This window comes from Aythya marila (assembly GCF_965140915.1).
Source record: "Aythya marila genome assembly, chromosome: 3".
NCBI classification, from domain to species: domain Eukaryota; kingdom Metazoa; phylum Chordata; class Aves; order Anseriformes; family Anatidae; genus Aythya; species Aythya marila.
Window position 1 is genome coordinate 30316534 of NC_139044.1, and position 72089 is coordinate 30388622.

Sequence of the window (72089 nt, forward strand, 5' to 3'; positions counted from 1 at the left end):
GTATTAGTGGGATGGGATTTCATCACCTTAGATGGGATTTAGGTTTAACTATAGCTCACGCAGTATGGAAATATTTGCGAAGGACTACAGGGTTTTTGCTTGCTTGGTTGTTTTTTTGGCTGGTTTCAGTTCATCACTTAAGTAGAAAATTGACCAGCACAGCCCTGCTGAAGTGCAGGGTGTTTTCTCATGATTTGTGCTCTTGGTGGAGGCTGCATACGCTGCACATCTCCTTGTGGTTTCTCACCCCACCTGGAGGGCTCGAGCCAGAGGCTGGGCAAGCAGCTTTACACCATGCTTGCTTTAGGTTAGGTCAATTTCCTTACTTTTATAAATAGATTTATAAATGATTTGCTTTTCCTTCTTAGATCAGTTTCCAACTTTTCATTTTATGCATTTTCTCCCTCATATTTTAAAAGCATCCTTTTTTTCCCCTTCTGTTCAAAGATTTCTTCTGCTTGTTGCTATTGGTTCTTCTTTTCTCGCCCTGAGAAATGTCACTGGGGTGCTCTAGATGTGATAAAACTTTGAAACTGTGCCATATCTTGCAGCTTCAGGTCACAGTTAAACATTTACAAATGTGCATAACTTTAAGGGATGCTAAAGCAGTGAGATATAATTATAACAAGGACACATTAATCTGGCAAAAATAAGATGCTAAGCCTTCACAAAATACCTTTGAGTGCAAAAGGCCACTGATGCTCCTGTAAGCTGCTGCAATTTAAAGACATTACATGGGATTTAAGGGGAAGCGTTTGAAGATGGGAGGAATGGCCATGGCCCTTCCAAAGAAGGGCATCAGTCTTTCAAAAATGTCAGATTCCTGTTGTGTTTCCTGAACCTATTGCTGAAGGTGATTGCAGTGGGAAGGCTGCACGAGCCTGGTGCTGGTCTCTGAGTCCTCTGGTGGTTTCTTGCCCCCATGCCGACAGCTTCACCCCCGTAAATGGGGACCTGTCACTGAGAGCCGTGCAGCTTCAACCACAGCACAGCATGTTTGCTACGATGGTCATTGCTTCACTTTTGTCTTAATATGCAGGGCTGTGTTTGGGGGGTGAGGGCATGCTGCCTGTTCTACGGCCTCTGTCATGGCAGAAGGAGCAGAGCAAAGGATGGGGCAAACAGGTGGCTGCAGCACCTCCACCACTGTGGTGCTTGGGACTGCCTGCCTGCCTGTAGGAGCTTCAGTGGGATGGCATCTTGTCTCTTAAAGGTTCCCACTGCCTCTCGAAATCTGGCACTTGGGGCCCTTTCTTCATTTGTTTGAATGTCTGTTTTACCTTCCTATGAAAGCATTAGGAGTTTTAAAGTGTGTGTCCAGTAGAGTAATGTAATGTTACGTCACACTCCAATGTAATACGTTGGAGTGTGACGTAAAATCCCATTAGCTGAAGTGCCTTCAGCTCTGCGCGGACCTTGTCATTCAGCAGTAAAGTACCCATACGGGAATCTAATGAGCTTTAGCTAATGTGCTTTCACTTTGCACCAGTCTTTAATTAGTCTTTCCATTCCCTGAGTCCCTTAATCAGTGCAGGCTGTATGCATCGTACCCATGTCTAGTGCAACCGTGTGGTGCTGGAAAGCTCAAGAAAGAGTTCAGAACTGCACTCTCCCAAGTAGAGAAAAATATTGCTCTCTCTTATAATGCTATGGTTTGCTTTAAAATACAATTAGGTTCCCTCGGTGGCTCTGTAGTATGCTCTCTATATACAGCTCTGGAGGTTGATTTAACTTCAGTTATTAATCTCAGCAGCTGTTTATGGCATTGTATAGTGCAGCACTAAGGAATAAAGATTATCCCTTAAATAAATATGAAGATATGCAGGCAGTGGAGCGCAGTATTCTCATAACAGCCTAACCACAGGTATGCTATACTGCTGTGTAATAGAGCCTACACTTAAAATAAAGTTTCAATGCTCTTTTCTCTGCCACTGTTTTGTGGGAATTAAAATAATTTCTTTTTTTTTTTGGAACTACTGGAAAGAAGGTGGTTAGGGGTTTTCCTGATGGGTCAGAAATCTGGTCATAAAATGAAGATGATCAAACTAGTCCTTGCTTAAGACAGTTTGATTTTGTTATAATATTACTATTTTTCTTGTTAAGGATGGATACTGTTATTTGTGAAGTAATAACAAGCACTTTTTTGGCCATAAGTTTGTGAAAATTTCCATCTCGTGGGTATGTGCACAGACTGTGAAACTTCCTTGTGCAAACACTTCACTTTGTCTCATGTGGAACCCTCAGGGTCTTGCAGTACCCGAGCTTCTGCTCTAAGCTGGTCTCCTCTTCCAGGATGCTTTCCTCCATGACTTTCTGTGAGACCTGGAGGAACAGAATGGTTTTTGAATCCTTTGTGTGTATGTCAGATTTTGTTGAAATTTGGCAATGATTACAAAAATTAATGGGGTTAACAACACGTGGTGCTACTGTATCAGCAGGGATTGTATCATCATTGTTTATTTGGAGGAAGCTATGTGAAAAAATTAAGAAATGCTAGAATACAGACCAGAATATTTTACAAACCAATCAAATGCTGAAGGACATGTTAAAAAATGTTAATTGTAGGAATGATGTAGTTTTACAGCACAGTTGCTGTTTCTCAGTATCTTCCATATTCTTTTGTAAAGTGTTCTCAGTTTATAAACAAACATCCACTGTTTGCTTTGGTGCTAGCCTCCATAGCCATGCCACGACATGGGTGCTGCGCTGGCTCCTTCACTTTTCCCTTCTTTGCCCAAAATAACCCAGCTGGGCAAGCAGGGGTATCTGGGCAAACCTTTGTGTTCCTAGCACCTTTGCACAGGTGAGGCTGAGCTGCCATGGGGTGCACAGATCACATGGGGGTGATCTGCAAGAAAGAATTTGTTTTTTTCCTTTTCAGTCAGAAGAGGCTCATGAGAGCGGCTTGTCAGCGAGATGTGGAGTGGAAAGCAATGAAGCCTAATGTGTAGTAGCTAAATGGCACAGCTGTGACTGAGCACGCCTAGGAAGGAGGTCTATCAAGTAGGAAGGTGCTATTTCTATAGCCTGTTCTGTGCATACTTATTTTGCGTAGCTTCAAACCTACTCAGCATGGGTTTGACTCTGCCTCAGACACTGCTGCTATATTAGTAACATTTCACTTTGGAGCGAGAAAGAAAAGGCAGCACAGAGAACAAAGAGAAAAGCAAATGAAGAACTACTGTGTAATGGGTGAGGGAATTTAAAGAAAAAATGCAATAAGTATACAATTTATAGCTTGCTTGTGTCAGACTAGCTTTTAGAGAATGTTTTTTCCATCCCTAAAATGAAGCAGAAGTATGGTTTAAACCAGACAAACATATTTAAACTTAAAGTAAATGTTAAACAATCCACCTAAATAGAAAGGAAAAGGAAAGAAAGAATGAAAAAGTGGCTTACGCCGAGGTTACAAGTACAACACTCAGAGTGAGATTATTCAAAGTGCCTGGACTTGAAGATGTTTATATGGAAATTTATTATAATATACTGCTGGTTGGGCAAGTTGATTGAAAGAAAATAAGAAAACCCAACGTAAATACATTATCTAGTCCTAAGATTAAATGACAGAATAACCACATTTGAAAAACAAAGGAAGTCTGGTTAAATTTTCTTTATATTTTTCATTTTAACATGAATGAAGTGTCTTAGCTTTAAAGCAGCTATTATTGTGCAGTACCGATGAATTGCAAATACCATGCTTATGTTTTAAAAAGGCACTGGTAATGATTTTGGAATTTACAGACCATGACCCTGTCTTCCTTTAGCACATAGTAAATTGCTTGAAACTGTAAGGAAAAGGAGACTAATAAAACACTCAGAACACGATATAACAGATATAAACAAAAATGGTTTATGTATAAAGGAAAATAAAACTTGTCTAATGTGCTGTAGTTCTAAGTGTATTAAAAATAGAGTACTACTTTATTCTTATTTTTGAAGCCTTTTAGAGAATTCTGTTGATGGTCTCCCTTGGATTGGGAGGAGAAATAGTGCCATGAATAAAAAGTTAAGAGAAAGAGGTATCAGAAAGAGCCTGAAGTTCCGAAAAACTGAGTTAGCTGCTAAATTGACTGTACAGTTTCCTGTACTTGCTGGTCTTCAGCAAGCAAAGCGATGTTGTGTTCTGTCTAACCAGGGCAAAAATGCTGTTTTGTGTATGGATGGTCTTGTTCATAGCTATAATGCAGATGAAATTACTGAACTTGGTCTACTGAGATGGACCAATGGAGAGGGAGAGGTTTCTTTAGGACTTCTACTGAAGAGTGCTCTGTCTAGTCTGACCATGGCTAAGGGATGTTAAAAGACAATATTTCCTGCTGAATTAGGCTTCTCAGTCTCGGTCTTCGTTAGCCACTGGAGGCTGTGCATAGCTAGCCCACAAATATCATTGCATCCAACTATGGGCTCCACACAGGACCACCTAAGAAGTAACCCAAATATGTAAGTGCTTTCCAAATGCTTCTTGAACACTGACAGGCTCGGTGCCGTGACCACTTTCCTGGGGAGCCTGTCCCAGTGCTCGACCACCTCTGGGTGCAGAACCTTTCCCTTACCCCCAGCCTGACCCTCCCCTGTCCCAGGTCCATGCCGTTCCCTTGGGTCCTGTCACTGTCCCCAGAGAGCAGAGCTCACTGCCTGCCCCTCTGCTCCCCTCGCGAGGGAGCTGCAGGCTGCCATGAAGTTTGTCCCTCAGCTTTCCTTTAAGCTGAACAAATTTAAATGACAAAAAGCTTAATGGACAACTGAATGGAGAATGCCACACCAAGCATATGTACCTGGATACCCTACTGACTTTGATAATTGTAAAACCAGTATCAAGGATCTGAGGCGATGTCCCAAGAAAGTCAGAGACTACAGTGAATGGGATGGTTTTCTGTTCATAATGGGGGCTCAGTCCTAAGCTACTACACAGGTCTAATCTCTTATTATATATGGGATCCTCTATATGAAAATCTGGGGCACCATTTTTGTATGAGGCTAGGTCATTTTTGCTGGTGAGGATGAAGACAAGGTTTATGACTAGCCAGCTCTGGAGGAGGAACATGGGGCCTCACAACAGCCAGCACCTCTAAACAGCAGTTGTCTGAAGACCATTTCTGAAGTCATGGATGTTTCTCATTTTGCCATGCTTCCTTCACTGCAGTATACCTCTTCTCATGTCAGGGATGTTGCAAAGGGAATGTCAAGTGTCCCTTTGAGAATGTCATCATCATGACTGAATATCTAACAGTGAAATGAATTGCTTATGCATCTCCACCTCTGCTTACAGACCAGCTTGTTGTAGGTGTCCCGTTCTGAGCATGAAACATGTGTTTCAAGCATGTTTATATAGCCACAGGAAGGGTTGCTGTGTAGCAACTATGTGGACTTTTGCTTACCTTGCAGAAACTATTTCTGGTGTCTGTGCTGAGTTACATTACAAAAAGCATCCAGTGGTGCATATAATAGTAGTGCAATGTATTTATTTATTTTTTTTTCCTGAAGTGGTGGTTCACACTGAAAAAAGAGAGTTTTCTTATTAAGGAGCCACCCACAAATATCTTTGTGATGAAACATGGCCTATATCCTGCAGTGAGAAAGAGCAGTGAGAAGCAATGCCAAGCCAGGTACCAAATGACTTACCCATGGTACCTGTTGGATCAGTTAACATGTGCTGTGGCTAATTTGACAAAAATATAGCCAAGTACTTATAGTGGATCTGCATATCAACTTTGTTTTTTTGTTTTGTTTTTATTTTTAGCTCTTCTAGCTAGGGGCACATCCAAAGAAAGGAACTAGAACTGCAGCCTCGTGAACAGAAGTGGTCTTTTGTTTTGTCAATATCAAGCTGGGTGTTTGAAATGCAGAGGATGGCATGTTGGAACTCTGCTACTGTAGATCCAGAGATGCACGTGAATTTTCCCTTTCAGATCTTATGCTCTCCATAGCTTTTGCTTTACCTCTGCAGATAATTATTCCATCAGTCTGTCTTTGCTCTTGTCCTCTGCCTTGGTTACAGTTCCCTGTCATCATGGTAATAACTGGCTATTGTAAATGTGACACCAGGGTTTCCTACTGGACAGCATTGTGCCTCCAAACTTCTGAGAGCTGGTGTATTTTCTTCTGTGGGTTGTGGATGAATGGTATTTGTGGCATGCTCTTTAAGCTGTGTATTTGGTCACTGAATTTATTTTACTTTGCTTCCGTTCTCTTTGGGAAAAGGCAACAGATTGTCTTGTTAATGTGTCCTTACGTGAGCATGCAGATTTATGTGCAAGCACACACTAGCAATAATATAAGCTTCTCCCAAATGTTACTGTGAGTAAAACTTCATCCAGCTGCATGCTCACAAGCTGTGAACACAAGTTATGGATATCACTGAACCATATAGTTTTCATTTGTCCAAATCTTCTCAGACAGATTCTCCAAAATTTTTGAGCCCCCATTTGCGCACCATAGCTTTTCATGAGGAAGTAGGTTGGGTTTACCTGCCAGTTGGTCCATAATTACAGGGTATACCTGGTGTTGTTGAAAGCATGTCTTATTCAAAGAGACTATCTGATGAATATGAAGTTTTGTAAGGCTACAATTGAAGACTTTTTAGCTCTCAAGCAGAAGAAAATCACAAGGAATTGAGAGATTGCTGTTCTATCTATCTATCTCTGCTTAAATTGCTTACTTGAATCTGTAGTGATTCCCATCTTGCCAAATAACAAGACACGGAGAAAGTTGCAAACTGACAGACACTACCAACAAATTGCTACTGTCATTTCTTCCATATGCCCACAGGCATTGTTTCTGAGTCTAACCAATGCTAATTTATATTTACTGCCTGTTTGTCAAACTGGAAGAAAAAAAATGGAAAGTAAAAGATGTATGGAAACTGTTTTAGTACAGTTTGGGGTTCTGCCGACAGGCAGCAAAATCATTACTTCTGCAACAAGAAATGCACAAGGAAGCAATCATCTTTTTGTGTCTTTTTTTTTTTTTTTTTTTTTTCTTTTCTTTATAGGCTGTCCTGTTTGGCATTATGGATAGGAATGACAGACAACTTCGGAGGCCATCACGATTTGTCCCCTGTTTTGTAAAATACACTTGTTTTTGCACAGCTCAAAGCTCTTTAAGGTCAAAGGTACATTAGCCTCATGTACAGGGGAAAAAAACAGAAGAATGAATTACGTGCTGCTCTGCTAATTTTCTGTCAGTGACAGTGGAAGAAAGCACTGAAATACTGTCTCTGTTTGGGTGGTGCAAATCTAGGTGCTTGACTTCCAACAGACACGTCTTGTCAGTACTACTAGGCAGACTGGTAGACAGGTATCTTTGGCCTTTTTCTTTTACGTTGTTATGTGTCTACTAGGAAGCTAAAGCAATACAGGGTTTATTTTCCTCTGCATCATGTCAGATCTTTGGAGCTCAAGACAGGCTTGATTCAAGACAAGTGAGTTTTTAATGCAGTGTAGACAGAGCTTTCCTTCCTACAAACTAAAGAAAATTTGTCACAGGTGTCATAATATCTGGCAAACAAGTATCTTTTGATGAATTATATTGATTTTCACAAAGATCCTGAAAATTCTTCTCTGTGTTGTGCTCTATTGCAGAGCCTTAATGTTGGGATTTCTAGTTCAGCAATTTAACACCTTCCCAAGCCTGTTTACAATGCAGAATTTCCTTTTAAAACATGTCTTGTATGCAAATAATCTGAAACTCCTCAATATACCTACTTAAATCATTTGTAAACAGCTGAGTTTCCAGAGTTAATAGGTGGTAATGAGCTTCTACTGGTGTCTTAGACATACAATTTCTTACAATTTATAAGCACATTGGATTAAGTTATAGGTTCAATATTAATAATCAATTCTTGAAACACTTATAAATTATGTTAAGCTTAATTAACCATTTATTAATGTGCTGATGCTAGTTCTAGCTTTAGGATCTACTGTTGCAGTGTTGTTGATGAGTACAGTAAGGTACAGTTGTAAGAGCTAGCAGACATGCATTAGGAAAATGACAAATCAGTGGTTAGGATTCTCTAACTTGCTGACAAATCATTGTTGGACTATTGCTCAACTGCCCCCAAAAGAAATCTGAATGTTGAGTATATTTGTGTTATCTAATTCCCATTTGCTCTTGGGTTAGTCTCATATACTAATATTTATCTAAACAAATTCACTAAAGGAATCCCAAGAGAGAATAAATTCATATATATTTTTTTTAACAGTAAGCAACCAATACTGAAATGTCATTCCAAGATATAAGATTAAATTCCCCCTCCATCTACTGTCATTTCTATGGCAATTTCCCCTCTAAAAATTGTGCAACTGAAGCTCTTTTGTACTCAGTGATTATAGACAAGGTATATGGATGTGTTTTCATCTTCCTTCCTCCCCCCCCCCCCCCTTTTTATCCTCTGCTTTTCTCTCTGATGTTTTTAAAGATGCATCTCAGCTGTGTAGTAATTGGAAAATTTTCTTTTAATCTGTTCCAATGAGGTAGTTAAAAGTTTTCAGGGATTATTTGCTCTGGTATGCTTTGTACCTCTGCTTCATTTCTTTCTGAGCAAGTGAAGTCAGAGAACAGGTGGTATGAGCTCAGAAGTCTATCAGTTCAGGACTTGGTACCAAAGATATTTATTTGGGATTATATTGTATAAAGTTAAACTTTCTGCTGCAGCCCCTATTCGTCCCCCCTCATCAAGAGGAATAATGTCACAGATTTATAAATGCTACAGGCTGAGGTTGGAAGGGACCTCTGGAGATCATCTGGTCCAACCCTGCCGGGCAGGGTCACCTAAAGCACACTGCGCACGGTGGCACCCAGTTGAATTTTGAATATCTCCACAGAAGGAGACTCCACAACCTCTCTGGGCAACCTGTTCCAGTGCTCTGTCACCCTCCCTGAAAAGAAGTGTTTTCTCATGTTCAGCTGGAACTTCCTGTGTTTCAGTCTGTTCCCATTGCCTCTCCTCCTGTCACTGGGCACCACCAAAAAGAGCCTGGCCCCATTCTTTTGACACTCTCCAGTCCCCTCATCATTTTAGTAGCTGTCTGCTGGACCTGCTCTAGGAGCTCCGTGTCCCTCTTGTACTGGGGAGCCCAGAACTGGACACAGCACTCCAGGTGTTTACAGGACCAGTCGTGTAAAACTTATTTACCATGGTTTATGCTCTGCCTCTGATAACTTCATTTCCCCAGTGGTGACTTCATGCACGAAGAAGCCAGACTACAGCTATAGCATGTTTGACTTGGTGTTTTTAAAAGGAGGTGGAAGAGATTTAGAACCATACAACTCCCTTTAAAAAGGTCTTGAAACTCTTCCATTTCACTGAAAGGCAGTGATGGTTAGATGTCTGTGTGCCTGCCATTTTTAAAGTGAGAACTGTTCTTTCAGGCCACGTAGGTGCCTTTGATTGTTTTATCTTGTGCTACTCAAAAATATTCACAAAGGAAGTTTTTAACTTAAGGAAAAAGCAAAGGCTGCAGAGTGAAAAATCTGGACACTGTAACTGGCTCAAAGCCTTGTTTCTGGTAGAAGTCTGGATGAGCTCCATTAATACTAAGAGAAGATTTGGCCTCAGCCTTTCAAGGATGAATTTTCTTGGCATTTGAAAAGTATCTTACTTTACCGATAGTGACACTTTGATGTAAAATATATATTGCAAATAGCAGTTACTTTTTAGATGTTATAGGTATGTGGTAGATTGAGATGTTTTCCTTCTGTGGTTTTTTTTTTTTTTTTTTTTTTTTTTTTTGGTGTACATATATATGTCAGGGAGAGAATGCTAACAGTAATCCAGTGGGAAAGAAATCTGGTAGCAATGTGCATAACAATTTTGTTTTCCTTAATTTAAACCTAAAGGGCAATGCACTTAACATTTACAAAGAGAGATATATTTTTTAGCTCTCCTCTCCATTTTGTAAGACAGCAGAACTAATATCATTCAAGGCAACCAATTCATGTGAAATAAACAGATTGAGTTTCTAGAAATAAAGTTCCTTCCACAGAACTATAAAATTAACAAAGAAGAATAGATATTACATTGAGTGCAAAGGCATTTCACAGTGTGGCAGCAAGTGGATTTCTAGGCTGTCATGTGGAATGGAAGTGGAAAGAAGGATCCCTAACCCATAAGAAGGGATAAAGGTTGTTACTGTAGTATTTGACATGCTGTTACAAGAGGTTGCATAGGGCATTAGGGGAACACTAAGGACCTCCGATATGTAACTGCAATATTATGGTAACTAAAGCAAACTTAGAACAGGAAACAATGTAGACATAAACATTGGTTTTCCTCAGTAGAGGCCTGAGACACATGAGGTTTTGTGCTGTTTGGTGTATTAAAAAAATAAATAAGAAAAGGAGAAAAGGGATGAAGACAAAGTTGGGTGGTGCCATTGAGAGATTCTTGGGGTAATAAAAATGAATGCAGAAAGGCCTCACAGTATTGACTATAGAATGTCTGCTGAATTTTACTGTGGGTGTGTAAAATGATGCGTTTGTGGAAAAATAATCTCAACTTCATTTATGCACTAATGGACTCAAAACCTACCTAACAATGAGAGCTCATAATGGATGTGATTCTGTGAAAAGTATCAAGCTGTGGTTTCAGTAGCAGACAAATGTGCAAGCTGAAAATAAGGAATTACAGGGAAAGAACTGAGAGAATGAGAACATCATCATTTCTAACTTTGTGGAGCACCTGCAATTGAGAACTATGATCTAGAGCTGAAACGTGCAGAGAAGAGCAGAAAGGAGCAAAGATATTGAATGACTTCTGGTGTGGGAAAGGACCATGTAGACACACTCGCTGATACTAGGGAGGAAAAAGAGACAGGTCAGTAATGGTGTAAGTAGCACAGACAAGATGAATACGTTATTTACTATCTCACATAAGAAAAGCATTAAAAGACATTAAATTATTGGGTACGAATTCAAGACAATAATGATGGAAAGGTGGTGTTTCAGAGAACATGTGACTGAACTGTGGAATACATTGCTGCAAAAGTCTGTTGATGCAAAATCTTTGGATGGTTTCAAAAACTGATGGTACAAATTCACAGGTGATGAATCATTTATGGGCTGTAAAATGCAGAGATACCACCTCTAACTGAGAAGTTATTGAGCTGTAGATTTCCAGGAGCTTGGAGGGCATGGTGAGGCAGCAGCATTGTTCTTTCACTCTTCCCTTTTAGCCACTGCCAGAAACAAGATGTGGGGCTAGGTGCTCTCAGTCTGGTGCTGTAGGGCTGGCTTTGTGGGCTGATAATGCTGGACTGATATGTAGGGACCCAGGTTTCAGATCAGGGTAGCAAGCGTATCAGGCATGATACTGTGTAGTAGAGAGATAAGAGTCCCTTTTGCATAGTTTGGATTCGTTTCTGTGGTAGGTTTCACAGCCAAACAACTACAATTATTAAGGAGCTACAGGGAAAATTTTGGATGATGAGATCAGATTAATGACTACGTTATGGCCAGACTACAAGTAGAAAAAAACTTGGTGAGAGTCTGTGGACTGTATTCCCTGCTGATGTGTGGTACCATAATTCTGAAATTATGGGAACAGTGGTGCAGTAGGGGACTTGACGATACAGTCCCACAAACATCTAGTGGTGTAAACACCAGCACAGAAGAGGCAATTTTAGTTATGTTAAGGAGCATCAGTAGAAAATAACAAGACCCGATGGGAAAAATAACACACAATCATGAAATTAAAAGACCGTTACATAATGCACAGGGGGATTGAGACAAGGTTTCACAGGCAGCTTGTAATTCTGGTATTTGTTAACTTATTAATATTTTTTCTTTGTGAACCTAATGTACTTTTAATGTAGGGTTTTGTTTCCCAAGTTTTATAAAGAGCAAAATGGATGTCTTGCTTGCTGTTGTAGAGATGGGACCAGGGGCAGAAACCTGTGGGGACCTTGTGTGCTGAGCAGGAGGAGGAGTGGGTCCTGCAAGCCAGCGTGTGACACATGCCTGGCTAAGGCTCAGCAACCTCAGGAGCTTTCTGATTGTGGCCTACTGGCTCAGAAAACAGCCGAATTTCATGTCTGGTTCTGCTTGACTGGACACTTCTAGCACATACCTGGAGAAAAAAAAAATAAAAAAAAAAAATAAAAACCAAAAGGTTGTGTGTACTGTCAGGTGAGTCTCTATGGGACTGGCAGCACCCCTGGTCCTCACCAGTCAGCTGGTGACTTGACTGCTCTCAGTGAGGGCAATGATTGGCAAGAGGGCAATGGCTCCTGTTTCAAAAGAGGGAAGTGCTCATGAGAGTTTAAACTTATTTGTTAACTCACAGTCAAAAGCAATTCTGTGCTGCTATCTGTCAGGCAACCTTAATGATCAACAGTATCCCCAAGTCTACCCTAATGATTTTCTTGACCGTTTCTCAGTGACATCCATGCTGTGCATCTCTGTGATACTTTTCCGACAGTATGCATGACTCTCAAGAGGCCCAGTGGAAAGCTCATAAGCTAGTAGTGGCTGGACAGGATGACACACAGCAGAGGACAGTCTGCAACTGTAAGGGCAATGGCCTAATAGCTCTTTTCCGTGTTTTCTTCTGGGTTTCTGTGAATCTCTTACTTTTTACCAATCTTCTGGTAACTTTCTTACCCAGGAATTTAGTGGTTTGCTGAAATATTTTGCAAATGTTTAATAATTTGGGGATAAGAATCAGTTGTTACTTTTTGTGAAGGTTATATTACTTGCTTAATATATTGAAAATTATTTATAATTTGTGGCATTTACATATCTAAAATGGTTTGCAGACTTTAGCATGGACAAAAGTTTTGTGATAAGCCGCACTGGAGAAGTATTGAATGTTCTTTCCTGTTGATATTTTTTCATTTGTTATTCTTTACACTTTTACTTGAAATATTTCATCTTTTTGTCTAGAAAGGCAGATATTCTCATTAGGTACTAGGATATTTGTTTGGTTACTATTATATACCACCTTATGCTTGGATTAAAACTGCTTGATGCTACTGCAGTTTACATATTCATATACAGAATAAAACCTTCGCACCTTTTCTTCATCCACTCAACACAACTGCATTCTGAGGGAGCACAGCCAAGGAATGTATGGCGGAGTGAGAAAGTAAACAGACAGCGTTTAAAGACTGTGGGTCAAGTGAAATTTGAGTATTTAAAAACGTACAAAGAAAGACTTGAAAGCATTTGCAAAGTGCATGTTTGGCTGGGATTGTAAACAACTATAAAATGGCAAACGACAAAGGCATTAAAATGCAGAAGAGTGTCAGTTCTAACAAAAGTCACTGTTAAATTAAAAATATGTTATGGGTGTTGAGGGTAAGTTTTAAAAAGACTGAATGATGGGTAAATAGCAGAGTCAAACTTGAATTCAATGGAGCCATTAATAACAAAGCATGTGCCTCCAGCCCCTTGGTATCAGGCTTCCCACTGCCTGATAGTTAGGTGCCTGGTTTAAGCTTATGGCTTAGGTTTTCTCTAAATTCCTCGAGTGATGGAATTTTCTCAGAGAGTGATTATCCTATGTTAGGATGAATCTCTAAGAGGAAATTGCCAAGGAGGTCTGCACTTAGCCAAGTATTGCACTGTTTGCTTAATTTAATTATAGAAGAATAATTGTTTAATTAAAAAAATAAATGCTGAAAGGGCAAAATTTATTTTTTTTTCCCTATTATTATTACTTTCTTTTTTACACACCTGTAGCTACTTCATAATATTTTGTCTGGATAAGGAGGCAACTGCTAAGACACACTGGTCTGAGGTGATTTTTCCTTTATTAAAGCACAAGCAATTTTTCATCGTGGTGACTTTGTTTACCCTTGCGTAGCTGGCAGGCAGGTGACTTGGGCATTACAGCATTTGACTCTCAGAAAGATGGAAGATTTAGTACTGACTGTGTTCTTGCCAAATTCTGGAATCCTGTTAATTGACTCAATGTCAAAATATTATCTTGCTTTTCTTGGATAAAAAGAGAAAAAAAAAAGAAGGCAGGATAAACGAATGAACTAGGATATAGCCCCTTAATTTTTTCACTATCTAAGCAGACTGCGCAAGGAAGTAAATTTAAGTCTTAAATGATTTTTTTATCAGACAGCCTATATCAAGATCAAATATTGATTACAGCTTGCCTTTTTGTGGTCTGATGCTTTTTATTGACTTTTTTCTTCAGTGCCCCCTGATGCAGTACCAAAGTGATTGGGTCAGTATATTTTCCCTTTGTGATTACACAAGAAATCTTGGATGCCTTACAGATGCATGTATTAGACCTCCAAATATTCAGTGTTCACATAAAATGAACAAGAAATACATCATTCTAAAAAGGCAAAGAAGAAAGCCACTCTGATGAAAATGCTTTTTTTTTTTTTTTTTTTTGTTCCTGAAATATCTGCAGATCTGTGCAGAGAAGTAGGAAGGTCTCTTTAAAGCAGGCTATTCCTCAAAAAAGAAATATAGCACGATATCTGAATGTCTGTGGGTTTTCTGCTGCTCTGTGCAGTGCTTTGTTTGGTGATGAGGTATGCTAGTGGCAACTTTATTTATTTTCTTTCCATAATTTGGTAGAGGAATATCACTTGGCCTGATTCTCATTGACATTCAGGCTGTGTTACACACCCTGGCAGAAAAGAGGGTTGCACTTTCATGTCCTTGAATGCTCCCAGGGAAGGGGCGATTTCTCCAAGAACAACAACTGAGACCTGAAGTTGTGTGCTAGTAGAAGTTGGATTCACCCAGGACCTTATGGATAGCTCTCCTGTGTCACAGTTTCCCATCAAACCCAAGAAGAGCTGTTCTTGTACGTAATCAAATCTGCAGAAAATTCAGAGCCAATGGTACAGCTTTTTTTTTTTGTTTGGTTGGTAGCTAGAGGCATGTTAACACAAGGTAATGTTTTGTAATGAATGAGAATGAATGAGGTGGGAGGAGGCAGTGGAGGTGAAGGGCTGCACAAACCCTGGCTGGCTGGAGCTTTTCAGCTGAAAATTTAACGTTTTTAGGTCAATAAACACTTGGGTCTCCTTCACAGTAAACTAATACTTGCCTTATCTAAGTTAAATCTACTTAGATAAATCTACTCCTATTTTGATATGTTAGCACCTCCCAGTTCTTCATACTTTTTTCCTCAAACAGTTTCTATGAGATAGGTAAGCACGGTCTATAGCTGAGGAGGGGGAGAGGTAATCTAGCACATTGCTTAAGAATTTGCTACCTGTGTGTGGAAAAGTAAAAACTAAACTTGGATCAGGAGAGCACAACTTTAAGTGTTGTCCAGTGTTTTCTTCTTTTCCCAGCTCAAGTGCCTTTTATGAACCCCTTGTCTTTCTTCCTGATGGTAGATCAGGGCTGAAGAATAGTGGTAATGGACACTTGAGTTATACATGAATACTTCACCAAATGTCCCTCAATGGACCTGTGGTCCACATGGTCTGTTTCCTATGGGCACAGAGCTACACCATTACAGTAAATGTTTCAACTTGATTACTTACAACCCAAAGGCTTAAAATGCTTTGTCACGTGTGTAGCCCACATGAATATCTCTAAGGCAGACTATTTTGCACGTATGGTCAGGGGAGGAATGCTATTTATTTAAGCTGTAAAGGGAAAAGCAGCCATGGGACAGTCACCTACTTGTTTAAAGGGGGATGCACCTTGGGAAACTCATACTGATGACTAATAAAACAAAAAAAATGGTGTGGGATCTCGTTGTGCTGCCCCACTCTTACCAGAGCAGATTTTGGATTCCCGGAGTTTTTGCTGAAAACAACCCAACTGACTACTCTTAGCAGACAAGTGGAAAAAGCATCTTTGCAAAGCGTGTTGCTCATCACCCAGAAGGAAAGTATGATAACAGCAGTCAAAAGCTAAAGACCAGTACTGTTGTAAGATAGCCTTCAGCCCTGCTTGATGCCGTGGCCACGGAGCAGCCGCGCTTGCCAGTAATGAGGGTGCAGCAGGAGGGCAGCTGCACAGGGTTGGAGGCAGCTTCCTACGGCTCCTCCGGGGACGGCATGACCCTCCACATGCACTGTGGCATCAGGCGGTAATTGTCCCTTGCTATCTGGCACAACGAGAGCAGAAAGCCACTGAGCACAAGCTGAACGAGCAGTGTGAAATGTCATTATTTCTTTCCTTTTTGGAGTGCCCCAAGCAGTGTGGACTCGAAGTCATTTAGCTCTTCACCCAGCAAAACATCTTAAGTGTGCATTTAACTATAAGCAAGTAAATAATCCCACTGGAGTCACTTAGGGCACTGTGACTAAATTTTGTGCTGGAGCAGGGCCTGAGCTTGCAGCTGGTTGGAAAGTCCTGTGCAGTCCCTACTTAAGCGACTGGCAATGTGAGCCAAAGGACCTGTGGTCTTTGGGGTTTGGGCTCCTGAATATGCTAATCCTTGCAGCTTTTCTTAAGTTTAAGTATTTTAACTAAATTGCTAATGACTTAGGGATTCATGCCAAAATCACTGATGTAGAGATACAGTGCACAGCATGAAATTGTTGTTATTTTCCCCCTCTACCTGTTTATTCCCACAGCAACAACATTGCTGTTGCAAAATGAGTGCCCTTCAGCACTGCCTGAGTTCCCTCGTGTCTAGAGTTGATTTTCCTGATGGTGAGAGGTGAAGCCCCAGTGAGCACCTCTGAGTCACTCATTAGACAGCAGGCTCAGGCTGTGGCACCACTCATGTCCATCCCCCTGGTTTTAAGGGTGGAACTGGCAGCCTATTAGGTTGAGCCGGTGGTGGTTGGGTGCCTCTCCTGCCCTTTCATACCAGAGCAACCTCTTCCTGCCTGCCACTCCGACTGACTCAAGCTGTTCCTGAGCAATTCATTCATTATAAAGTAATGAGTTTACCTACTTAAAGAGAAATATGGTACTCTAAAGAAAGAGGAGGGAATTGCTAACAACAGCGGAAAAGATGACTAAAGTTCTAGGAAGATACAGTGGGGATATCTGTCTTCTGTTCCACACCTGGAAAAACAAAACAATACATCATTCTAAAATAATTAAAAACTAGGTGCAGATGATCTTTATAGACTATTTACAGAGCATTGTGCTTTTGAAACATGTTTGGGAGTATATCCTACTAATATAATAGCAACTGGCAAGTTTTACTTTTAACTTAGAATCTTTCAGATGCAATATTCTGACCTTCATGCTTTATATTTTTATTCTTTACTTTTACCTTCCTAAGCTGCTTTTCTTCCTTTTAAGGAAACAGAAATTAAAAACAAAACAAAAAATCCTAAAATCTGTAAAGATTTTTTTTTTTTTTAATTGGAAAAAAAAAATAGCAACAAATCCCTTTTAAATGCAGCTGTAAGTGGAAGCATGTCAGCCAGGTCTGGTTTCAGTTTGGGTTGAAAGTGTTCTACAGACCAGATCAGAAAGATGAGATTTCAACATAAAAATGTTGCTTTAAGAATGAAAAAAGACCAGAAGAACTGTTCAGATGCTAGGATCTCCCTTGAAGTATTATGCCTAGCAAATAGGAAAATGATTAAAAAAAAAAAAAAAAAAAAAAAAGACAATTGCAATGCCTGTTTTTCAAGGGAAGAAGGAAAGGAGTCATATAGACTTGTAACTCAAGGAGGAGCTGTAAAAGTCCTGCCCCAGGTCCTGTAAATGCAGTACTGGAGATACCTGGTTGTGGGACCATGGCTAGTGTGATGAGGACTGTCAAAGGTTGGCCCTGGTTGAGGTGAAGCACTGTTTAAAATAACAGGAGTGGCTAAGACCCTGGAGCAGACTTTTAGGGCATGACCATTGGGCAGCCTTTTAGGAACCGTCTGGTGTTTTGCTGGCCTGTAATATGCTTCCTTCTGTTTACTGACAGGCCAGTTGCTGGCCCTGCTCCTCTTTCTTTCCCTGTTCGATTTAGTCAGCTAGAGTGTAGTTCACCACTCCAATTGTATTGATTCTTAGAACAGATTTCACCAGGACCTAAAAAAGGAAGCATTAACTGCTCCCCTCTTATTCTTTGACTGATGCTTTCTTTTAAGCTACATGACAGTGTGATGGATGTACTTTGTTAACTTTGTGCAAAATCGTTAATGCCACCCTTACTGGTTGGCTACCCAGGTATTGGCTAAATAGCCATCGTGCATTTGTTACCTGAGAGGCTGCAATACTGTATAAGCAGACCATTAATTTTCTTCTAGGGTTGGTTCTGCAGGGCTGGTATGAAATGCACAGCTAAGGAAAGAAAAAAACTAGCATACCCACCCTGTAGCAGTTCAGGTTTTTCCTGGTTTAGCCTTAGATTAAAGCTGCAAATTGACAAAAGTATGCTTGGAAAAGCTGAAATAAGTGATTAAGAAAGGAGATGTCTTTCACTCTTTTTCCCCAGTTTTCTTAGGGGCTATAATACCCCTAATTGGTGCATAACCACCTCCAACCTCCCCAGTCTTCTTGGCCCCTCATCTAAAGGCCTGAGGTCAATGGACAGCTTATGTGAGTGCTAACCAAAAGGACACCATCTAGTCTGATCCCTGATGTACCCACTGAATTTCACCTTCATCCCTCCAATCCCAGTTGCATTTTGACATTTGACAAGTGCACAGTTTAATATTCAACCAAAGTGTATCATCCCCAGATGACCGAGAGCCCATCCCAGTTTAAAACTTTGCTCTCTAGAGTCCACTGCTGGTCTCCATAGATTTATCATCATTGTGGTAAAGAATGCCTTTTTACTTACCTGAATTTAGTCTTGCTAGGTTACAAAGGCTTTTAGTACTGTGGTTTTCCCTGTGAAGATCTTTATATTTTAGGCAAGACAATTCTTTGCTGTTTTGATAAACTAAACAATTAGAGTTCTCTAAGGTTTTCTTTGTAAGATATCTTCTGCAATCTTCAAAATACATTAGTGAATCCTTTTTTTGTACCTTATTTCATTTCTCAACATACTTTTAGTAGTATGGAAAACAAAATGTTACATAGTATTACAACCAGCCCTAAAAATACCTGGGCAAAGGTATTATCTGTTCCTTGCTTCTCTCCCTTTCCTCACCTGTTGATATAGTTAAGACAGTAAACTGGCTTCATCACAGTGGGAGCTCCTTTACTCTGATACCTAAAAATCTTTCCAGACTTAGCACAGGTAGGGATCATCTATTTTGTGTCTTGTTATGTAGAAATTGTGTCCAGATCCAACCTGGTTTTTGTATTCATTTATTTTATCCAATTGTATTATTATCTGGTAGTTTATTTATTGGTCTATCTTCTTCTGTCTGCTTTCAAACGGATGATTTTAGAGTTGTTTCAGCTCTTTTTTGCAGCAACTACTGCTGATCTGATGAATATCCGGCAAAAGTCATCTGTTTCATGAGGATTTCTCACTGGCAGCGTTGTGAGTGATGCCAGTTACAGGCATAAATCCATGCAACCAGTATGCCACCGGTAGTGTTTAATAAAGTCGTAAAGCCCAAAGCCTTGTGGTTTGGTTTCAACTGCCTGGCATTTGCATGGTGTCCCATGGTCTGAGGAACAGAGTATGTTCCAAAATTTGGACAACGTTCCTGGCTGTACCATAAACCTCATGCTTGTGAAAGTTGTTAGATGAGGAACAGCTCCGCTTCGTAAAAGGCTTAACAGAAGCTTGAAACAGCAGTGTGAGCTTTGAGTTAATTAGACCCATTACTGGTTACCGAGCTACAGCAGTGCAGGCTTCTGTCCAGGACCCTCAAAAATACCTCTGTAGATAATGTATGACTAATGCTGTGTTGCTTGAGGCTGTACATTAGTACATACTGGGGATAGGTTGTTTAATTTAAGATCGGGTATGTTTTCATGGGTCCAGGACCTTTGGGCTGTAGCATACTCTGGCTCAGTGTAATCAAGGGTATCTATTTAGAGGATGCAACTCTTAGAGTTGTTTCATCAAAAACCCCTCAAGGTGTGTCAAGTCCTTTCTGTCCCTGTCATGAGCAAAGGAAAAAAAATCACAAATAAAACCAACTTCATCCAAGTACTTCATTATTCCTGAAAGAATTGTAGAGAAAATACTTATGCAATTGTAAGGTTAACCCTGTTCACATGCTTAATAATCACATCATCGGCTTGTATATAAGGAGACATTTAAACACAGATTTACAGCTCATTTGAGCAGAGCCCATTCTGGCAACAGAAGAGCTTGGCTGAAAAAATCTTTGGTCATATCAAGACAAACAACTGGATTCTGTTCTCAGACCTGCTGGTGTAAATTCCCTGTGCTCTGGTTAATGGACCTTATACCAGCGTTTCTCGGATAAATTCTGGTTCTTCGTGTCTGCTGCACAAGAGATAGCATAGACATTAACTGTGTGGTGGGAGAGGATTTTCCCTCAACTTTTAAAACTTCATTTTAACTTTTTTACTCTTGTAGTAAAAGTGATCTGAAAATTTAGAAGAGAGAAGTGTTTCTGTACCCCTAAATTGAACTTTGTTGTTGTGTATTTGGTTGCTAACTGTCAAGTTTCTGTGGCTTCAGTAGATGTCTTCATCCTGAGCACTAGCCTAGGAAACTTAGGGTATTGTTTTAAGTAAGAGCAGATTCAAAGCAAGTTCTTCATTTGCTTTCTGTACCTAACAGGTATGCACAAACAGGGATCCTGAGCCTAGACCTTCTTCAGGAATGAACAGTGTAGTTAGGAACCACCCTTGTAAATACAGGATTGAAGGAAGAATGAATATATCTCAGGTAATCCTGTTTTCACATTGGAGTGGTACAAGGCAGGCCCTTTTGTACAGGATAGACACCAGCTTTGTTTCTCATGGGTCTATAACATTCTTATCTACAGTGTTATTTAGGAATTCATAAAATCAGGCCAATTCCTGTGAGTGGAAGATAAAAATGGGACACTTATCGTTAGACATTGACATCTGGAAATTTGGGGCTATAGTTTACACCATGCCTTGCAGTCATTTTGCATTTGTTTTTCTGTCCACTTCTTGGCTCTCCTTTTTTTTGGTGTCTTTGTGTTGCTGCCTTCTGCCTTCCGGTGTATCTCTACTGAGGTACCTGTGTGTTCAGCCCCTGGCAGCTCCTGACTCTTAGTGCTTCAAAGGAATTGAATTCCCTTAATTTTATTTCACCAAGTCTCTCAGAGGCTGACAGCTGACACACACAGTGAGGAAAAATAGCATGAACCTTAATAGGAGTGTGAACATGTCATTGCTTGCAGAGAGCGATATTGCCTTTGTTTTGCTTAAAAAAAAAAAGTTATTTGTAAATACAAAATATAGGGGTTCTTCACATAACAGATGCAGTAAATTGCTGTACTGCCTCACTAGCAAGCTTTTTTTGTTTTGCTTCTTCCTTTGTCCCTCCCTTGTGTTCCTTAAAAATGCTCAGATTCCATCATTTATATGACATGTAGTATACCATATGTGAGACAAGTACCAGAACTGCAAGATCTGTGTGATGCTGCAAGTGTAGTCAAAAGGGTTCTAATTTTACACCATTTTTTCCCATTGTACTTCGTTTTTTATAAATTGTCACTTCTGCAGAATCCTAACATCTCTCGTACAAGTTTCCCAGTGGAGTGTTTCCTGCCAATGCTAGTTAGTGTCTTTGAAATGAGTTTTTATTCCTAGTTTTTATCATGTCATCTTTCTGCCTATGTGGATGTCCATTGGCAAGTCAAGGATGTCATACCACTTGGCACTACTGTGTGGCTCTGCAACATTATGAAGCCCTAACATGAACTTTCTACTTCTAATGTCAGCAAGAAGATCAGCTGTTAATGGTGAGCATGCGGATCCTGTTTCAAGAGTCTGCTACAGCCTTTGTCCCCTTTTCTTGTCAATCTCTAACCCTTCTCTTTCTAACAGGGATTTTTGGGGTTGGGACTTTGTTAAAAAGTCACTTTATAGCAAGTTTTGCTCACTGTGGGATAACATAAGGAGATGATATTATATCAGTGCTGTGTACTTGGCACTGCTTTTCCACCTACACATTTGGTATTGTTGTCAGTCTTAATAAAAATTCTGAATGATCCAGGCTGCTCAGCTACTGAACCTCAGAGATCAGCATGAATGCCTACTGGGGAGAGCAGTCCAGGTCTTTTAATCAAAAGAAGCAGCAGCTGCACTTACTGGGAGCACTCCAATATGTAGTCCGGGCTACCTTTATGATAGATAGTAAGGATTTATTTATCCATACTAAGTTAGTGATCTCATTTTTTATTCATCCAAATGAAAGAGGAATTTATTGCTTTCCATAGCAAAATCTACTATCACATCTATCATGTTACACATCAAGAAAAAGTTTTTGTGTTCCAGTTATTGACAAAGAAGAGAAAACTATTGTATGGGTATTCTTGAGTTGCTCATTTAACTCATCTCAGCCTATTCTGGAGTGTAGTTGAAAAGTACATGAGATTTTCTTTAATTAAATTTTACTACTTTTTATTAAGAAATAAAAATCATAGAGAGAGATGCAAGGTAATGTTCTCATCTTATTGAATAGTTTGTTCCTGTTGGCAAAAACTATACAACTGCATTAGTGTAGAATATGCATTTATGCCCAAGATAGGAAAATGTTAGAATCTGTAGACAAAACCTTAGAGCAAAACATCCAGAAGAAATCTGAACTGAGATTTTTTTGTTGTTCTTTAGGTTTCTCTCTACTGATTGTAAATTGTGATATCAAGATAAGCCCTGGGTATTTTTCCCCCCCCTAAAGAGTGGTTCTGTCCAGGCATTAGAAGTATGTATTTTTTTGATATAGGAATTGAAATCTCCAGTAAACTTCCATTTTTGAGATTATGGGGGTCTTATCTTGGTGTTTTACTTGCCTTTGAGCATCACTGCTCTTGAAAAGATATATTTCGGTGGACAGCTCTACAGCTTGAAATATTTCATCTGTTTTTATCTCAAGCATTCGTGGTAATTATTGCTTTATATTACTATGGTATTATTTGGCTATTTATCATTTCATGTGCAAGACATTTTTGTAACTGGGCCTCATACTGAAACAGAACTGAAACAACTTGACTTCAAAAAAAAAAAATATTTCTCAGTCATGTACATATAGGACCCTTCAGGAATGTATTGCAATATTTTTCCCCTGATGTCAAGTTCTCAGTGAGCTATGTAAATATATACCATTTCTTTGAGAAATGGAAGCCTATAGATCTCACGTTAAGAAAAATACTTTCTTTCATGTAGCCAAAAAACATTTTTACTTTTAATTTTTGATAGAACCTAGCGGCTGAAATCAGAACTGGCCTCTTGTGTGCTACAATACATAAGCATATTATAAAGTGATGGATTTTGCTTTAAAGAATTAGCAGTACTGAGAGGAAGATGTGAATCTCAGTTAATCTCAGATGTAGGGAGAAGTGCTATTTTAAAGGTTTCTGAACCATTTCAGCTTTTAGCACCCCTGTATTACCTGTCTTATCAGTGATGAATTGTTAGCACTTCATACCTTTGCAAAAGGACTTACAGATTTAGCCTTATTCATTTGTATTTTCAGAATGATGGATTATGATATGAGTCCTTCAATGTTTGGTGCTAAAACAAACACTGAATCAAACCCTTCTTTTTAATAGAGATACACCAAAACTAACCACAAAAGAGCTACGTAAAGCATTGGTAGGAGACTAATTCACTGTTTAATTCTTTGGAGTTATGCCTCTTATATGGAAAAAGCTCACTGAGTGCAGGGGAACAGAATTACTTATGGGTGAAAAATGCTGTGAGTAGGCTTACTTTGCTCATATGTGTGTTCAGATGAATTGCCTTCTCAAATGTAGGAGGAATTCATACGTGTGGTCCCCCAAAAGAGCAGCACTCTGAGCATTCTTGATTGCAAACTAAAATTGCTGACATTGATTTAAAATACAAACTTTTCCTGAATGGTATGAAAACTGGAAAATACCACATGATAAATAAATCATTAGATTACATTGTGAAAAGTATTTATAATTAACTTCTGAGATGCTGCCAGCTTTGGGCTAATTGGACAGTATTACTTCTCCATTAAATAGACAGATGGATGACACACTTCATAAAACACCGATTCTTATTGGCAGTAGTTGGTGTATCAATCAATATTTGCCCAGTTGAGAGTAGAATTTTAAATATCAATGCACAGTTCAGCAGTGTAAACATCTGTACCATAGTCCTGATGACAAAAATGTTTTGTTATAAACTGCATTTTCTAGAATTAAATCCATAAATATTCCCTTAAAAGTGTCATTTTACATGTCTGTAAATCAGTGCAAAAGAGGAATATAAAATAACTTAGCTACCAATGATGATTTTTTTCATCTTAGCTGACAATGTTGGGCAAAACTTAAGTGTTAAACTTCTGCTGAACCAAAGCATTAGCAGGAAGGTGTGTGTAATCCTGATCCCTAGTGACTGGAGATACTAGTATTCACAGAACTCTTGTTCTGGCAGGTAGAGTGTATTAAAATGTTGTGTATCAAACCTTGTGTAGTGGATCTCAAAACTGACTCTAATTTCTAGTGTTATTGGTAACAAGCCATATTTCTCATATTTCTCAAACGGAAAAATACAGAATGGTAGGAACAGTCACAACTTCCTGTTAAGTATTTTACAAGGAAAACTGTCAGAAAGAGATGTCAGGTATTTCAGAGCAGGTGTCTGCTGCCAAAAAGTAACAGAAAAAGTAGAAGAAAAACAGGGTGATATATACCCATTATACGCCTTTCTAAGCATAAAGAAATAAAAATGAGCTTTTAAGCTGAATGAAGCATTAATATGATAGACTAGGTGTTTGTTCACTGTTAGTAACGTCTGCAACCTTTAGTAAATATGGGACAAATAATAAGAGAGATAACAAAAACCATACTCTAAAAACATACAAGAAGTCAACATAGAACATCGTGATCTAGTGATATATTTTCTGTTCCCTATGTGAATTCTTTTAAAATTATTTCAGTTTCCATCATTACTGACGTTTGTGAGAACAATCTCAGACATCACCATTGTTTGGGTGAGAATCACCTGAAGAGAAGGCTAAATTGAACCATATGCATGCAAGGAATCCTCTAATTAAAGCCCAGGCAAAACTTAAATGACACCTAGAATGACCTGCTGAGGGTTGAGGCTTGAATTTTGTGGCTAGGGAATAGGAGTTACATTGCCTTGGAATTATTTATGATAGGTTAAATGATAAGATGTTAACAGCAGCTATTGTACTACATATTATTGTTGTGAATCAGAATTGCATTATTTCTCTTTAAATTTTTTTTTTTTTTTTTTGTAAACTTTTAAGGTTAAAATGATACTTGGGTATCAGAAACTTGTTGGATTTTATATTAGGTGCTCAGTTAGTGGAACACTTTATTTATTCTGTGTATCAGAGGTTATGTTTAGACGTTAAGAAAATAACTATTTTTTAATGGAAAACTCTAGTGAGTTATTGAGACCTGAGTATAAGGAAACTTTGAAAAGCATATAGTGAGGTCTCTTCCATTTCTCACCCTGTGCATCTCCTTCATACAGAAAGCAATGAACCTCTACATGGGGAGATAATGGCCATTAATAATGGCCTCTCAGCAGGACCATATTTTTATATAACTGAGATGAACTGGGGTCAGAATCACTGGTAATCAGCACTGAAAAGAAAAGACATCATTATGAGAAATAAGGTCAAATCACTTAGTGAACTGCATTGAAAAAAATCAGCTATTGGAACCAGAATGTACTGTCTTTTTTTTTTTTTTTTTTTTGCATCCTGATCATGAAAAGGCAGAAAATAAACTTTCCATCTTCCAGGGAGTCCTAAGTGATTTTGTATTTCTTTTGTTTGTTTCCAGATGTGTATAAATATTGAGATTCAGATTTTTTCTTTTCTCTGAAGATGAATTCTCAGGCAAATACTACAAGAAAAAATATCTACCTTATTTAATATATGAATATACGGATATTATTATTATTTTTTTTTTTTTAAATCAGTTGTAGAGATATCCTTTTCATGTTTGAGTTTGGGACCTAGGCAGGCTTGGCAAATCAAGCCACCTTCAAATTCAGAACTGTTCATGGATGCATAAACGTCTATTGTGGAGTTTGTATGTTTGATAGGTCATAGAATCAGAACAGGACCATTTTACAGAATATCCAACATTGTATGGACATGCAGTCTTTTCTGTGTCCCATTACAGTTCCTTTATGACAGAAGAAAGTATCTGAAGTGTTTGAATTATGCCAAGTCCCTGCAGATGCTGTCTTATGGCGTATAGGAGTTGCGGGAGAATCCAAATTGTCATTTGATAAGAGAAATCCTTCCTTGACTGATGGTGTTTCTTCTCCTATCAATGACTGCTGTGGAGGCAGAGTTGGGCAATGCTCTTGGAATGCCCAAGATTACGGAATCGCTTGAAGGAAAGTACACATAACAACCTGTGCAGAGTGAGATTATATTTTCTTTCATAATAGAGTTGCCTTTTGGGCCTTTAGCAGAGAAACATGCTGTTGGCCAGATTGAGTAAACATATCATCATGGAGCTCAGAAGATGCAAAACAGGTACATTACTTCTTTGTGTGCTGTGTTAGAAGCTAAATGCCAAAGATTTATTTTTACTTTTATTTTTTCTGGATCTAGTATGCAAAGTTAAACTGTTGAAAGTACCACAGAAAACATGTGGCATGGCCCTTTTTGAGGGCTATATAACAACCTAATTCTGAATTGCAGAGAAATACTATTTCTTGCAAGGGATTTGCAACCTGCTACCCTCCATTGTACCATAGTGAACTTTGCAAACAGCTTCACTGGTTGGAGATAATCAAAGCTTTCTGCTGTTGGTACTCCTCATAACATTTTGTCATAACTTTTCTGGTGGAAGGAAAGATGTTGGCATTTTCAAATAGTTTTCAAAGAAAGTAGAGACTGATAGAGCTAATTAGACTGGCTTTTTTCTTGAAGGCAGGGAGCATGCTCAGAGGCCCTGTCTCTTCCCTGGGAAGCCTGTAATGACTAGAGTGTAGTGCCAGAATGTCACTGGAAAAAGGTGTTTCTCAGTTTTTCCCCAAATAGTTGAATATTCTAACCACTTGATTATTGGGTGAGAGGGGAGCATAATTTTCTGAAGCAGAAGCTGAACAACTGGGCAACAAGACTTTACAGCATTGTAAGAAAAGGCAAGCAGAGAAAAAGTATGGTGAAAGACTTGACAGGAGCAAAGTTATATGCTGATATGTCTCCAGGGTGAGATGAGAAATTTTTCAAATGCTTGTAGCACCTGATTGTTGACACAGACACTCAAAAACAAATCTTTAAGCACAAATTCTTCCTCTAGTGAGTCTTTATATATTTCTTTGCTAGAATCAGGAATATTTTGTGTGTATGGGATTTATAGCATTTCCTTTTTGGCAGGCTTTAATAACTGCCTCTTCCATACCCATAGGAAACATCAAGAAGTATTTATTACAATCTAGGAAGTGCTGAGGTCTGTGACTGTGAGTCTGAAACATTTGTATTTATTACCATTTATCTAGCCACAATATTAATGCTAAAGTACAGAGTAACCATGAAGTTGCAGAATAAGAAGGCACTGGAGTCCCTGAGATCAATTTACTCAATCAAGCAGAATACAGGGCAAAGGGACACTATGATTCCTGACCGGCAATTTAATCCCAATTTTAAGGGAAGCAGTAGGTATCAATGGGTGCCTAGCCCATGTGTAAAGAAAGGAATTTGTCCCTGGGTAGCAATTAAATTTGTTTTGATAGACCAAACACTGCAGCTTGTGAAATCCAGTCTTTGCAATCCACTTGCAAATTTTAATTTCATTACTGGGTAAAAATATTTTTCAGTGTTATCTAGCAACAGAAAACAACACAAGCTTCTTCCATAAAAATTAAATGTGACCTTTCAGTTTTCAAGTATAACTATTTATAATTCATAAATACAACTTGTAATTAACTACTTAAGCTGCAAAGTAAGTAATTACCTAATGCAAGAAATGAATAAAGAAACAACTGTAGAAAGAAATGAGATATATTAACTGACTGTGAATATATTTAATATTGGAAATTGAATGAATGCTTTTCTTATTGTGGGCAGAATGTCATTCTGGACCAGATTCCCAACAGGATTTGCAGGGGCAGCCAAACTACAATTATTTTAAGAGCTTGCCAGGACTATGACTCAAATCAAATAACTTGGCTGCCTGAAATAGCAGAGGTCTCTTATCTGTTACAGGTCCTTGTCAAGCCTTTAACCTATGTATTTTGTTTCTTCTCACAAGATCTTTACACCAGTACATGAATAGATGAATAATACAGAATTACACATGCAGATAGAGCATTTAGACTGGACTTTACTGACTCAGTTTCTGTACAAAACTTATTAGTGTCATATTGCATTCAAAGTATCAAATACCATCTTTTTGTATAGAACAATACCTATTTAGTCAGATCCATTCTTCATGTATTGTGCTGTATTTTCTTTTTTCTAACTACATCTGAAAAGAATAAATCCTTTCCTTTTGTTCTCCCATGCACAAAGCTTTCAAAAATAGAAGGAAGGAAGGAAGAAAAGTGCCATCAGAAAATGAAATAGAGTTCACCTTCAAAGTACTGCATGTGACTGGAAATAAGATAATTCCATTTCATGGAATGATATGTTTTCAATGCTTTTTCTATCTTCAGATTTACTGCCATGTCAGAAAAGTAACTTGAAATCTACAGGAAAGAAAAGGAAGTAAGATATTTGTAGTCCTTTCATGAATGTAATATTACCAAATACCTTGTGTCTCTAGTTCTTTGGTTCGTTGGACAGAGATTTTCTTTGACCTTTAGCCTTCTGAGTTTCAGAAAGCCTAAATTAGCAAAAAGCACTCCTCTAACCACACAAATACAAATGCTACCAGTTTAGATGAGCTCCTTGTTTTTTAAATCCAACTGGCCCAACACAGCCTGCATTTTTGTGAAATACAAATACACAGTTTTAAATATCATAGGTCCCTTCCTGCCCAAGGCATTCTTAGAGATCATGTAGTTCCAAACCCCTGCCATGGGCAGAGACACTTTCCATTCGAACTGATGGGGTTGCTCAGGGCAACCCACCTCCCCTGCCCTGCTGGCCACTACTCTGTTGATGCAGCTCAGGATGCAGTTGGCCTTCTGGGCTGCAAGCACACACTGCTGGGTCATGTTGAGCTTTTCTTCCACCAGAACCTCAAGCCCTTCTCTGCAGAGCTGCTGTTAACGAGTTGTTCTCCCAGTCCGGGAGTCTTGTCTGGGGTTGCCCTGACCCAGGTGCAGCACCTTGCACGTGAACTTGTTGAACCTCATTTGGTTCATTTGGGACCACTTCTCAAGCTTGTCCAGGTCCCTTTGGATGACACCGCTTCCTTCTGTTGTATCGACTGCACCATTCAGCCTGGTGTCATATGTACTTATAATATGTAATAATAATACTATAATAATATGTAATATGCTTTATACAATAAGCATAATATATATTGTACCAATTTTGAAATACTCTGTGCTAGACAAAAAATAAAAGAGAAATCCTCTTTCATTTTTAGTTCCATGGAGTTCAGTGAACTAACTTTATTTAGGAAATGGAGAGAACAGTGTTATCCATTCCACTTGACATCTTTCAGTCTGCAATTAGAGAACAGAGAGCCATTCTGAAACCCAATTTTAAGACACGCTTGCCCCCAAATCCTGCCCGAACTTATCCTAAACATAATGTGTTTTGCAAGACCTGAAAAGATAAAGTGCAAAAAGGTCCAGTTTGAAAATCTGCTATGTAACTTCAAAAGGACTATTCAATCTGCAGATATATCTAAAGATGTAATTCAGGCTTGAATGAAACTTTCACTGATTGCACGGAAAACCCAGTGAGTTCCCTGGTAACTGAATCCATAGAACAAATGCATTTCCTACTTCCAGCGTCTCCCGTCCTAAATAAGTCTAGTAGGTTAAAGATTCAAGTTGATTCAAAGAGGTTGAATAGATTCAAATAGGTTGAATAGAGTTTCTGCAGTTTGCTGAAACTTCAGGCACTGAATCTGGTGAAAGGTGCTTGAGGCTTTTAACTTTTATAGGAACCTGATTACCTTTGTGGATGTGACAAGTCAGCAAAGTTTACATAACAAAGTATTTTCTTCATTGCTAGTTCTCTTTCATTCCTTTGGTTGCAGCTACAAACTCAGCAGTCTGTTACTAATGGACTTGGCTCTTCACTAGAGTAAAATGTTCCTAAGAGCAAGGCTGGTAGTGCAGCAAAGATGTTGGTGGTTTGAGAGTGAGTCTGAAATACAGTGTGGTTCACACGCACCCAGTACGGTGCTGGTCACAAGAATATTGTAGCTGGTTTAACATGGTATTTCTGACTCTAATAATCCATCTTTTCAGTCTGTGGAGAGGACTGCTCTATCAGCAAACTGTGGTAGCTAGAAAGACTGATTTTGCAGTGAGAAATTTGTCTTTCTGTAGAAGGCCAGCAGGGAGTGCATTTCATCCAGAGTACTCTGAGGACTTAATTTTTAGGCTTAAATTATACAAAGACTTTGAACAAGACATCTGCACTGGGCTATAGGAATTCATATAGATTTCAAAAGCACCAGGAACGTCTTTAAAAATAGTCCCCCCAAATTGTAAGGGTGATGCTAATGTTATGAAATACTTACACATTAACATTTCCTTGAGGATAATGAAACATTTTCCTTCTATAAAGAAAAAAAAATATTCTACATTTGAAGTGACTGAGTTGTTCTTCATTGAGTCACAAACTTGAGTTAACATCAGCTTTGTAATTATATCTCAGTATGCTATGCTCCTCAGTGGTTGAACTAATATGATATGTGAATTTAAGAAACTCATGTTATGAACTAATAAAATACAAATAAGATTGTATGTTACCCTCTGTTTAATAAATGAAGGAAAGAAGGCATATACCAGCTGATTAGAAATATTATTCATATGCACAAATATATGTACATACATGCTATAGCTGATCTGTATCATACATTGTCTAAGTGCATTTTCTGGCAATTTTATGACAGGATATTTCTACCAGAAACTATTATTAGCACACGTAATTAATACTGTAAAATATAGTAAACATATGCATTTTTGCCAGTCTTTGAAATCCGAGTTTGCTATGAGTTGCTGTTGTCCGTGATCTAGGAAGCATAATAATATACAGAAGGAATTTGGTATTTGGGGAGTGTAGAGTTACAGCAGTCATTCAAAAATTTTTTCTAATCCGCTTTTCTAATATAGTGCTTGTAGCTGGAGCAGTTGCAACTATTTGGAGTTGCACAGCTGCTCTTCTCAGTGCTCATACGCAAAAAAATAAAGTGGTGTTTGGATAAGGTACAACCAATGAGGCTCTATAAGTACAAAACTGTGAGAAAGGAGGAGATGTGGGTTCTCCTGTGTGACTAAGTACCTTCAGTAGGATTATTCTGATTTTTGACATGCAAGTTGTGTTGGCAAGGTGAGAAATACGGTGTACAACCAAACTGCACTTACCTCTGAATAAGGGAAAGTTCCCTTTGTTGGACTTTTTGGTTGTCTTCAGCTTGCGTGCATGTCTCTGTGGGACATAGTAAGGAGGTGGAGTGCATGGGGTAGAGAATGCCAGTGGGATATTGTGATCCCAAGTGGGGATGCTTGTAGTGCAGAAACCTGTTAGATGTTATGCTCTTTGTGGCAAATCTCCATGGTGGTTTTCTGCTGCTTCCAGATGCTTCAGCCAGGCACAGCTGCTCAGTACATTAAAGGTTACATAGCTATTGTGGTGTATGGGATCAAGAAGGTTGAGTGAAGGCAAGGTAATATTCTACAAACATTTTATAGAGCCCATGCCATGAGTAAGCCATTTGTGTTTATCTTGTATTCAAGGTGGTATCAGCAAAATTGTCTTGGGGCAAGAGGATTCTCTCTTGCTTGATTTGGGCTGTATTCTTAAACAGTGCAGCTGTGGTTGTCATAAAAATTAACAGACAGGTTTGGAGAGAAATTAGTTTCTGTAGGAGAGAACTGAATATGGAGGGGGGACCACTCACAGAGATGGTGACTAATACACCAAATTCAAATCAAGTTAATGCAATTATGGTATAATTTTTTAAAAAAGAGAAGTGATTCTTCACTCAGCAACAATGAACTGAGCAACAAAAACATTGATTTTTGGAAGCATGTTTTTCAAAGAAATGATTAAAACAGACAAACTTATAATTAGACTGAAGAGTTAGGAATTATAGTTGTCAGAGAGGAAAAAGTCAAGAGAAACAAACACCTTCAGGCTAGAGCGTGGAAATTTGGTGGATGCCTATTCTGAGCTCTTTCTGAATGTATAAGTACCTATTATTTTCCATAGTCAGAACTGAGAAGAATTAATGGTTTTACACTAGAGCATGGAAAAATTCACAAGACATCAAGACAAATTGTAATATAAGAGCAGTTGAAGTCACTATGTTTGAAGGCATTGCACATATCTAGGGCTAGAGGTAACAGCTGTTCTGGCATGTTTGGTTATGTTGTTGATAAAGGTCTCATTTTGATTATGCAAGTTTTAGTGCATTTGATGTGTAGAGAGACTGAGCTGCTCCTTCCGCTCTTGTTGAGTCATGCAGTGGTTTATAGCCTTGCCTTTCACCTAGATCTCTTCATCCACTTTATATTTCCCCTTCAGAAGAACACTGACTGAATTAATGTTCCCCCAAAATGCAGAGACTGGGTTTTGAGTGCTTCTAACATGGGCTATGTAAGGAGTAAGGGAAAGGCTGTTTTTTTATTATTATTTTATTTTTTATTTTTATTTCTTACTTATTTGATGATGATCTTATTTATTTTTTGATGTTATCATGAACAATGCCAAGGTATTTCAATAGCTGGTACACATATACTTAGGTGGTATTGTTTCATCATCAGTATTGTTTTGTATGGCTCAGAATGATTACTGGTCTCCTTAGATAGGGAATCTTCTGTTCCTTCAACAGAAATTGTCAGTGAGCAACAATCTGCTGACAAGCCTGTGAATGGAAGTTAGGCTGAATAGGAACTAGAGAAGGAAAAATAAGATATCTGTCCTTTGGTGATTCAAGTTTTTTTCTTTAACACATATTCTTGGGAGTTATCCCTTCACATGTTTTTCAATTAACTGAAGCAAAGCAGTTTCCACTGTTTTCCTTGGGATTTCCCAGAGGGCAGTAGACCGTCACTGTGAGGGAAATGTTACAGTCTCAGGGGAAAAATCTGTTCTCAGCTGTACTAATGCAACACCTCATTAATTTGAGAGAAAGGGGTACCCACCTAGCTAAGCACCGGGTTGGTCTCCCAGCTTTTACTTTGTTCTGTTTTCTTTTCTATAATTGATAAAGACTTTCTCACACCCCTGTAGCTAGTCCCTGTAGCTAGCAATTACTCATTCTGTTTTGCTGCCTTTATCTTCTTTATCTTTTTTTTTTTTTTTTCCCTGCAAGTTTCAACTTGCCTTCTGTAGTCTTCATTGGTTCTCTTCCTGCGTCTCCATTAGATCTTTTAGCTGTCCTTACAGACTAAGGCATTTCACTTCTAATTGACTGCATTTTTCTGTGCCAGTAAGATTGTACCCTGTTATGCTTTAATTAATGTCTTGTAAAATTTTCCAAGCTGCATCAATACTCATAGATTTTGACTGTTTCTTCTTGTCATAACCACATAAGTTTTTACATCATTATTTTAATCAAATTTTCCATTTGAAATCTAATAGCTGTGTGAAGCTCTTTGGGACAACTCCATGAAGCACAAAATTCAAGTGGCTGCACTAGCTGTTCCTATAACTTGGGTTGGTTGTGAGCCCCATCATATTAGACACTCTGTATGGAGTGTTAACCCAGTCTGGGAATGAGTAAGAATGCTTAAGAGCAATTTTATTTGTTTTAATCAAATGAGCTTTTTATACTTCTAGATGAAAGTCTAAAAAATTTAATGCCTGTGGACTCCAAACCAACAAGGCAGAAAAGAAGAACTAGAAGTATCTCATTTTTAAACGTCATGTTTCTGAAGGGAATCTTGTGGCCTTTTTGGTTTTCGTTGTGATTTTTGGATGTTGGTAATTATCTTTGACCAACAGGCATGATGCTTTACACCCTCAACTTGAGACATGAATAACTCAAGAGAGCATGGGAGTTTAGGAACTAACAAAGGTAGCCTCTTGAACTGATGGTGCACTGAATTAAGTGAAATTACAGACCTTTGTGTGAGCAAGACCTGTATAGCATTCTAAGATTTAGACAGATCTTGCTCTGAGCCTACACTTCCTTGCTTCTGAATAGTAAAGGGTATATAGACAAAGACTAAAGTGTTAAGCACAGTATAAATTCTAGTGATCTTATGATCTAAATGTTCTTATGGGAGACTGACAGTGCTTTTAAATCTGTTTCAGTACATACCACAATAATGCAAACTTAATGTCTGCCTGTCTTCAAGGCCAGGCACTTAAATGATCGATAGAGTTTACTGAGTGGGAAATTTTCATTTATAACATGAGTAGTGTGAATAAGGGAAGGAAAATTCAGGACTTCCTCACATCTTCAGATAAGAAAAAGTCATCTCACTGTATTATAGTACCCTCAGGGTCATTTTGAGTGTTAAAACTTTGATTTTTTGTTCTTAGGGTTGATTGACTTAGGCCCATTGGAAAGAAAGGAGAGAAAGAATCATCATTTTTCAATTTAAGCAGTTGACAATGCTCTACTCTTTTGTATGATTTGTATTATAAAGAGTCTCACAGGCTGAGATTAAAAAAATGATGAATATTATTATTATTTTTTTTTAAGGAGTATTTTAAATTTGCCTTTTTCATTATTGAGAAATAACTCTGGCTATTGAAGAGGTAATTTCATTAAAAAGATGATCAAGGGGCTGGAGCACCTTTCCTATGAAGACAGGCTGAAATAGCTGAGGATGTTTAGCCTGGAGAAGAGAAGGCTCCAGAAAGTGTGGTGATAGGGTGAGGAGTAAAGGCTTTAGATGGAAAGAGGGGAGATTTAGATTAGATATAAGGAAGGAATTCTTTACTGTGAGGGTGGTGAGGCACTGGCACAGGCTTCCCAGAGACGCTGTGGACGCCCCATCCCTGGAGGTGTTCAAGGCCGGGCTGGATGGGGCTTTGGGCAGCCTGGTCTGGTAGGAGGTGTCCTTGCCCATGGCAGGGGGGTTGGAACCAGGTGATCTTTAAGATCCATTCCAACCCAAACCATTCTATGGTTCTATGATTCTACAATTCTATTTAAGAGTCGATAATGTATTTATTCCCTTTGATTTTACCCTTATGATAAGAAATTCAGAACGGGTTAACTAACCAACCCTTATAAATTCTGTTTGTTTTGCTTCAACTATATGTTACTACCTCTAGAAAAAAGAGTTTTAAGAGTTATATGTAAGAGTTGAGTGCCCCTCAACTTAAGTAATATACATTAAATGAGTCTACCCACAAAGAAGAAGTCACAGGGAACACTTTGAAATGCATTGTTTAGAAAGTTTGCAAGCGTCTGGAACAATTTTGCAGCTTTGTAAGTCTTCAAGGTCATGCAAGAAAGCTTAAGGCTTAGGAAAGCTGGAAGGAACAGCTGCTGTTTCTGAAAACAGTAGAGGCAAACTTGAAACATGGTTTTATCAAAGCTTGACTGTTTCCCTATCACAGACAGTAGACACCACTAATCTCTTCCTTTTGTTTAAACAGATGCTATTTGCTTGGTGAGTAGCTGAATTTAAAAGGCGTAGAATTATTATACAAGGGGAGAAATCTTAACTGGAGGTTAGAAACAGAAGTTCAAGACAAGTTCAAGAAAGAATGTTATTTTTTGTAACATCTTCAAAGCTATGCCACGCATCTTTTCCTGAACCTTGGGAACTATGTATTATGGTATATTTTTAAGATCAGAAAGTTTCCTTTTTTAAAAAAGTAGTGAAGTGTAATGATATACAAGTAGATAATAGGTGAATCCTACAGATAGATTTTGTTTAAATGGGTGCATTTGATGTGAGTGAAAGAGGAGGAGGGATAACTGAGGGAATCACAAATTCTTCCTCTGTCTTTCATTGCAGTAACATTATGGGGTTCCATTTTGCCACTACAGATTCTTCTTGATTTAGCTAAGTCATGTTGATCAGCATTCCATGTCATGGAGGCAGACTTCTTGGCTCATTGACTAGCAAATCCAAGCTCAGTTGTTTTTCTTCATTTTATGAGGCTAGATTGGAAAGCTTTTCTTCCTACATGAAGACTGGCTGTCCTTGGGATGGAACTTGGGCACTACTCACAACCTTCTTGCAAATCAACCAAAGCATGTGAGCAGGAAGGAGAACAGCATGGAGTCTTGATTCAGCACAGTGCTTCATGGCATTTGTTTCATGGCTTTTGTGAAAAAAAAAATAAATAAAAAATTGCTTTGTATTGAACTTGGAATGATTAATCAGCTCCCAGGAGCTGTGGGATAGCGTATCAATAGCTGTTGTCAGCAGTGACCTGGTCTGAACATTGGTTGCACATGGGTGCTTTCTTTTGGCACACGTAGCATGTGTGATATGAAGCTGTGGTTCTAATTTGATCTGTGCAGCTCAAGAATGTTTTAGTTACCAGGCCTGAGGAACAAAATTTCTTGCTAGAGCAGTGTTTTGCCTGTAACTAGCCTTTCTGATGTCTCAGTCCTAAATACAGCTGATGGTACCTTCCATGATATCATACCTCTTTATCATCATGCTGAGGCTTTCTTTTAGTAGGGGATCTTGGCACTGATTTCTGCAGCCCTTCCCCTCTGTCAAGACTTTATGCATTTATTTAGTTATAGCTGCCGAGATCACTAACAGAGGTGTCACCAGCAGTGACACTCCCATTTTAAAATCTGATTCCTTCTTAGTGTTTTGTTAATAGAATACAAAGAAAACCTACTCCCTCTGTTATTACATTTACTTTGTATTCTGAGCTTCACCAAGATGTATTCTCCTCAATTCCCACTTTCTTCTGCTCCTCCCATGCATAGACAGCTGTTAACACATTTCCAGAACAGAGATGTTTGTGATAAAGTTGGGAAAGTTTAGCAGCAGAAAGGCTGCGCATTTTAATTCTTGGATATGTTCTTGCTGTGAAAGTACTTCATCCCTGGCACAACTCCACCTGTACAGCAGAATGTTAATTTTTCCTTAACCGACTCTACCTTGGCCCAGGCTATGAATAGCTTAAACACCACCACGACCAAACCCACAAATCCCTTGTTGCTCTGCTTCTGTCATTTCCATGACAGAGTTGGTATCAGCATGAGGGTGGGAGGGGAGAAGCATAATGCTTTTGAAGCAGTTTGTCTGCTGGAGATGATTTTTGAGAACTGTTTCAGTACCTCAGTCTGTCATGTTTATTGGGCTCTTCCTCAAGATCACAGTGAAAGCTTATTTTCAGCTCTTTCATTTTTAGGTGTGGAAGTCTTTCACTGTGATCTTTTGAATTTTTATTAACAATAGTGGTAATTAAATGCAAGCACTTATTGTTCCTTATACAAAACGAAATTGAAGGAATAATTTATAGGAAAATAAAGTTGGTACTCAGACTTTTACTCTCCCCAGTTATCCTTTTTTTTTTTTTTTTTAAATTGTACAATGTTTTTCTTTCTGATAAGGAACCTAAAACACTTCCTTCATGTATTATGTTTTCTCAAGGTTTATTAGATATTGTTTATTGTTTGAATATAGATATTATTCAGCATAGTCCTTGGATAAAACCTTCGAGTTCATTTCCTTTTGTCTTTCTCCAAGGATAGGCTGTCATTTATGACTTCCATATCTCCTGCTGTTTACTGATAAAAAAAAATATTTTTGTGGTATGTTTTCACAATCAAGATCAGGTGTACTCCTCTAAAAGAAAATTGCATAAATATTTCTGTTTGTCAGCTTCTGAATTAACCCAAAGTGAAGCTCAGCAACAGGAGGTATTTGCCTCCATATTCCTTGATTTCCTTTCTCTATTTTGAGTTTTAATATGATGCAGTATTTTTTTTATTTTTTTATTTTTTATTTTTATATTGCAATATAAAATCTACTTTAACAAAAAGAAACAAGGAGAGAGTGGGTTTATGTATCAATTTTCACTTAGTAAAGGTCGGAGTTCCCTCTGGCGTAGAGCTATGTATGTAATAATGCCATGAAATGAGAACCTGCTTTAGTTCACTGAAGTTACATCTTGATCCTGTTCTAATTTGCCCCATAACCTGTCTCTGATAACACTGTCATTTTAGACAGCTCTGCACAATCTGACTCTGCTTTAGGCATCCTCTCACTTCTGTGAGCTTTCATCTCCAGCTAGGCACTGCTTACCCGACTTGAATTTTTCCCTGCTCAGTTCCTGAGCATTTCTAGACTGCCAGGTTTTGTTGTTTCTAAACGACATAAGTGAATTTGCTATTATTGTAGCTAATACGACCCTTAGATGTTCAGTAAATCACATTTAATCATTTGAATTGCTTAATTAAATTGCTGGTACTTAGTACTTTGTACTACTTCACTTAAATTGCTGACTAGTCTATGAATGACTCCATATCTACCCGTAACTTATAGGGACAATAAAAGATTGCTGCCAAATCACTGGTACCTTTTCCATCTTAAAGGATCGTATCCTTTTCTACCCAATTTTACTTCTGTAGAGCTTCTGAAGTGTCTGAAATTCTAACAAACCTCAATGAAATGTGAGCAAAATAAACAATATTGTGTAATATTGTAAAGTAATAATATTAAAAACCACCTAATATTCAAATTCATAGTATGAAATAAAAGCTGATAATATTTCACTTTCATATTAAAAAGGTTATGAATCTCTGAGATCATCTGATTTCAACCCCAGTTCATCTTAAGGTTCACCCTAAGGTTTGATAAAGAGTTCACCCTAAGATTTAATTACTCAGTGCTGGACCTCCTTGGTTATTACAGGCTCCTGGAAGAAAATCTGTGTCTTAATTCCTGCAAAATGAACTCTCTGATCTGGATTTAGGGACACTACTCTCTGTTGTTATTCTTTGAACATGCAGATAGGGATTTCTGCGTATACCCCAGTCCTTTAGCTTTAAGGCTCACCTTTTTCATATAATTCAGTCCTATAATGCTTTGAGATGTGCCTCTGTCTTGGACTTTGTTATGTTTAGTTGCTTCTCTTGAGTTGGGATCTTCCAGTAAAAGACATGAAGAGGCTGGAGGATTTTAAGACCTGGCTAAGAACTACAAAAATGTGGTGAAGACTTGGAGCCATGGTGGGCAGAGGTGGAAATCTGCAGGTTTTGCTGGACTGGGTCTTACAGGTGATCCCCACCCGGCTGCACAGAGATATCTTTTAGACATGAGTATCTCTGGCTTTGGGGTATGTTATTTGCAAAAATAATGGCATACCTTGATGGCTTTTCCTCATAGAGTACACTAGCTCATGTGGTCAGTTCCTTTCTTGGCTTTTCTTACAAGCATAATTCTTACTCATTTGCTTTCCCCAGGAGCTTATTCACCTTCTGCTTATTTGGATGGTTGTTTTGACAGTCGTCCTGCTAAATTATGGATTTCCTTATTGTTTGTATATTAAAATGTTCCTGTGGTAGATGGGGTGTAATTTTCTGTACATGACTCATCTACTGACAACTCACTGAAGAGAAAACCTTCCCCCATCTGGTGATCCAGTCTGTATCTGACAGAAAAAAAATATCTGCCTCTTTTTATTGCCTCTCAAACTGTCAAATGGAAGAGCATTCTTGACACAGACAGAAAAGTAGTTTAGTAGTGGTACTTCTCACTAGCTAATGGTTCAGATGAGATGCAGAGGAGATCAGCTTTTTTCTAGTGTAAGGTGACTTATCCCAAAAGCTCGTATTTGAAGGATTATGTTAATCTTCAAACATGAACTTTAGAACTTGGATATGAAATAAATATTTACAGTATAATATTCATATGTCATGAACATGGCCATTTTGTTCAAATTGTGAAAACGTTCTGCAAAGAGCTATTAATGATACAGGCTAGCAAATGCAGAGATCTTAGCCTATTACTATGTTTTCCAGAAAAGTCTCTCTATAGGGGTGAGTTACTCCGCATTCATTTGTCGGGTTATCGTTTTGTCATTTTGCTTAAATAACATTTGTTTCAGATTTGGCCTCTGAGTTGTGATATAAACCACAGGCATTGTTTCAATTGCTGGCTTTCCATATACCCCCATAACCCCCTTGGTCTTGGGATTTGAGATCACTTCTGGAAAATCCTACACTGTGTTGTACTTGGCAGGGTAGGAAGGAAGTATACTGTGTCATTGCCATGGACGATGCATATTTGTACACTGTCATTAAAAAAATAATCTGACAATTTGGGGCAGTGAAACATGACCTGTATTTTTTTTCTCTGTTATAGGAGAAACTGTGTATCCAGTTGTTGCATGATTACATTTTAAAGCCTTTTATAGCTCACTAGTACTGAAAAGGATGTTAATAAGTCACTTGCTTCCTCCCTTCCCCACAGACAGGATCAAACACACCTAAACTATTCCTGACAGATATTAGTTCAACCTGTTTTTAAGTTTTCAGTGATGGGAGTTCTGTCACCTCTGAAGCCAGTGCTTTATGCTCTTGACTGCCAAAAACTATTATCGAGGAAAATTGGGTATGATGCTCTCAAATTCTCTAACTACTGAACAGGGTGGATGAAATATTTTTCTGTGGGTTAAGAAGGAATTTGGTTTATGAAATCTATCGGGACACTTGAAGAATATTGCTTCCTTTTCTTTACTGGGTACCATCATGAAAAATGCGTTGTCTTCTGGAAATATGCCTTGTGCTTCCTGTCGCTGTTGCAAAGTCAGTAAAAACTTAGTTGTGATTTCATAATTATCAGTGTTTGCACTGAGATATTTTTCCCTTTCTCAGCCCTCAAAAGCAAGTAAGAGGAAAAAAAAAACACACTATCGCGCGCGCACACACAGAAACCCAGCAGTGGTTATCATTATTTTCTGTCACTGTCAACATGAGGATGCACAGTTTCATTGTCCTTGGTGAGGTGGCTGTATCTTTAATGAGACAGTCTGTCATATCAGCTCAGCGAATGCTTATGAGATTTCCTTCCCTGAGACAGGAAATCTTTCATGGCAACACAGCATGCTGATTCACATGAATATATGATGGGTTTGGAGTGTTTCTCTTGTAGATTTTTTTAAGCACTTTTAACTGTTACGGTTGGACATAGCTGAACAATGCACAACAAGTTTAGTGGGGTCATGGGTCTTATTAATTTTGATTGTGTGATCCATTCTCAGGTTCAAAAGACAAGTCATGCCTTGGATGTGCAGTGATTGTAGACAACCTCCCTTGCGGAGCCCTTTGCCACATATGGAGCTATGTAAGTACAGAATGTGATTTCTCCCTCCATTGGTTTTACTGGTTGTGACAATATTTTTCATCTCCCAGTGCCAGCTACCATGAAGTGTCAAATGGCTCAATATCTCCATTGGCACTGATGAATTTGGAGCTTTCACCACATGCGCTAAGTTCTTTGTCTTCCCTGAACTGGTAGAACTGGGGAGCTGTCTGAGACCTTTACTTGGCAAATCTTATTGAAATAAAAAGGGAAATAAAACAGTAAAAATTTGACTGTGTGTAACAGAAATGGTAAGTTCTGTGCAGACTGGAACACTACAGAATTATTTCATTTCTGATAGTCTTGCTACCACTGTGTGAATAATTTGCAACAAGTATTTAATCCTCCATGACAGAATTTGAAAATATTGTGCATTCACTTTGTCTTTATTTGCTGTATACAGACTTTTTACCAATATGCATTATTTTGAATTCTGTTTGTAGCCTGTGGAAAACTGCAGAGGAGTCAAAAAAGGCAGGTCCTACATATTAAAAGATTTGGTGAATTTTATAGATGGAGCTGGTAAAACTGGCAGCAAAAGATAAATGTGTGGTCAAAATGGGGATTATTTATTTTTAAAGTCTTTCAGCATCTGAATAAAATTAACCAAGTAATTCAATTGAACTTATTCAGAGATGAAATGTAAAAATGCCACTGGAATAATTTTTCTCTTCTTGACCTTATCTTTGTGGTTAGAGGACTTTGTGAACTTCCCTGTTAAAGACAGATTATCTTTAAGATTTTGAAATAATCTTTATTGTAATCTCTTCCATGTCTCACTTGCATGAGTGTAGATGGGGTAAGACCAGAAGCTGTTCCACTCCTTTGCACTTCTGCAGGCTCCTGTGCCCTCACCTAATAAGCCTTATTTCTCTCAGAACTTCACTTGAACTTTCTGCTGTCTTTTACCCTCTGTCCTTCCTACCTTTTCCTATTCCTTACAACCAGATCTTCTAATTACTTCAGAAGTCCATCAGATGTGTGTTTTTGCCACAAGACACTTTGTGTCGTTGCCACAAAGAACTTTCTATGCCTGTTTTCCCCAGATTCTTATGCTTGGACAAATTAGGTAACTGCTTTCCAAGTGCCTCTCCTGTCTTTTTGTACTTCATTTTGTCCCTTTATTGTAAGGTATTTGGATATATTTTCTGTCTTGCAGTGGAGTATAGGGAGCAGATATTCCATCTTTCCCGAATATTTGTTTGTGGTTAATAGAGGAGTACATTTACCTCTAACCCTATAACTCAATTTTTACTGCCACACAACAAATTCAAGACCACTTTAAGGCTCAGTCTTCCCAGAGTCATTTAATGATATGAAATCATTGTCATGTGAAAGGCATGTAAAAGCCAACCAGTGTCTTTCTGAAGACGAGTTTGAAAACAATAGATTAAAAAAAACATGCTACTTGGTCTCTCACTAACAAACTAGTTCAGGCAGTGATAAGATTTCTCTGTGTGTAAACTGAATTCATATTGTTGACCCATATAATTAAGTGGTTCATGTGCACATCAACAAACTCTCACTGTTATGAATCATATTAAAAGTGTGACTCAAACCAATATGCTTTGCTTTTGAAGCCTATCTAGAATGAACAGAAGGAGCAAATAACTTAAAAAAAGTGTCTGCTGTGCCTTTAATCTCCTTTGGTACTTCTTGGAGAACAATGGAGAACATTCGGTATTGCTGACTGTTAAATTTTATTGTATGGATTTATGGATTTCAATTTTAGTGTGTAGTTTTGCTTCTATTTAATGGGATGTATACCTATAAACCAGGAAAGCTCTACTGCTTAATCTGCTCGCAATTCCTAAAGCACCACAAAATTCTCTTATGAGTCCTATATTTTTTCTCTGTTCTGTGGCAGATACAGTGTAACATTTTTACTGATGCTTTGGAAATGGCCTTTTCTTCAGGTGTGTGATACCTGATTTGTGGTCTTGCCTCTTACTTCGTTCTTGCTTTCTAGTGTGATTAAAGTTCAATAATTGAAAAAATGACACACATTCTTACCTGGAAAATATTTTTTCCTTTGAAATAATTAATGATACTTATTTTCAGACAAGTTGTACACAGAAAATCAGGGACATTTCCTTGTCTCAGGAAATGTAAATATTTGGGGCCTTTTTTTTTTTTTTTTTTTTTTTTCTTCTCATTTGCTATGCCTGAGATGTTTTGAATGAAGTCTCCTGCCTTAATGATTTGGTGTTTTCTACTACAGTTTCCAAGCAGCTCTACTCTAAACCACCTATGATGCCAGAACGCTTCATCAGTACTTTATGACATTGTCCTCCTTTAACTAAGCCTTTAACTAGTGGCATTAAACCATTCCTCTGCAAAATCAGCAACAAGAGCTCTTTACTGCCTCAGTGCAGGCTTGCATGGAAGGCCACCAAAGCCTCCCAGTCACTTTTAGTGAAGGCAAGAAGCATGCGTTATGAGGACCAGATGCAGGAGGACAGAGGAAGGGGAGTTATCTGTGGCACAGAATTTCTAGAGCAGCCATTCGCATGAATTTTTCTTGGCAGGTCTAACCAACATGTTCTCTAGTTCTGCTTCATATGATCACAGCTGTCAGGAATTGTCTCTTCATGACTGTGTGACAATTCTTCTGTACATAGAGATGAGCACAGTGAAAACTACAGCACTACACAAGTAATTAAAATTTCTTGGCATTCTGCAAGAAATTGTACTGAAAGAATGCTAAGAATAATAGTTAGGCATTCCCACACCCTATCAGAAAATTGCAAAATTAAATTAAATTCAACAATATAATCTCCTCTGCTAGTTTGTTGTTATGCCATAAGCACAACCCATTTCTTGAATAATCCAGGGAAAGTAAGGGACTCGTATTGATTTGGAAACAGAACTATGTGGCTGGCAAATGTCTTATCTGTGGCTAGATATGCTCTTGGTGCTTTTCAATACAATTTGATAGGTTAAGCTATTCACTTTATGTGAATTTGTAAAGAAGATGAACTGGAAAATACACATCTAAGCAAATCATTATTGCACTCTATCCTGCAATCTTACCCAGCCACTTACAGACAATATTTAAGTCAAGGTCACAATAAAATTAAATCTTTAATCTCTAATGCTCAAATGTCAATATTAATGTAGCAGTCATATGAAATCGTAAGGTTGGTAGTTTTCTCTTTGGAAAATTTAGCCAGAGAACTGATCCCTTTCACTCAAAGAGTATTAATGTAATCAATGCTGCATTGGCTGAGCTGATAAAAGACATAGATGTATTTATGTCCCTAGAATGTATTTATTCAAAGAATGTTTTCTCTTCTCTTCTTAGGCAAGCAGTGCAGTCCAGTTGTTCGTCTTCAGGAAGTTGTAGGAATGCTTGTAATGATTCCATATTTTCATTTCCACCTTAACTTATATTCATCTTAGTTATTATTATGCCTCATTTTATTCTTCATTTCCTTCCTGCAACTACACAAGTGCTTTCAATAGAGGTATTGGTAAATTATACATAATGACAATATTAACACAATAATACAACATTCTCTGCCTGAAGTACCAATTGACTTAATCCATTATTGGCTGGATTTTACTTTTGAGAAGCTATTAAAATCACAGCTTCCATAAATACACACAGAAACTAATATAATATATCCATAAAACCACTAAAAAAAATATCAATGTCCATTCACTTAACATAGAAGGTAAAACAGAATGATCAAATTCTTTTTGCTTTGTTTCTTAGTCTCTCACAATTTTTCTTTTTGTTGTCTGGAATGAGGACCTAGATGCTTGCTTGGTAACCAAAACCTCTATTTTAACTTCCATTAGACTGGCCATCCTGAAAACTCAGGTTTATGCTTCTGTGCCTTCATAGACTGTCTGAGGAAGGAAACACACTCCACTTTGGATATGTTTGTTGGTATAACAAAGTGAAGAGCAGTTTTATATCATGGCACTTGATTTTATGGGGTCTTTTTTCCATCGGTTCTGCCACAGGAAGCACCTCTTCAGCTTCAATAGCAATTAGAGGAACAAAGGAATTCAGGATAGTCACAAGGCAACCTCTTGTCATTATGAGAACTGTTTAGGCCTTTATTGATAATGGAAAATTTTCCCACTGAACGGCCATGTTTTCACCAGGGCATCCTTGGTGATCATGGAGAGATGACCTACTAGTATGAATGCCAAGGAGGAAGAATATAGGATCTTTGCTGAAAAAAGTGAACTCTTCTTTCAGCAAGAGGGAAAGAAATGAGTATCCTGAATCAACAGAAATATCCTTTTACTAAAGCATTCTATGATCTAAACAGTATGCATTCAAACAGTAATGTAACTGCCTCATGGCACTTCAGTGTCTTCAGGATTTATGAAAAAATCTTCTACTTCTTGTGAGTGACAGTGAACCAGGGAACTGATTTGCACTATAATTTACTCTGTGGCTTTGATCCTGAAACCTGTGATATATTTTATTAGAATAATTTCTATTCGTAATGAAATGATTAGTGTCCTCCAATGTCTGCCTCAAATTTGGTCCTATTTTCTTCACATATCTTTCATAATTTGAAACATATCAGTTAATTGGAGTTGTCATTTAGCTGCCAGCTTTACTGGAATCAATTTTTAAATCAAAGCAGGACATGTTGTAATTGAGAATGAGGCTCCAGGTATCCTAGTGGTCACTTCATGGTGCTCCCGATAAATACCACAATTTAGAGAATATAAAACTAGTCTCTCATCTGCTAAATGCATCCTGCTGTGAAATTGCAGCCAGTTAGAGAAGGAAAGATGCCCTTAGCATAGAAAAATGGTTTGAGAGAATATGAAAGTTATAATGGAAAATGTAATAGATGCCAGAAATAATTACACAGGTGACTTCCACAGGGTATGACTGCCATTCCTTTTATTTCTTGAGAAAACCCAGAGCCTGTTATTAATTAAGCTGCAAAAATAGGAATCTGCTGTGGTTCTTTAACCATCAAATAATCTACTTTTCTTTCCTATCTATTGTATTCTTAAAAAAGATGCTTACTCCTGAAATCTTTTTCTGTTCAAACAAATGATCATTTAATATATATATGTTTTTGGGGGTTATGCTACATTCTGTCCTAAGTTCTAGAAGCACCATTTAGAAACATTAGCACATGAAAAGTTAGCATGCAGTGATGTTTTTAAAGATATATACAGAGCAAATAATTAGTACAGGAGAAATAGCACTGCTTTGAATACTGAGTGTGAAAAACACAAACATGGCAAACCACCCATGTATATGAAAAAAATAAGAAAGGTGAAAAACTTCTAAAGAGATCAGGGTATTGCTGCCTATAGGTGATTCATGAGACTTTTTTTTTTTTTTTTTTTTTTTTTTTCAATTTCCTTTCTGTCAGCATGCCTGTGAAATAACACTGTGCTGTTGGAAGTGTTTGCTGTCTTCAAAATAGTGGTGTTAAATTCTGACCATGAGTTGCAAGCCATGGTTGCCTTTGTGCTGTTAGGATTACTAAATATTTTCAGATATTATTTCTCTCTTATTTTACTGTTTTGTTCCCAGTAATCATTATTTAATAGAGTCCTGCTCTTATCATTAGAATAATAATAATAATAAAATCCTCCTGTTAGAAAAATCTGAGAAAAAGGACCTAAGAGGGCTTCAGGTGTCTTGTTACAGAGCAGTTCTCATGCCACCAGTGCTGAAAGCCGCTGGTGACAAACTGCTTTTGTTTTTTTCTCCACGCTTCTACATTGAGTGAGTTACCTCTTTTAATGCTGCTAGTTTTGAGAGCAACCTGCTTTTGAACGAGGTTGGGGGTAATGCCCTTCCTTCTAAACCAGAGAAGGGGGTTTTGGTTCCAAACCAGGCTCTGATCTCTTCATAAAAAACCACCAAGCTGAGTCCTTGCAGTCTAAACGATAAATGCTCAATGCATTTTGTTTTTTTCACTTCAAGAGTGAGATAGATGACACAAAAGGTCCTTCAGGGTATTATTTCCCAGCAGCTTAATTTCTTGGTGTCAGTCAGAATAGTCTGAAGGCTGCTATGACTGACAGCAGCAAAAGCCGTGATGGTGGATAGTTTTAATAGTGAATGGAAGGAATAAACCATTTGCATTACAGAACTCTAAAACAAAGATCTGTGTTTATCTTTTTTTTTTTTTTTTTTTTTTTTTTTTTTTTTTTCCCTGAGAGAATGAATTCTTTCAAATTAAAGTCAGAGCTAAGAATCAGAAAACATGCACTCTTTTACACTTGAGGGGATTGATTGAAAGCTTGGGGGATCGGAAGTAGTCTTGCAAAGCCAAATATGACACTTAATTGAATGAGCTATGATGTGAGAGATTAAGCTGAGAAGGAAATAAATCCAGTAATTGGAAGAAAACAGAGTATATGTAAATCTAGAAATGTAAGACAAAGAAGGAAAAATTAGGGAACAGGCAACAGTACCAGGTAAATGAGAAAGCGGTATCAATAAAAAATTTCAGAGTAATATTGCAGCATTAAATTATCTGAGGGATTTGAATAGAATTTGAACAGAAATCTGTCAAAACTACCCTTAGTTTTTACTGAGTTATAAAGTTTGTTAGTGTCAATATCTTCCTAGTACTCCCATTGCCAACACTTAGAACTTCTCTGCAATAATTGTGCAAGAGGAATAATATGCTTAAATAGTAAATGCTGCTTTAAATAGTAAAGCACTGTAGTAAAAATCGTGTTGAATGGCAGTCTTGAGTGAATGGTGCCCCTCAGTTAATGAATAACATCCATTTTTATTAAATATTTGAGTAAAAATTTTAAAGATGGGGCAATCAGCTGTTGCGGAAGCCTTGAAGTTAGAACAGTATTTTGTGAATTGTGTACCAATTAAATTAGTTTATTCTGTTGTGTGTTGCTACTGATTCGCTTTTTCTCTCTGTCTGAAATCTGGAGTCAGCATTCCCTATAAGTCCTCTGTAATGCTATTTACTATTTGAAATTGAAGTGTAAATTGATGGGATCTCTCCTTTATTTTTTTTTCCTCGGTAACTGCATACATTAGACTTCCAGCTCTCTCTGTTATATGGTTAGGCACCTGAACTGGGCAGGTTGTGAGCTGTGAGTCAGAAGTAGGTGCTAAGACAAAGGCTCAGGGCACACCTCGCAGTGTCCTGTGGATTACTTGGATCCCACTAAGCTGGAGTGGGAAGCCCGTGGCTTCCCTCTGAGGTTCCCACTGTCACCTACCAGCTCTGGGCAGAGACCTGAGATCCATCTGTCAGCAGTGTGTTCACTCCAGAGTTGAAATTAGAAGTGGAAGTTCTTACTTGTCAGGCCTCTCACAGGCCTCCCTCAGAGTGACTTATCCCCAGTCAGAGCCAGAAGCCCAGTCCTGCAAATCCTTACCCGTTTGACTATGCCTGCTTACATGAGTAATGGCAGGAGTGCTCTGCAGGGTTGGGTTGTTTAATTTAGAACCCAATTATCAGATCATGGCCTATGTTCTTCATCGGGGAGGAGGATCATTAATCAGGTTGCAAGGTTTTCAGTTCAGTGGTAATTCATGACAGGGAAGACCCTGTCATGGAGACAGTACTGTATGTGAGCAGACACCCTCCACAGGCTGCAGCCAGCTCACAGCTATGGAATTGTGCCAGTAATTACACACGGGTAAGGATCAATAAAATACATTTACTTTTACCTCAAAGATACATAGTAGAGTAGGCAAACAGAAAATGGGTTATATCTAATGACTAAGTAAAGTTATAAGTACCTTACACCAACAAACGCTTCCAAATTCAATGACTCGACAGCTTGTTTATTATTACCTGTGTAATTTCTACTCCTGTGGATGTACACAGATTTTCTTGGAGTCATTTTAGTGATTTGTATTTCACTGGTGGTAGGCAATTTAAGAAAGATATATCTTGATGAATATTGATCGGATAAATATTTTAAAAGGTATAGATTAGAAAAGAAGGCAAACACCATGTGTAATTCATCTATTATGACAAATCAGGAAACATTTTTGATTTCCATGAAAAAAATGTCTCATGCTAAGGTATTGATTTTTTTGGATAATTCTTTCAAGTTGGGCTCCATGGAGTTTTGCTGCAGAAACAGCAATACTGTGATATTGTTCCAAATCACTGGGAAACATTTTTAATATCAGGATAATAGACTACTTAAGACAGTTAATGAAATTATTGGTTGGAATTGGTTAGATATTGCAGTTACCATTAAATGAGGGGGAAAAATGCTGTTTTGCTGAAAATTCCCCGAAGCATGATTGATAAGGTATTCTACTTGTGTAAAAGCTGTGTCACAGTGATTGTGTAACGTTTATGGTGGTATCCCCTGCCAAAAGAAGTCACATTTTGCACCATTACTGGTTTTGAGAGACAGGAAGAGCTTGGGGTGTTATGACACAGAGACTAAGACATTCCCATGACACCTTTGGGGTAGCAACAGGATTTCTGTTGGGACTACTTCTGTCCAGCACAATAACTGCAATGTGCTGCTCATCTCTGAGTAAACAATCTCAAGCCAAGGTCCTAAAGAGATGCTGTTTTAGGATTTTGGAACAGAGTGAGTCTAGGACATCTTTTTCAAAGAGTGGGCAAGTTGCTGTGAGCAATTTCCAGAAAAATACCGTGTGACAGCAATTGTGCCACACTTGAAAGATGAAGTCTAGCATGGAGCTATGGGGACAAAAAAAAAAAGGCAGCTCACTATGTTCATTATACTTCAAGAGAAGTCACAGATTGTTCTAAATCACACTGTAATCATAGTTTAAGTAGTCACCTGAAAAACAGAAATAAGTATTTTGTTATCTGTGCTTTAAAAATGGACTTAATTGATACTTAAAGGAGATCCAAGAAGTATAGAGGCCATAAATAGCATCTGAAAACTGTTAAAGAAAACTGTTAAAGAAGAAAGAGAGGAACTGAAAATGGCTTTTGTGTGGTTTAGTGCAATATGTCTCATCAGGCTGGAGTTCACCATGGGTTCCAGTAGAGCTGAGGTTAGATTACTGTCTAGTTTGTATTGCATGCAGGCTATGCAAGACTTAATGTAATAGATTACTCATTATTCTTAGACATAGTCTAATTGTTTCTCCCTCATACACATCTCTGGAAATATTTCTTTAGTAAGTGACATTTTTTTTTTGTTAAAGAAGAACAAGGAATCTGATGGATATTTCACTTGTGTTCTGCAGAGAGCAGTATTAATTTCACTAGTGACAACATGACAATTTGCCCTCATAAAAACATTTTTCACTCATTCATCCCATGCTCTTCAAAGTGGGATTATTATTATAATCCCTAGGTTAAGGCAGGTGAAGCTGAATCACAGCGTAGTTAAGGATTTATCCAAAGTCATGCAGCAAGTAAGTGACAATTCTGGGAATAAAGGTTATGAAATGAGCTCTCTTGATTGGGTTAATAACAATAGTAGCAGCAGCAAGAACAAGCTGTTTTGCAACTTGAGGATGAGAGATGACAACTCTAATTGGAAATCTGTCTGTTGACCTATCAGGTCGGGTTGTGATTTTATTACCAGGACAGTGTGTTGGGGATAAGATGAAGTATAGCGATGATTCGCTGGTAAACCAAGCCCTTTGAAACAATAGCTTTGTTTCTTACTAAGTAACCAGCAACCTTTTAGCTACTATTTTTTTCAAATCGTATAGTTTTCTTCTACTGATCACATATGTGGGGCAGGTTTGTCAGCCTTGGCCGAAGTGCCTGGAGGTTAGAGTATGTGCAAGCCTGAGCTGCGGCTGCAGGTTTCACCTGAGACAGCCAAGAGATTCATTATCACCCGAGGGAGAGCTGGAGGCTTATCATTGAATCGGTGCTGGGGCCGGTCCTCTTTAATATCTTCATCAATGATCTGGACGAGGGCATCGAGTGCACCCTCAGTAAGTTCGCAGATGACACCAAGTTAGGTGCGTGTGTCGATCTGCTTGAGGGTAGGAAAGCTCTGCAGGAGGATCTCGATAGGCTGGACCGATGGGCTGAGGTCAACTGCATGAAGTTTAACAAGGCCAAGTGCCGGGTCCTGCACCTAGGGCGCAATAACCCCAAGCAGAGCTACAGGCTGGGAGAGGAATGGTTGGAAAGCTGCCAGGCAGAGAAGGACCTGGGAGTGATGGTGGACAGTCGGCTGAATATGAGCCAGCAGTGTGCTCAGGTGGCCAAGAAGGCCAACGGCATCCTGGCTTGTATTAGGAACAGCGTGACCAGCAGGGCTAGGGAGGTGATCGTCCCCCTGTACTCAGCTCTGGTGAGGCCGCACCTCGAGTACTGTGTTCAGTTTTGGGCCCCTCGCTACAAGAAGGACATCGAGGTGCTTGAGCGGGTGCAGAGAAGGGCGACGAAGCTGGTGAGGGGCCTGGAGAACAAGTCCTACGAGGAGCGGCTGAGGGAGCTGGGCTTGTTCAGCCTGGAGAAGAGGAGGCTCAGGGGCGACCTTATCGCTCTCTATAGGTACCTCAAGGGAGGCTGTAGCGAGGTGGGGGTTGGCCTGTTCTCCCACGTGCCTGGTGACAGGACGAGGGGGAATGGGTTTAAGTTGAGCCAGGGGAGTTTTAGGCTAGATGTTAGGAAGAACTTCTTCACTGAAAGGGTTGTGAGGCATTGGAACAGGCTGCCCAGGGAAGTGGTGGAGTCACCATCCTTGGAAGTCTTCAAAAGACGTTTAGATGTAGAGCTTAGGGATATGGTTTAGTGGAGGGCTGTTAGCGTTAGGTTGGAGGTTGGACTCGATGACCTTGAGGTCTCTTCCAACCTAGAAAATTCTGTGATTCTGTGATTCTGTGTAATTGTCCTCTGAAGATACCTCATTCTCTCCACTTACTATACTGTGAGAGTGACAGATTTTTCCATAGATACATAGTCTTTTGAAAACCAAACATTAGGTGTGATGGATGTTTTAGGCAACAGTCTTTCTAACATGCTTTTCAAATTCAAAGATTTTTAGCTGCTTTTTTTTTTTTTTTTTTTTTTTTTTTTGTCAAACTGTCTTAGTTCATGAACTACAAGATGCTAGTGGAAATTTTGTTCTCTTCAAAATTTTGAATGGATGGGGACTGAAATGTGTGTTGGAAAATAAACAAAACAACTGTAAATCAGGACAGCTAGAGGTGATGTGAGAGACAACAATAGATGTGAATTCTATGAGTAACATGCAGATAAAAACCTTTTCATCGATTGAAAAGATGATGAATTATGTTTAGTGCTGCAGCCATTCATTAAATGTTTCTTGACATTGCAGCATTCAGATTTTGGAGTTAGATGCCTTGAGAGGTCCAGGAGAAAGCCTGCTTCAGGAGAAATTTCCCAAAGTAGTTGCACATGCAGGGAAAGATCCGGTGGCTGTGATCCTTTGTAAACCAGTAAATGCCCACTTCTTCAGCAACACGCAATTTGGAGTCAGATTTCTTTTAAAATTCAGGTCTTCAGGGAGGTGTTGGGGGTAGGAGGAATGCATCACAGAGATAAGAAGTTCAAGGCAAGAAGAGACCACTAAATAGCATAGCTGGACTCTCCATAATACAAGACATATAGGATTTCAACCTGGTTGAGTATGTTGAGCCCTACCTATTAATGCTTAGAGACTGTCTTCCAGCAGTAAGCTTTGTTTGGGAACAAAGAAAAAGAAAAGAGAGAATATATGAATATCCTCAGTAGCTTGTTCTCTGATTTACGGACCCCTTATTATTAAAAAGGAACTTGGTAAATAGTAGGACTCCTTAAATGTCTAGATGTTTTGTCATTGATTTTTTTGTTAAAGAGACTTAAAAAATCATGTTTTTAACCAAGACTGCTTATTACTTTTACTACAAATAACTCATAAAAGTACTGAGTAAAAGAGATCAGGGAAATTCTTTCTTTTGTGTATGTGAATGTGCTTATTTCTTTGTTTTCCAGCCTTTAGTTTATCTTGATTTTTTTTTTTTTTTTTTTTTTTTTTTTTTTTGCGTCTTTTCAATAGTAAATTCTCTGTGTTGCTCATGTGGATGTTTTGAAAACAGAAAGGGGAAAACATCTTTTAAATTAGGAAAAAGTTATTACAGAACTACAGAAATTGGCAGAGAGAATCAGAGTAGATACTCCATCTGCCACTAGTTTTAATTAAATCAAAAGCCCAGGATGGAAACAAACATGCACAAAACCAGAATTCAGTCGTGGTATTCTATTAACTTACTTGTATATTCAGAGAAGTTATTTTCATTAGAAAATTAAAATAGTCTGAAACTGGTTTTGTTCCCTATTCTTCAATATGTGTTGCATTATTATATGAAACAGAAGTTATTGAAGTAAACAGATAGCCCAATTCTGAATCACAGTAATCTTGTTTATTCATGTTTTGTATTGTATTATGCATTGTATAATGTAGCCCAAGCCATTCAAGTTAGTTTTAAAAAACCTAGTTAGCATTTTTGCCATTGATTTTTGAGGAGTTTTTGTTTCCTTAGATCTTAATGTTTGCATGGTCATTTAACTGACCAAGTAACATATATTGGCACTATGTTCAGGGCATCAAACAATTATTAACAAAAGTTTTGTGTGAGTGTATGAAAAGCCGGCTGTTAAAAGCTCTCTCTGGACTAGACTGACCAGCACTTCAGTTCCTTAAGACCATGCTAAGATGTCTACAGATGTCAATATCAGTGAAAGTGGCCTAGAAATCAATGGGCATTGTAAGTTGTGATGAGAAGAAAATGTGTACTAATATCTAGGAAATGAAAGTTGATGCATGTCGGTTCATTTTTTTTATAGTACGCTTAGAAAGTATTTAGGAAATTCATTAACTATGCACAGTCATTTCAGGGTTTACCATGTCTTTCTATATGTACCTCATCACTACCATTACCAGAAGGCTTTTCTTTCTTTACTTTTTCTTTCCTACCTCCATGTTATACATATTACATATGTATTATTATTTTCCATAAACAAAATTAATCCAGGCTAAAAATCAATGGTTACTCTTCATGTATGGGAAATTCAGTGAAAACTGTATTCAGTTTTCAGAATATAATTTTTCACATTCAAAACTTGTCAGCTAGAAAGAGATTTTGTGATACCTCTGCAAAATTTTATCAAGAATTTAGTTACCTTTTTCCAAAAAGCATTGTCTGTGTTTGCATTCATGTTGTATAAATGTATATGTTTATAACACTTAATGTGTCAGCACATCACAAGATGTGCTTCTGCTTCTTAACTATGTCTGTTTTCATGTCCTTTCTTGGGAGATATCCTCTTGCTATGGTTGAGGAATGCATGTGCTACTTCCTCATTGCTCTCCTTTTCCTATGATAGTTACATGAGGTAAAACTGGATGTATTAATACTACATCTGGTGGCCTCCATGTGCTGATGCCACAGCCTTCAGAGCCTACAGTTAAGGATACTCAGACCAGACCATTATTTCCAGTCCTGTCACCACAGCCTTGGAGAATTTGAGTCATCTCAGGCCTTGTATTTTCTCTTAGTGCTTAGTTGCTGGATAGCTGCCATCCATTAAGGGAGTGCATTAGATCCTGGTCTGGTGTGTTCTGATCAGTAGGAAGGAGTGTGACAGCCTGCTGAGAAGTGTGCCGTTAGGTCTTCCATTCCTATAATCTTGGATCCTCTACAGAAAGGAATGGCTATCCTCTCATTATTTAGGTCCACTTGATTGTTGACCTCTGGCTTAAGACTTTTTTTTTTTTTTTTTTTTTTTTTTTCTCACTTCTCATAGCAAACACATTTTTGAGGAATTTGTTGGGGTTTTGTCATGCATCAGGAAATCCAGTTCCCAGTGTGCCAGTGTGACTTAAACCTAATGTTTTCTGTCCTTGTATAAAATCGGTTTTTGAGTCCACGGCAAGCTACCCCTGCTGCATCTATGGAACACCATGCAAAACCTAGCAATCTAAATGCACCTTTAAAAGTATATCTTTAAAGAAGTAGTGATTTGAGAAGTTTTATGCAGTGTATGTTAGCAGATTTCTAGTGCAGCTGGAAATACTAGAGAATGTCTGAATTGTACTATTAACATAAAAATGTGAAGGCTTTTCTTTTTTCATTTGCATTTAACACTTTCCCAAGTGCTTATCAGTTCACTTGCTAATCTTTGAAGAGCTAAAGAACACTGTACCTGTATAAACTGTTGACCAGCAGCAATACAAGTATACTTGATACACAAAAGAAAGAAGAGAGACACAACTTTGCATAAGTTTAGCAAATGGAAAGATGACCTTATAGCAATTTATAATTTGATAAGATACCTAAGAAGCTTCTAAGTTATGGCAGTTGATTATTGCTAGTGCATAAGAAACCCCTCTGGAGGGTACTTTGGAAAAAGGAATTACAAGATTTTGCAGTCACAAAATTAAGACACTTTCCTGAAAGATGCCAAGATTTAATTTAGAATTTAACCCTTTTGAGATATGTACTAATGACCCCTGCTACCCATACATTGAGACAGACTAATGAACAGAATACTAATTTAAATGCCAAATGATTATAAATGAAATGATATTGAACAGAAGGCTCATGTCAGTTATGGCCTGGGACTTGTGTTCAGCTCTAAGACTCAGCTTAGATTCTCATCTGCTCTCATGGATGTGCCTCTGCTGTTCTGGGGGCTTTGTGTTGAGTCATTTGAGCCAACTGTCTGCTTGATTTTATTTACTCTGAGGAAAACAAATGGATTGTATGCTAGCATAAGTAAAAATATTCATATACATAATGCCTTAATGACACCAAGACACAAGAAAAGGCTGAGAAAGACCACTGTATTTTGTTCTCTATTAGAGGATTTAATGATAGAAATGAGAGGAAAAAAACCAACTACTCACAAATCTCAAGTTAGTTTCAAAAAGACATGAAAATTCAAAACCCATATCCTTTAGAAAAAAACTATTAATATAGGTCTTGTTATTAATTTAACTTGTTTTCAACAAAGGTATTTTAATATTAAAAAAAAAAAAAAAAACACATTCATGTTATCTGAATCACTGGCCCATATGGAATTTAGATTAGGTAATTTCATAGATTTTAATAAAGAAAGATTGACTCCACATTTGTGAGTCTTTCAGGAATATGCAGCATATTCAAAATAATACAGAGAGCTGAACTGGTGTACCTTAACCATGATGAGAGCAATGAAGGATGTCATTCAGCTAATAATGAAAAAGCTCTTCATCTTTGATTAGCTGAGAAAGTCTAAGAGGTGAAAGAACAATTAACTCCAGAAAAGTTTTGTATGCTTGTTCAGGGTTAACAGCATACATTGAAGATAAAATAAATCCCACTGCATCATATTGATGAAAGCTTTCACCCAATGTGAATGCCTCATGTAGAATAGAGTGTCTGATTTGTCATTTTAACTTTTGAAAACAGTCCTATATTTCTGAGGATAAGAATTACAAGGAACTGTATAAAATCATGGTTACTCTTAGAGCAGGCCTCACTTCCAATTATTTATATGTATTTATGGAAATGCATTAGGGGTATGAGGGAACCCTGTGAAGTATAATGTTTACAGGACACTGAACGAAGTGCCATTAGTGGACTTGGTACTGAGTCAGTGTTAAAAGACTTCAGGGACAGACTTCAACTCATACAAAAAATATTGGACCTTTAATCATAACACAGAGAGTTCAACAGATCACATCATAAGTGATGTGGTTAATGTCCTTGTTTCTTATTTTGCAGTCTGCCCTTCTTGACCAAGCTGTATGTCTTTTTATGTTAATATAAAGTGATAGTTGAGTCATATGAGTTATCCTACTGAATAGCCTGTATAGCAACTAAATCCCAGGTTTGGACATATGTTTGGACATATGTTATTTCTTGTACTTCTTGCATTCATGTATAAGTGTGTACTGAATGACTATACAGATTAATGTGTACTATTTACCTTCTGTCTCTTTTGACCCTATTGTGAGTATTTCTGAGTTTCCTATTTTTAGGCTGTGAACCTGGACCATCTTCCTCTGTACCCAAATTTCACAGTTTGTAGGATGGGGCTACAGATGCTGACAACTGTATGAAAATCCTTGTCTTCCTGTATTGAAAAATGCCATGCTGAAGCAAGGTGTTGTTATTACAAATTTAACTCCTGGCAGCATTGAGTGGTACCACTGCTAAAAGACCTGTCAATCTGTTGTCCTTTCCAATACATTTTGAGGGGCTAAAATAAGCAGAGAAAGGTAGCAGACTGAAGACAGGCATGGCATAGCAGACTGGGGTGGCAAATACCATTCTCTTTCTTACATAAAACAAGAGGGCATCTTGTGTCTGAGCAAGCTGATGTAAAGTAGACCTGGGGGAGTCAGGCAGTAAAACAGCAGACACAGACAGTAATAAGACACTATCTGGAGCAACAACAAAACAGATGGTTCAATGGCCCCCCTGTCCACTCTAGAGAATACACAATTACTTACAGGACAAAGTCCATCTGCTCCTATAATAATCTGAAAATTCATCATGACTAAAGCTGCAGTGGGCCTTTTGCCAGCTATTTAAATTAACTTGATCTATTCCCTATAGACCTATCTAAAAAAATCCAATCTTCTCCACCCTTTAACCTGCTGTAACAGGTTCACCTCTCGCCTTCAGATTGGAAAAACAGAAGACACCAGTGCCACCTGTTAGCTGCAGGAAGAATGGCCTGTACTACTGGAAACTGCTGCAAATGAACTGAGCAGTCATAAACTTTTAGGGGCCACCCTGTTAACTTATTTGAAATTCTGGCACTGTGACTGATCGTCTGAGGTCAGACAGATAAAGGAGATAGCATGCAAAGGTGTATAAAAGAATATCTCATCATGAAAGGGCAGTATTTTCAAGACAGTAAGCCAAGGACGTCTGCTGCTTCTCTCAAATAGAGCAGGTGATTGTGCTATAAACAGGAGCTTGTAGACAGAGGAGGAAGAGATACAGTCAGACTGAGAAACACTGCAGATTTGGGGAAGTGTGGTACAGTAGTGGTATTTTTTTTGATATTCAGGGTCCATAAGTTACTTCTTTCTACCTTCTGTAGCCATTCACATCTGAAGAACAAAGTAGGCACGGTGGTCTCCCAGAGCAGGCTAGGAGCTCACCCGCTGCACTTGGCTATGCAAGGCATATGTTTGTGTTAAGGGGGCCCTGGGTATTGGCATGGGGAGAATGAGGCAGGGAGAAGAATGAGAGCAAAAGGTGTTTGAGTTCTAGCTGCAGTCTCCTGGAAGTATCCTTAGGAAACATCCTTAGAACTTTTTTCTTAATTTCTTTCATATTCATTGGATCACTCTCTGGAATGGAAAACTCTCTGGGTCAAATAATATATGCAGTTAATTCCTCACTAAAATTGTATCCTTTATGCACATTATTACAGTCTTCAACACTGATCCGGTTTTATCTTTTGTAAGGGCCTGGGAGGTTTCAGTATGCAGTTGGCTTACAGAACTCCATTCAACCATTTTAGCCATTTGCTTTAACTATCAAAGAGGGATGATTGCTACCTGCAGGTGACAAAAGGATAGGAAAGGCATGGAATGGAGTATTGTACCTGAATATAAAACTCAACTGTGTATGAAACTAATACTGTCCTAAGGATAAAACAAGAGCCTGCTTCCTCCTACAGACCAGTGAAATTAATGCTTCCTCTAATATAGCTTTCTAATCCAACTTTTTTAGCATTTCCATACCTGTGCTGCAACTAAGTTTCCAGTAACTAGCTGCCAAAGAAAAATGTTAAGGCATAGCAATATGTTTTCAGAGTCTGGAATAGTTTTCAGGCTGTCATTGGCTCAATTTCAGGCTTTTTGACAGGCTATAATCTGTCCTTCTTGAAACAATTGACAATTTTTCGGGCAGAAGCTGTGCAAATAGCCTGAAAAATGGACAGCTATTATTTTCAAAATATTATTAAAAATGAGAAAACTAAAACTAAAAAGTGCAGGTGTTCTTATTTTGAGTGGTACTCTTCAGAGGAGTGGATGTTATTTTGGTAATTCGACCTGGTGGTACAATTCTGAGGAAAGACTGTAAGCTCTGACTAGGGTAACATTTGGGAAGAGAAGAACATACCCCATTTATCTTATGGGAACATGAAATGAGCTGGCATGCTGGATGACATCAAAAAAGGAAATACAGTTAAACATCTAAAACTCCCATTAACTTAGTTGTAGTGCACTTGTAAAATCTAGCTGCTTTGGTAAAAATGAAAGATACTGCTGTGTGGGAATTGGATGCTGCTGCCAGAAAGTCCTGTCACAGTGCTTTTGTGTTCTAGATTGTTGTGACCTGAGGAATGACATGAAAATTTTTCTTTGCTTTTATTTTTTTTTTCCTTTAAAATATGTAGCGTATCATTTTTTCTTCTGAAAAGATATCTTATTTTGTAGCTTAAATAGAAAAAAAGAATATAAAAAAGAATATGAAATGGAAAGCTAAAACCTCTGTAAGAAGTTTAGCTTCTTTATGAACATCTTTTCTTCTTAAATGCAGACCTTAATACATGAATCCATGTCTACCTAACTTAAATATTTTTGTATGTTTGTTTTTTGTGGCTTTTGGTGCAGCAAAAGAAAATTCTTAAACTTAAAGGTTGGCCTTTGTGTACAAACAAATGTGAGTGGGCTGGATAGCTAGATCAGTCCAAGACTGATCCAAGACTGAGTCCAAGACTGTCCAGTCTTGGACACAGTGTGGAGTAGATATGGGTCACCGAGAACACACACTGCGATACCAGGGGGTCTTAAAGGGGTGCCTATTTAGGGCCATGTCAACTATAGGAAAACTCTGCTACATCTTTGTCATGACTGGGGGGGCCAGACAGGTGCTGTTCCAGGGGAGGTTTGGGGACTCCACAGAGGAAGTCTCCAGTCCTTAAATGTGCTGTGGGCCTCACTCTGCTCTTCAACGGGCAAGGGGGGAGATCAAGGGAGAGTGAAGCTTTACTAAAGAAAAATCTGAAGCCGTTTTTCGTTGGTAATATCTTTCTCTGGAGATTGATGACACCGTCCCTGTGGAACTCTTCATTTCTACTTTGGTACTCAGAAGAAGATTTAGGTGGGATTTTTGGTTAGGTTTATTTAATTTTGAAGAAATTTATTTCACAAAAATGAAATAAACCAGGTGGGAATATTCAGTTTGGCAGGAATTAGAGTGAAAATAAATAAAGGCTTTAGCTAATACTTCTGAAATACAGAAAATAGTTGTGTTTCACAAAGAACTCCCCCCCCCCCCCCCAAAAAAAAGAAAAAAGTAAAAAAAATTAAAGCCTGAAGTGGAACAAAATATTTAACCTGGAATAACATTAAACATTAAAATTAAGGTGGATAGTCACTTTCACAGAAGCATTTTAAAATGTTAGTGAACAAATGTAAATAAAATTTTGCATTGAAAATAAAAAGGTTTTATCTGCAAAAATGTAGAAATAAAATGTTAAGATCATTCCAGATTTTTCAATTTTCAGTCCCTTAAGCAATTTGGCATCCCCAAGGTAAATCCTGAATATTTTTGAGATGTTGATTTTGTTTTATTTATTTTTTCTAAAATAGTTGGTAGAAACACTTCTGAATTATTATTATTATTTTTATTTGTCTGTTTTCCATTTTATACCCCTGTAATTTCAGCAACAAATATCTTTTGGCAAGTAAGACTTGCTCCTATGTTTTAAAAACATAGCTCCTATGTTTTAATTTTCTCCTACTTGTAGTAATGCAGTGTTTCAGGGCATGTTGCACAATAGCAAGTGCACATCTGAGCAAATTCTGATGTTAATTTAGACAGCTTGGGTGCTTGTATCTGAGCTTGCAGCATTTTGGTGCTTGTGTGGTTCTTCCAACATTGTGTGTGTGTGTGTGTGTGTATTGGGGTGTGAATTGTTGGTGTGCTTTGTTGCTTCATCCATTGCCCTTCCACACCTCCCAGCTTCTGCTTACACCAAATCATTATGTGTCACTGAAGCACAAGTATGCCCTTAGCTTTCTTCTGCTTCAGCACTTTAAACGAACACATTCTTAGCATGTCTTAAGAGTGACGATAATTCCCTCTGCAGGGATTGTGACCGGGCTACACCATCCTACGCCCCCAAGCAAACCAAGGTAGCGGGACAACTGCACAATTTAAGGATGTTCTACTCAGAGATGAATTTTATCCTATTAAGACCAAGGCATACCTCAGAGATTCAATGATGCATAAACTTTTTATGGGCTGCCAGCATACAATTGAATTTTATCTGAATTGACTACTGTGCAAACATCCCCGAATCCAAACCTAATGACTGTGGAAGGTATTAGCCTCTATCAGTACTGTACATGACACCTCAGCAGCCTCTCTGTTTACAGTTTGTAGTGAGTGCTTCATTAAGATTTCTGTGTAGGCTTGCCATTGCTGTAACACAGCAGGGACAGATTAGGATAATATAAATTGTTTATAAATCACATTTAGGAATTAAAACAGTGGGCACAAAATACTACCTTCAGGTCAGAGAAAATAAGATTTCAAGGCAATTATAGGACATTTGATATATCTGCTTTTTTTTTTTTTTTTTCTTTTTTTCTTTATTTTCTTTTTGTGGCTTTATGACTTCAATTCAGAACCAGGTGTTTTTGTATGTAGCAGTGATGGGGAGGCAATTGTAATCCACTATTGAACAACCGGAATAATAGGTTATCTTTCCTTTCTCCCTTAAGCGTTTTCTCTGAGGTGACACCACTTGCTTGGTTTCCCTATGCTTCACAACATACATAATCAGTCTTCCTCCCTCTGTCCCAATCTAGTGAAGGTCTTAAAGCCTTCCTCAGCCTAGCTGAAAGGTGCAACCTCTCTGGATGGTACAAAGAAACTGTTTGAATGTCCTCCTCCTGTTTCAGAATAGCAGAGACTGTTATTTGCATAAAATCTATGCTTTGCTCATAGCTTTTGGCCATTGTGACTACCAAAGCACTGACGGTCACTATTATTAAAACACTTTAAGCATCTGTGTAGTGCAAATTTTAGATTGCTCGGAATGGCCAGACTTGCTCAGATGGCTAGGTTATCACATTTTGGAAGTGCCCAAGTGACGCAGGATTTTGTCAATTTCCATTTTCCCTTAGTTTCTATGGGAGCTAGCTCCACTGTGGATGTGAAGAGGCTCAAGTGCCATTTGTGGGAAAACAGGAAAACAAAAACAGGCAACAAAAATAACAAAAACTTACAAGTCTTTGGATACTCAAAGCCTTTTCTCTCCATGCCTGAGCCAAAAGCCTTGTGGGTGTCTGTGTAACAAGCACAGCAAGACATGGAGACATCCTGGAAAAGAGCAGTGAACAGGGTCATGTAAAACCCAACAGCTAAAATGCCTGGCTGCATAAACCAGGACTAAGTCCTAATGCAGAGAAATAGCAGGAATGTGTATCATTTCTTCTGTAGCTGCTGCATATGGAACAGTGCAAAAGCAGCATTTTCTTATGAGAGGAGTGATTATAATGTATCTTCTAAAACTCAAAGTGTGGGCCCCATATGGATGGTGTGGCCAAGACACGCAGCTTTTGAAGGTTTATTCCCCCTCCTTGAGTTTGACAATTTCGTAGCAACTGAGAAAGGTGCTTCCATGGCAGGAACCATGCAAAGGATTAACTTCAAATACTGCCTGTATTTAGTGTATTGACTTGCATTAGAAAAGTGCTTTTAGGGTGTCACAGAAATGCTAAAAATAATAGGAGTCTCTTGTTCACTCATTTTTTTAAAAGAGAAACATGGCTAACCTTGTCTATAACTAATGTCACATACTACGTGTATTCTGTGAACAGTTTCAGTTCTGGTGAGATAATGCCATCAACTGTTAGGTCTGCATACTAAGATTGACTGATGTTATTCAAGGTAAACTTTCAAGAATTTCATGCTGGTGCTAACACGTCTAGCATTAAAAGCTATGATATGAAGAAAAGAATAAAGGAGGGGATAATATAAACTCAAGATCTACTAATAAAATACACTAATTAAGATAAATATTCCATGAAAGTCAATCAGTCAGCTAGTCTTAAGACACCCCCATGGATGGTAAGTGTCTGGCTTTTGCATTATTAATTATTTAGCTGAGAAGGAACCAAATAATTCAGGAGGCCAAGAATGGTTGTTTTTGTCAATCTTGTTCTTCCCTCTATTAAGTTAGCTCTGTTGTAGGGAAAATGCAGAGCTCTAGCAGGGTTTAAATGCAACATAAATGTTTATTGGAATTTTCAGTGGCCCTTGGAGAGGGACAAAACCAATATTTTTGGTGTTCCAGTGGGTGACATAAATGAAACCAGACACCAAGCACAAGTGGTACATGCAAAAATGTGCTGTAAGATGCTGAGAAATGGATAAGCAGATTGTTTAAATCTGGGCTGTGTCTTGGGAAAGCCTTAATCAAATGATCCCAGATTTGCATTGAACACTTATCCTCTCTTTCTGGTAGCCTCTGAATTTTCTGGCTAGTTTAATTCCACACGTTCAGGTTGTGGAGGCAGATAAGGAGCAAAGGGTGCGGCAGGCAGCAGCTCCAGCTTATGGTCTGACAGCGTTTGGTTCTCTGCAGGGTAATGCAGAACAGGATTGTTGTCTTCTGCTAAAACTCTTTCAGCACGTCGTCCTGATCCCTTTCTGCCTCTGCCTGGGGGAATCATACAGAAGGTAAGAATAGTTCCCTGTTCCAGATATTTACCATTGTACCAACACACGGGCCTCGTGTCAGTGGTACCTACAAAATAGAGAGCTGCCCTTCAGGAGCTTGTCTGATGTTGCTCATTTCACAGAGGTTACAGAAGTCAATACACACTGGATCAGCACTTGAATGGGGATGACAAGAGACATGAAGAAAAACCCCATGTTGCTTTAACACAACCTTCACCCAGTGAGCTCTGTCTTGTTTCCATAATAGAGGCTACAGGAGGCACATCCCATACCTGCTGCATGTTGCTGCAATTCAATTTAATACCGCTCCTGTCCCTCACTTACTTTGGTGAACACAAACAGCTATTGCAAATGTCAGGTCCAATTTGCTTTCATCCAGAATGGTGTTTATTTTATTAAATGAGTGTGCCTACATCTTTCCTAGTTCTAATATGCTTTTTTTCTGCTTTTTTTTTTTTTTTTTTTTTTTTTCCCCCTTATCAAACACAAATGACCAGAGTTTTAAAAGGCACTGGAGATGAAAGGGAAGCTGTTCGCTCCACTACCATGTTTGTGCAGCAGCTCCGTGGTGTGTAACAACAGTCACTCTGTGGGTCCCAGGCTGGAGAGGCATTGCCCGGGAACCACTTTTCTGTTGTATGCAGCCATGGCACTTGGAGATTTCCCTGAGAGAAGGATGGGGCTGTGTTAGATGGTGGAGCGCAAGCAGCTGGACTGAGCCTGCTGTGAGGTGGGAGGTGGCCCAAACTGGCAAACCAGGTTCATGGCAACAAACTGCAACCACTTGCACAGGATTTAGTATCATAAGATGTGTCTAAGAAAGCATAGGCTATAATTTTTTCCACAGACAGGAAAATATTAATCCATTACTGTCTATGGCTGGTTTGGTTAATTGCAGCATAGTCAGTGGGATGGGTTAAGGCATTATTTCAGTGCTATATGGCATATATCTTTCCTTCTTTACTGTTTTGAAGTGCTTCACATAGATATATCTAGAGAGTTTCTAAAAAGCAGTATTCCTTCTTGTGCCCCACCCCTCTTTCCTTTTTTTTTTTTTTTCCTTTCTTTCCTTCTCTCTCTCCCTTCTGTGTGTGTATGTGCATGCATGTTGTTGATGAATGGTTCACCTGCCCACATGTTTGGAAGGCTTTCAAAAATCACTTAGGATTGATTTTGCCTCTTGGTTTAAGAAAAAATAGCAAAATCAGAAAGCTCATCCTGACAGTAAATGATGTGGTAGGACATGGCATTTAGAAAGCTGGGTTTGAAACACTTCAGAAATACACATCAAAACATATATTAGTAATTCCAAAGCTATAACTAAAAGCATTTTTTTTCCTGTAGTACAGACCAATTTTTAGAATCTGTAAGGAACTTTTAATTTTTTTTTTTTTTTTTTTTTTTTTTGTGGTCTGTAAATGAATGTGTGGAAAGTCATTTGAAATCTTCCCATAGAAATGCCTATTCAAAGAATCCATATAAAATAAGAGGAACCTCTATATTCTGTGACAAATGTTTTGATCCTGTATTACTGAAGATGGGTGCACGATGTAATTATCTGTCTTTCAAGATTTGTACAATCATCTATTCACAGAAGAAAGTCTTATCCTTGAATCTTTCTCAGCCTTTTCTCAGCCTGGAACCTCTTGAGAACCAGCTTTGATTACCTGGGAAGAGCAGATACAGAGCTAGCTATAGAAATATTCATCCTCATCTTCTGCTATAAAGCTGTTCTGGTGTGTATGATTTTTGCTTGTTTTCTAGACTTACTGCTAATTTTTTAAGAGATACTTTTGTTTTGGAAGCAGTCTTTAAGCCTCTTGCCACAACTACATTGGTGTATTTTCTTGTCTGGTTATGTAGATAAATTTGTCCCAGAGTCTATTCTTACAACACAATTTACCACTTTTCTTGCAACAGTCCCTTTTCAGATGAGTGTGTTTTTCACACTCATTCTCATTCTCTCAAGCATGCTTGTCCTGATGCTTACAGAGAAGAAGAAAGCAAGAAGATTTCTCTCCCTGGGTATAGCTCAGAGATCCTTTAAGTTAGAAAACATAGCAGCTTTCACCTTAAAAATCCCTGATGTGTGCTCTCACTGTTTTCTTTGTCTTTATTCTGTATCTACACATAGCCTCAGATATTCAGAACTGACTGCCTGGATGTACAGATGAGGATAATGAATCAAACCCCTCTCTAAATAAATCTGAAAACTTTTGACTAATAACTTGAAGCAAGGCATGTACTAGCAATGTTACCAGCCTAGTGTTTCTGTTATGCTTGACAATGCATCTTATTAAACATCAGGAACCCCCCTGAAATATTTCAATAATGCTGTTTATAGCAACATATAATTGCATATTAAACTGTTCTATATTCTAGTTGATAAAGCAGTTATTTACATATGACTGTAGAAGCCACTGGTAAATTCACAGAAAAAAAACCTGTAAGCATCAACATGGTACTAAACTCTAATAAAAGAGGAAGGAAGCTGGAAGCTGATAAGAGAGGTAGTGACTCGGGAAAGAAAGATGTTTCAAGCAAGAGTAAGCAAAGAGCACTCAGTCGTGAAGGAAGAATCTAAACATTTTCAGAAAGTCTAATACAAATATTAAAACTGTGGATGAAAGCTTTAAATAACACAGCTGGAACATAAGTAGTCCTAAGAATACCACAGATCTGGCTTCGGTTAGAGGGATTAATCTTTATATAACTAGATGTATTAACCCCTATATTTATGTAAGGATGAAATCTTGTGATTCAAAGTCTCCAATGTGTTATGTGTAAGATTCTGTGTTTTTTCTTCTGTGGGTTTCACCACAGCTGTGACAAAAATTAAAACACTGTAAAATTAAACAAGAAGGGTGAATAAGCGTTCAGGGGTGAAACAGGGTAAGTTAATTCTTCCCCAAAGTGCTGAGCTGTCAAGTAATGGGTTGAGTTTGGTAGATGCAGGGAGAAGTATGGTGTCAGTGTGGGAAATGTTAGTATTTGTGTAGGTGAATTGAAGTATTGTGGTTATTAGAGCTAAAAACAGCACAGGAAAAAGTTCTGTCACTTCCTTTTCTCACTCAGCTCTCAGTCTGCCATTCCTCACCTGGTGCTTTCTGCTTGAATCTCTTGAGAGCAGATGCCACCAATTATTCCAAAGTATAGTATATTTTGTGAAATAGAGGCCTGCTCTATATAACAGACATTTTAACTACTGTTATTAGCAAGAGATCTTTAGCACTGTCTCCAAGAAATAGCCCCTTCACTAAAGGTAAAGACTTCTGATGGTTCACTTGGCAATAAGCTGTATATAACTACTGGGCTAGCTAAGGTTCAGATGTTCTGGGCTGCTCTCCACCGTGGAGAAGGGGAAAACTTAGAGTCTACAAACTAGGAGAAGGAAGCCAGCACTGAGGTTTTCTTTCCTACTTGAAGGGTTAAGAGGAGGGCTTTGACATATACTCAGTTTGTTAGAGAGACAAGAAGAGCAAGAACAGGTAGGTAGATTAGTTAAATATGCTTAGGAAGAAAAGTGTGGGAAGAGTTTCCCCTTTGTGGTGAAAAAAAAAAACACTAATTAGAGCATGGGCCATCATGAAATGGATTAGAGTTTGAAAAACTGCTTGCACATGGAGGAAGAATCCATACAGCTTTCCTAGTCAAAAGAGCCCAAGCACTAACTGTATCCAATGACAATTTGTGGCCAAAGCAGTGAGCCTGTCCTGCCTCAATGGGAGGAAAACTTACTGGGGAGATCTTCAGTTTAATTTGAGGAACAAAACAATCCACAAGGCCTAAGATTAGGATACTCCTGCAATAGTTTTCTAGTATGTCTTTGGATAAACTTTTGCTGTTGATGGTCTGTGCATGAGCAGTCTTGCAGAACGAGTAAAAGGTCAACATCTACTTGAACACAGAGAATTGCTGTTGAGGAAAAACAGTTGATGTTATACTCAGTTTGCTGAATGTGGATTTCTTTTTCCTCGCTATTGTCAATGATGGTCATTGACAACGGTCTTTTAAGGTGTTCATCCATGTCTTGCAAAAGGGATTTGTTTATCCTTTAGTTCCCTGAATATTAGGAAAATATCTATCTCAGCTCATTATACAGGTTTCTTATATAGGTGATGAAAACATTAAGGCTGCTTCAGCAAGTGATTCAGTCTGTCCTAATAGCATTTTATTATAGGCTGAATTAATTATCTTCCAGGTATGTCTAGGTATCTGCACTAATTATAGGAGAACGTAGACTCCTTTTAGAGAAGTAGTATTTGGTGAGCTGAACACCACATGCAGTGTGCTCCTGTAGCATTCTTGTATATTTACACTGTTAGTGAACCCTGACTATCCCAAAGTATGGAAAAGTAGTGACCGATTGGAAATCACTTGTCAACTCTTGAAGCAGAGGGGGCTGGCAAACTGAAACTTAGCGATGACCTGTATTGCATTTTGCATAAGATAAAAATAAGATTCTCCCTTTTGTTAACTTCAGCGAAGTGTGTGGTCTTCACTCATTTACTTGCTTGCTTTTCTTGTGTTTTCCAACAGTTGGTACCCAGGCTTTCTTTTAGGGCAGAAAGTGTGAGAGTTTAAAGGTATTTTTTTATTTTAACAAACCTACAACTATGGAATGAAGCTTGAACACATAATTAATTCAGCAAACACTACTGCAGTAGTTGGGAAGTCTTCTCTTGATGTACCCTTATCTTGATGTGTATAGCACATTTTCAGATATGGTTACCTAACAGTAGGTATTTGTAATCTGGCTTCCAAGGCTGCTGTGCAGTCTTCTGTGTGTTACTTGAAGTCTAGAAATGAAGCTAGATACAACTCCGCCCCTTTCTGTGGGTCAGCTTCCTTTGACATTGGTTGAACTTGCAGTCAGAATAACTGTTCTGAAGAAATGGATCCTCTTTTTATTCTTCTCTCATGATCTTAATCTTCCTGCTGTCAAAACTTCCTTGTCTGAAACCTTTTTTATCTCCTTTGTGCTGTTTCAGGTACTTAATTTTTCTTATTACTCTGTCAGAGGGATTTTACATCCTTCAAGCCTCAGCTCTTACAAGAAAACATGGCTGGGCTGGTTTCTGACGGCTTCAGGAAAATATGCTGTTGCAATCTGCTTCCACTTGAATGGAAACTGTCAAAGTTTAATTGCTCTCTTTTGTCCCTGAGCTAAGACACAACCCTGACAACAGAACATTGGGAGTCACATCTAGGTTAGTCTTTATGGTACGGCAACCCCACTGCATCAGCAAAAACTAAGCTGTGCATAGTCAGATTCTCCAGATTGTCAGAGAGGACATACTTATTTTTCTTCTTTCTTTTCTTTTTTTTTTTTTTCTCCTTTTGTTAGCATCATTAAGAAATTAAGAATCACAAATTTACAAACTGTGCTTTCTTTAACCAAGTGAAAAAAATGTCAGCAAATGATATAATTGTCAGTTATAATGAATCAGCTTGTATAAATATCATGAGAGATACAGCATTGTATTCGTCATCCCCATTACTGTTACAGAGTCAAATGAAACTTTTTTAAACCATTACTGATTTTATTTATTTATTTTTTTTTCAAGCTGAAGGATCCTTGATTTATAAGCTCTATAGATAAAAAGAGTCACAGAGAATTTCATACCAGTGAAAAAATGTAATAACCAGGGTTCCCTGGTTTTATTTGTTCAGTGGGAAATTTTTATATGGAAAGTCTAGAGTTCTTACTTGAGACAATGTACTGTCAAAGTACCAAAGTTCAGCTATTACCTTTATACATGCTGACAATATTACAGTAGCGTGCGCTTATTCTACCTGTATGGCAAAGTGTCTTTTAAATAGAAATATTCAAAAATTTCTGTGCGCATCATGTCTAAAAAGCTCATTAGAGACATACCTAGGCATTTATATTTGTGCACTAGCCTTTTTGTGAAAAATCTGAAGGACCAAAACCTGAGATATTAATGAAATATTAACTGTTTTAAGGTTTAATTAGTTGTGCAACATCTTTACTCATATGTTTATGTCAGAAAGAAACTTCTGAGCAGGAGTGAAGGTTGGCTGGGTCCCAAATGGATACAAGAAGAGAGAATAGCAAATGTGTAGTACTAGCAATTGGTGTATTTTGACATGAGCTAACAGAAAAAATGAGTGTCTGTGCAGGTGATAATTAGACAGGAATTTTAACCAAAGAATTATCTTTTTTGTTTGTTTGTTTGTTTTTTTTTTTTTTTTTTTTATTTTCTTCCTAAACTAGTGCTTTATATTGGTTGTATTTGTTGCATTTCACAGAACATCACATATCAGGTATTCAAGAGAGCAAAAATGCAAGATGACATTGTCCCCATATCTTACATGAATCTATATTTACCATGTATGTTAGCCCATGGACATAAAGCAAAATCCATACTTTCCCTACTCAACAGATTTACATCTAACATGTTTTGAATGGAAAGATGGGGTTTGAGCAATTAATTACTAAAAGAAGCATCTGGGATATTTGGATTTGAAAATCTCCAGATGACACAATTTTTTTAAATTCCTATCAGAGAACTTTTAACCAGGGAGAGGCAAAAATTAGTGTGAATACCTGGCACTGCAAACTTTAATGGAGGCAATGCTCATTTGTTTCATGTATTTCACATCTGAAACTCATAAGGCTAATTTTTTGGACATAGGGCAAATTTTCTACTGTGATGGATCACCAAGCAAAGTAGCTCAGTCTCTCTCTCAGAATGAAAAAAGGAGACATCTGAACTACGTAATGCAAACCTGAGATTTTGCCCCCCAAAATATTCCAGCCTGAAATGAGGCTAAAGATCAAAATTACAAAAGTTTTTTTTTTTTTTTTACATACTTTATCAAGATGGTCTTGATTTTTAAAATTATTTCAAAATAGTTCAGATTTAGGCTGAGGCTATGTATTCTTTAATTATGCATTAGTCTGAATTTAATAGCATTTCCAAATCAAATAATTACAAATAAACTGAAACGTCAGACAATTGATTTGACAAATGATTTGTCAATTTCTCATATTATCTTCCTGTCCCTACTTCTATTGCTACTCCCACCTTCCCCTTTTCACAAATATGTTAAGTTTTAATAATTCAGTCTTTTTTTTTTCAGTTAAAAATAATTTCCTAATCAAGAATCTTTATAAAGATACCTTATAACCATCAGCTATGCTGTTAGCATACATTAATTAACACTACTGATATTCACACACAGTATGCTACCTGATACAGATTGCTTGATGTTAGCATCACAAAATGCTTACCTTTTATTTCCAAATAATATGATTTTTTTAAATTATTATTATTTTTGGGACATCAATGGCTATTAAGTACATTTTGAAAACCTTCAAATTCTTTCATAGTGATGTGATAATAAGTTCTGTTCCAGCATCTCGAATTCTTCCTTTCCTTGAACTGCTCTGAGCTTAATGGAATTTTTTCTGCAGAAAGGATTCAAATCATTAAGGACAAATGTAGAAAAAATAATCCTGTAGCTGATGCTGAACTGAAGGTGATTGTCAAAGTTACTCATGCTAATAGGAAAACACAGACCTAGTGAAGCAAAAGGTTGAACATATTAACTTCATTTTTTTCGGTAGGAAAATGAACTCAACTCAACAAATGCAGGTAGACCTCCATAAACAAGGTTGCAATCTTTCTTTTGCTTTAGAATTCTCATTTGTTGCATCAGTTTCCACCTATATTTCTAACATTAAATTTGCCTGAATTACTATCATACTCCCTGAAAATTCTACTGGCAGATCCTCAAGTAGGGTAAAGAGACTGATACCTCTGTGCGTGTATTTCTGATGAGGCACAATTATCCTGAATTACTTCACACTTATGGAAACAAACTTAAGTTGCAGTGGTACAAGCAGGAGGAGAATCAGATGCTGCAATTGAGGAACCTGGATTTCAGGTGGATTCCAGAACAGCCTGACTACCTTTGTTTTAGTTCCATTTTTCTTGTTTGAAAATCTTGGGAAGAAATGATCTCTTGGGGAAGTATCTACAAGCTCTGTGGCACCCAAGTCCTTCCTCAGGTATTAAATGTACAGGTAGTTCATGCTTTGCAAGTAACAACATGGAAGAGTGCCTGAGACTCTTGGCTTTGTTCAGACATATCTAATAATCAATTAGACAATTAAGATATTAGATATTAATTAGGATATGAGATTTTAATATCCTAAATGCAGTTCTGGGCATACGTTCAT